Source organism: Hibiscus syriacus, unplaced genomic scaffold, assembly GCF_006381635.1.
Source record: "Hibiscus syriacus cultivar Baekdansim isolate YM2019G1 unplaced genomic scaffold, ASM638163v2 tig00112047_pilon, whole genome shotgun sequence".
Lineage (NCBI taxonomy): Eukaryota > Viridiplantae > Streptophyta > Magnoliopsida > Malvales > Malvaceae > Hibiscus > Hibiscus syriacus.
The window spans coordinates 3,968-75,789 of record NW_024063243.1 but is presented as its reverse complement, the minus strand read 5'-3'; the positions used below and the strand labels follow the sequence as shown (position 1 = coordinate 75,789).

Here is a 71,822-nt window from a genome sequence, read left to right as displayed (position 1 = left end):
ATCGTCTGAAGGTGGTTAAACCTTTTTAACGAGTTAGGCTCTGATGCCAATTGTTGGGATTTTCGGAAGCTCAAATCGACAATCGGAACGGTTTGCAAAGAAGGGTCGGAATGGTTTTGTGTTTAGGGAGTAAGGAGATTGAAAGATAGAGAATTGTACAATGATTTATAGTGGTTCGACTTTCTCAACCAAAGTCTACGTCCACTACCTTAGCTCCTCACCAAGGATTTTCCAACAAATTCACTAATTTGTTCTTTCTTTTGAGGATAAAGAGTAACCTTACAAACTCCCTAGTTTTTCCGGGCTAAACTAGAACCTTTCCCTAGCTTTTACACGGGATTGGCTAGAACCTTTCCCCTTTACAAAAGGATAAGAAATGTAAACAAGAAAACCTCTCTAAGGTAGGTGTTTACAAGATTGAGCTCACAAGAACAAAATATATACAAGAGAAAGATGAAATAAGAATGAAAAACTCTTCTCTTGTATTTGATTGCTCGGATAGTTGTTCTATTACTTCTTCAAGTGTCCTTAGCTTGTATTTATAGCTTGGAATGTGTTTGAAGTCGTATATAGTCGTTGGGGATATTTTGGAGCCGTTTGGGGATGAGAAACAATTAATAAAACAACTTGGAGCGTGGGGGGAATCGGTACCCCCTCATGGGGTATCGTTTCCCTAAGTGTAATCTGTTTTTACCGTTAGACAGGGGGAATCGGTACCCCATGGGGGAAAATCTGTTCCCCCTGGGGGGAATCTGTACCCCCTAGGCAATCTGATTTTTTCTTGAAACCTTTTAAAAAGAAAATATTTTTGGCTCGATTAAGGTTCGAAATACTTTGTAAAATTGTTTTAAAATAGTTTAAGTATAAAACACAATTTTACACTTTAGTAAGGATTAAAATGAACTTTGAACGACTTGGAGTAATATTTTGATATTCGAATAATTACATCGAATATACTTAGAAAATCTTTTGTAAAATCTTAAAATTCATTTAACTTAATTTGTTATATCAAAACATCAAAATGTTTTCAACACATTCAAGTAAGATTAACATGCAATAATGGTACCAAATGATAGAACTCTTCAAATTGAACAATTTTCTATTTCACGTCTTAATCCAAAAACCAAAGAAAATTGCTCAAAAAATAAATTTTCTCTCACCTAGGGTTGAATCTCTCATCCATGGCTGATTTTGAAGAAGCATTTCCATGAAATCTATAGTTAATTTCATGTATATTTGTCATTCATTAAACTTAAATGAATTAAAAATTCATTTAATGGGAAGCGACAATTTTACCATTAATGAAATTTGATAATTACATTCATACCAAGCCATATGTTGGTTATCATGTTTCAAAGTCAAAGATGAACAAAATATTATACCATTGACAAATTTATCCATTCACATTTCTAAAAATATCAATCTTGTCATTTTTCATCCAACGGTCCAAAATGATCATGGGATTTAAATCTCAAATCCAATGATCCACATTATTTTCCATCATTTTAAAATGTGAAAATAATATTTCTAAGCTTAATTTAATATCCTTCAAATTTTCTCAAATTTTTATTTGATCTAATTTAGTGAATTTTTTACCGGACTTTAACACTTTCTAGCTTTTAACATAAATTTCAGATCCAAAGTCTGACTCTCACCAAAACATCATTCTTGGGGTGAATTATTCATTTACGGGTTAAAATATATAACTTTTAAAAATTATAGTTTCAGTCCCTAAACATTTGAAAAATACCCTTTTGATCCTTGAACTTTTCCAAACTTGACACTTTTTCCACCAAACTTTCAAATTTTACATTTTGGTCACTAACCAAAATTGTAGGGTATTACAACCTGGAAAAAAAAACTCATTTGGTTCCCTAATATCAATTGGATGAGTAATGGTTTTAGCCGATTCACAATCATCTTTGTAATTAATTTATAGAGAACCGAGCACAAGATAATCAGCCAAAATTGGCTCAAGGATTTAGAGGCTTCATGTTATCATTATTAATTGAGAATTGATTTAACTATTAATAAAAACTTTCTCAAATATTTTAATAAAACATATTTATAGTTTAAAAAGTAAAAATAAAACATATTTAGCACGAATAAAATGACTCCAGTCGTTAAAGAATTATTATTATTCTTTGAGATCTCAGGTTCAAGTACCATGTATGTCAGGAGTATGCAAATTCAAATGATTAAAAGTCTTTGAGCAAATACTATTAATATAAAAAAATAAGATTATTCCTCATCAAGCATAAAAAAGAATCCTTCATACAATCAATCAATTGATCTTGTGGGACGAGGTATTAGATCACTTAAGGAAGATCAAAGGTTTAAATATTGAATGGAGTAATTGGGTCGAAAGGATCTCTCCCATAATAGATTTTTGAAATATTCAATCTAAATTAATTGATCAATAAATCGAATGTCAACTTTTGACTAAAGAACGAGGATTACAAGGAAGACTTAATCTTAAAAGGGATTTGAGCTGACCCTTTATAAATATAAATAAATTTAAACAAAATTTTAGAGTCATGTTATAAATCAGGCCTAAACAAACATAAATCTCATGCATGAGCCTAACTTATATTGGACCTACAAAAACTTCTACATATGTGTGGGCTCTACTAGGTTACGTCAAACAAAATTATCAACATAGCTCCAGGCTTAGAGGAACAAAACACTTATTAGACGATCTACTCATAAGATAATCTACAAATCTTCGAATAACGTGTCGAAATTGCGGGACTTCTTTTAGATACCCTAACCCCAAGAATGGTCATATATGAACTTTAAAGTCACGTAAGATTTTATATTAGGAGGGTGAATTTATAAAATTTTAGAGATAATTGATTATCAATCCAAAATATAAAGAAAACTTTTTGAAATATATACTAATTAAATTTTCAGGAGACGATTACTCTTATCCACCCGCTTCGGTCCATCCCTGTTTAAAGCCGGATCCACTAAACAACTCTTCTCCTAGAATCTTATCTCCCACGCTTCTCAACCTACAACCAATGTATAGTTCCTCCACTGTGTATAAACAAAAGGAAAGTGCATGGGTTTATTTTGAAATAAAGGAACATTTTATGCGACTTCTGTTAAAGAACCGAGATGTTTGAAATTCCAAGTTCTTTTAAGCTTTCTTTGCCGTTCTTAGGTAACCTTGCCTGCCCTTTTTTCACTTATGAGATCAACTTTAATGGGCCATTTAGGTATGGACTATAAATCAAAACCTGGGGAAAACAATGACTGCAGGTGAGATCTCATCATCATCATAGATTCTAATTCTTTTCAATCTTCTTCTTTCTTATAGACTCTCAAGAGATTATAAGTCATCCGTTATAATTATTATTAGGGTACACTACACCCATGACCACATAAGTGTGGGGGATTTCAATTTGACTACTGATATTTCATTTTATCAATCAGATCACTTAACTATTTAAATGTTAGTTGAGTTGAATGACAATTAATAAAATTGGTATAATTATATATTTGATCCTCAATACTTACACATTATATCAATTTAGTATAATAGAACTTGAGATCAAACCGATAGAATGTGTAAGTATTGAGGACCAAATATATAATTATACTAATTTTTTCAACTGTCACATCAAATGTTAACGATAGATAATTTGATTGTCATCATTGATACAATTAAGTGGTTTGATTAATAAAATTGAAAGATCGATGGTCAAATTGAAATCTTCCCAATAGTTATGTGGTCATGGGTGTAGTTTACCTTATTATTTCAAATATTATGGAGACGAATAACACGAGGAAGTATGTTCTAATGCTTTGCCACCGTACCTAATAGCGTCATGCAATGCGAGATCTTTAGAAAGGTTAAAAAGACAGTTACATTATGGTATAAAACAACAACAAAGTTGATTGTCTCTTCTTTTAACCTATATATAAATGGATGTGAACCCCGAAATCAAAAGGAAAGGGGTGTAACCAAGTTCAAAGTAATCAAACACTGGAAATGGGAAAAGAATTGGGGGACTGAGATCTACTTTAGAACAGATCACTAATCACTTTATAATCACTTTTCAAACCACATTCCTACCGTTAAAACCCCAACCTTCCCCCTTTGTGCCATAGCCCCATAAATTGGTATGATAACAATCAGGGGTGTTCAAAAAAAATCGTAATCGCTAATTGGTATAATCATTATATTATAGGTTAATTAATTGAATCGTTAATGTTAAACGGTTTCTGTTAACCGAATCGTTAAAAATTATGATTAACGGTTAAGGTTATTTTTACGAATTTTGATAAACGGTTAACCTTTAATAAATTAATTTTGAATTATGTTTTTAGTGAAAATACTTTGACGGTGTATTGAACTATTAGTAAAATATTTACATGAAAGTTTATAGAAAATATAATTTTTTTATTATTTCTAATTTATATATTTTTAATAAAATTTATACATAAATAACTTGATATATGTATTTATTATTTTTTAATTTCTTTGAAAATACATAAACATACTTACATCAATATAATTATTTGTTTATTGTTAGGTATCAAGATATCAGAAGATGCGCATATAGGTACCAATATAATTATGTGTTAAGTGATACACTTTTCTATTTAATTCACTTGCACCGATATAAGTTTGTGTTAAGTGTTACACTTTTTTATAGTATGAATTATGAACATTTCAAATTTTCATGTTGTGTTATTTTTGAAAAAAAATAATTATAATAGGTTAACCGTAATAACCGAACCGTCGATTAGAAAAATCTCATAACCGTTATAACGATTAACCGACCTTTTAGGATAAACGGTACAGTTAACCGTCCATGAACAACCTAAATAATAATTATAAAACGAATATAGTGGTCGTGGTATTTGCGTTTAAGCACACTCAAATTTAAGATCTCTTAAATATTATAATTATCAATCAAATTAATACTCAATCAACTTTTAATATCGTGTCACGTGTTATGCCATTAATCTGGGTGACGTGGTAAATGTCATGTTATCAATTAAACACACGTATGAATATAGCATTAGTAACATGCATTGATGTTAGTTAGAAAGGTTAAAATTAAAATATCCAAAAAAAAAAAGACAAGATTATCTTTTATATAAGCTTTAGATACTAATGTTATCATTGTATCGTTTTGTTTTGTCCCTCCATCCCAACAATGCTTAGCTTAAACAATGTTGAAGCTAAGGACAGACAAATAACATTTGAGTTAAAAAAGCTCACATACATACAAACAAACAAAACAATAGACTTGTCCATAAGTCCCAAAACTGACAACCGACAATAGCCAGTTAATATTTATCTGGGTTAAAGTTCTGCATCTGCTCCCCAGAAAAAACAATACACTTCCCAAAGGATTAGTGATGGGTCATGGCCGGTTTAGTTTAGTCAGTCATCTCTGAACATCAAATGGAGAGGGAAATTTGTTCAGTCTTTGGTCATAGCTCAGACAGATAAGAATCTACCATAACCCTAAACCAAAGAAACACCTTTCTTTTGTTCAAATGAATTTGGGTTTCCTCGTTAAATTATAACCCTTTTTGTTATGTATAAACTTGTGTTTGACAAGACCGGATATCATCCTGTATCCAATTTGGATTGGTAGCAGTGTTGATTCCTTCACCAGATGTTGTGCATCCAAGTACCACACACCCTTCACTCGGACCATCTATGCATGCACTCCAACCCTACTTGTCTTCCTTACAAAAAATTACGTAGTTTAATATAAATGTATATATAAGCAACAATGTTTGAGATTTATTTATAATTTATATTTGATGAGTTATTTTTTTATTAGTTAGATAAAAAAAAATTATGATTTATAACTGTATTGGCGTAAAACATATTATTATAAGAAGATGATAAATAATATTATTAATCGAGAGATGGAGAGTTTATGTTCTCTTCTTCAGTCATGTATGATGATTTATATATTAATTTTTAGTGTTGGTGTCACTTAAGGGATAATGATAGTTAGTTGTAAGTCGACACACTAAATAGATATGATTGTTATATAGTAGATTTAGACCCAATAAATCATATGAATCATATATTACTTACGTCGAGGGATTACAACAATTCAAAGGATATTAGATTCTATTTTTTTATAACAGTTGAGACTTCTTACAACTTTAAAGACGTCAACAAATGAAAAAAAATAACAAAAAATAGAATTTAGGAACAAAATCAAGTGAAAATATAATAATATTAAGTCATTGCACATTTATGAACGATTTTCACATGCATGTTGCATGCCTCAAAACTTGGCAAGCCTCTTATTCTCTCGAAATTCTTCATGTAGTTACCTGGGGTTTTCATTCTTCTCGAGAAAGAAAACGTACTTATTTACCAACAATCAGTTGGTCTAGTGGGATGAGATACTATGTCTCTTAAGCAAGGTCAAGGGTTCGAAACCTGACGTTTGCGAATGGAGCAAACTAGGTTGGGAGGATCGCCCTCACCTTTGCAGTATTCGATCTGTATTAGTCGGTCAATAGATCGAATACCAATGATTAATTAAAAAAACGTACTTATTTTGCATGTGCGCAAGTAAACTAACCCTTGCTAAGCAATAAATTAGCTAATGATTATTCTAAATCCAAAGCTTAATGTTAACCAAAGATTCTATACTTGATGGGCTTGTGAACTCTGGTCATCACTTTTTAAGAAAAAGTTTTCAGTCTTGAACGAGTGACTAATCTTTTGTATTTATAACCTCAAAGCAAACTATTTGTTTTTTTTAAAAGATATTTGCAAAATTAGTTTATCAGTTCCACTCAATCTGAACAACTCAAATTTAACTTAAATTTGGCATTAACTTTTCCTTTTTCACTTTCTCTTCTTTGTTTGCTTAAGCCTTAAGGAGTAGGGCAGGTTTTATGATTTAGCTCCATGGACGCAACCTTTTTATTTAAATCAAAATTACTAATTTTATATAAATAATATCGAAACTTTTTTTTTTGTTATTAAAATAGTACTCAAACATCTTAAATTCTCAAAATAATATTTATTTTGATGAGGCGGAGGCACAACTTGGCAAGGGTAGGTACGTATCTACTTTGAAATTTGAATTTTCTTCAATTAGATATTTAATTTTATTGATGATGTCCACTAGAATTTTTCACGCCAACACTAAAATATGTGTTTTTTGATTAATTATTTATTTTAAGTACGGTGCCCACTTTAAAATTTTATTTGTATCTATTCAATTTTTAAAAAAAATGCCGTTAATATTATAGTATATATTCTAAAAAATATTTTTGAATTTTATGATCCCATGGGACGAAGACGTTTCTTCAAATGATCCCATGGGACGAGGATTCTTCCTTAAGACAGTGTCTTTTCATATGTGGCAAACCGTGCAATAAAGCCAAAGGCACTCTTTTGTTAAATAACCAAATATAACTTGAAAATGAGAGTTAATTAAGGCAGGTTTTGACCGTTTTACAATCTTAAGAGATAAATGAACCACATATTTCTAAATTATTATTCTTATATTAAATCTGTATATAAACTCTTAAATATGATAATTTTATCCTAAAATTATGACTCTCATTCTAAATTGATCTCTCAATCTTTTGAACATTCAAAATTCACCCACAAACTATAATCCTCATTCTAAATTGATCCCAAACTTTTGAGCGTTCCAATAACATCCCCCAAAATTATTCAAAAGTTAAGGGAGGAAATTACAATGTTTAAAGGTTTGGAGACCAATTCAAAATGAATATATTAGTTTGAAAATAGATTTAAAATGCTAAAAAATTCGGAGAACAATTCAGAATAAGAATCATAGTTTAAGAACGAATTTAAATTGTTAAAAATTCTAGAGACTAATGTAAAAATGTAGAACACGCTTTTGATACGTGTAATACAATTAACTCCAATCTTAATTCAGAATATATATTTTACATATGTTCATTGGTTGTAATTATGCAATATGAATAACACTGAGTCTTTCCATTTTCTTAATTTTCAATCAAAAATGTTATTTAACTAAATTTATTGCATCAGCAAAACACGTGGCCTCTACACGTGCTTCCGTCTCCGATCAGGTTCCGATTTCTTACATGTAGTAACAAACAAGAACATAGTTTTTTTACTTCCGTTATTTAACGGCAGAACCCACAGATGCCGTCAACCCCTTAACCCCGTCTATCGGTCTATATAAATACCACGTCCTTAATTTGTTTTCGTCTCCTTTGTCTCGATTTCTTTCTTCCTTTTTCATTTAATTTTTTCCTATTTTTGGCTTCATTTTCCAAAATCTAAACCACCGAGCTGTTCAAATCCAAAGCTTTCCGTTTTTGGGAAGGTCTCGGATTCTCGGCCGATATATAGCCTGCATTTTTGTCACCCTACCGATATATTTTATCATTTCTTCTCGATTTCTCGAGATTGTTCAGCTCATTCAAAGATTTTAAGGTTTTTCTGATATCAAAGCTTCAAGCTTTAGAAGAACGGAGCAAAGTTTCGTCGTTCAACCTCTAAGACATTCAAATTCTTTACTGTGTTATTAAAGTCGAACAAGGTGACTGGGTCTTCTCCTCCTCCTCCTTTTCCCTAGCTTTTTTTTCTTGTCTCAGCAAACAAACAGAGCATTACTTTTCCTTTATGCTTTGCATTATTTTTTAATGTTATTAAAGCTATTCGTTCTGAGTACGTGTTTTTATGAACGAAAAACCACCAGTTTTTGATTCGTAGCTGTGCGGCGGAAGCAGAACAGAGCAAAGCAGAGAGCAGAGATATAAAGAAGGACAGCTAAGGAAAAGAAAGAAAACAGCATTTGAGAGTATCGAGGGTAAGTCGTTTTCGAACAACAAATGATGTCAAATGGTAGTTTTCAACGTCCAACACATTGCTGCTAAATATTCTCCTCTGTTAGTTCCATCTTCTTCTTCGTCTTCGATAAAAACTGATTGAAAAAGAAAAAGAAAACTACTCTACTGCTCCTTTGTTTCTCTATGGCATTATTTTTGGTCGCTTGCTTGAACGGTGCATTTTTTTAATAAGTTTGAATCTATGTTGGTTACGTTAAAGCAAAGCATAGATTCCATTCTTGTTCCTTTGATCAATTAGCTAGGTTACTTTCCCATTATGTTTCCTTCTTAACTTTTCCGATTACTGACTGTACATTTTTCAAAATATAACAATAACGAGCACTTTTTCTTTGGTGTAGGATTCTTCTCTGATCCATGGTTTTTCTGTTCATTTTGTTTCTCTCTTTTCCTCAAATCATCTGCAATTATGTCTCCCCTCTCTAAACCAACCAACTGCATGCAGAATGTTTTAGTTGACCATCATTACCCTCGAAAAGGATGCACCTATTTATTTTTTTTATGGTTTTATGTAGAAGAAGACAACAAGAAAAGTATAAATCAAAAGCAAAGAAAGAAAGAGAAGAGGAGAGAAGATGTTTACGTGCATAGCGTGCACAAAGCAAATGGCGGATGGAGGGGAAGAAGTAGATGGAGCGCGTGCAAGTGGCACGCCTAGCACTAAAGAAGCTGTCAAAAGCCTGACCACACAGGTTCTACTTCCTTCCCTTCACTCTTTAGTATTGTGGTTAGGGAAATGTTTTGATGAGTCGTAGTTGAATTGAAGAGTTATATTTTATAATTTATTTTATTTTATAAAGTTATGAATTTAATTAAAAAATATTTTTTAAATTTTTTTATTCATTCCTAATTATTATTATAAGGGTAAATTTATGAATTACGAGACCCCCAAAACCCAAAGCATGTTAGGACGAGAGTAAATTTGCGGCATTCGGTGTTTAGGGTTTAGCAGCTTTAACGAAGAGATTAAGCTGAGGGTTGCATCTTGAAAACCAATAAAGCCAAAGGCAACATCCTTGAAGAGTCCGATGGGCAAAGAGGGTTTTAATAAAAGTGGCTAAAAGTGAGGAGCTGAAACCGAGTAAAACGGCGAGGATGCAGTCCCGGTTTATATTGGAGTGAACTGCACTGCTCACTGTGGTGCAGGGGCTATAAGAATCTCGTAGCTATTTGCGTGACTTAGAGCAACAAGAATCTCGCCCCAAGTAAAGTCCCCATCAGCCGTTCCAATTGTACAACGATCCCACTTTGTTTTTTTAGGAACTAGGCCATATGCAGACAACACTTCCGGTTCGTATGGGTTACATATTCTGTAGATTAGTGTGGATTTGAATGGATCAAATCACTTCCATGATTCCTGGCCAATATCCTCCCTACTTCCACTTATTACCTAGGTTCCATGCAGGTGTTTGATGGGGATATTAGAGGTGTGCATTTTCTTATCCGTTCAGACTACTAAAATTATAATTCGTAATCAATCCAAAAAAAAACTGATTTTTCGAATATATGAAATTTTAAATCAGATATTCAGATCCAAACATAAATTTAATTTGATAAATTTAAATTTTATATTTTATGACTATGCAACCCCTCTCTCTATATATTACGGTAAGCTTATTTCGCCACTTAGCCAAGCTACTTATCTTTGTTTTCTATTATTTCTTTAGGTAATAAATTATAGATTCATTAGGAGCACCTTACTTCCTTCACCTAGAGTTCTCCTTTTTCCTCCCCTCTTGATAGGATTAAGATTAGATTTAGAATTTATAAAAAAAATTAATTATTCATGCACGATAAACATCATGATTTTTAATGTACTAGAGGCTTATTGGGTTAATGGTTACTTATTGGGATAGAGGCATTCTAAACTCTAAAGATCCCAATTTTTATAGGATTTTTGGATAACCAAAAATTAGAATTTAGTAAATATGTATGATTATTCATTTTTTCTTTGGTATCCGATCGGAATTAACTGAAAGCCAAAAAAATAGTTCGAATATTTAAATTTTTAGATCACATCAACGAATCGAATAAATCACATGATATTTTTTTCACACCCGTGAGAGACATCTGACCATTAATTACCCAGTCAAATGTCTTAAATAGTATAATGGCAAATAGGAAGTGGGGTATCTTTAGAAAATACAAACCCAAGTGACCTGGGCCTGACCACCACTGAATTCTTGTAGATCCACTGTTTGAAAAGTAGGCATATGCCATATGGTATGGGGGAAAGAAAAGAGAAGAAAAGAAGAATCTATGCGATTGAATGTGCAGTGATATGATACACATTGACAGCTAGAACAGCTCTTCAGATGGTAACAGACAAGTACAATTTATCAGTTCTAACTGTTAAACCAACAGTGTTTGCTGTAGTTTGAAATCGATGATTCATAACAGACCAACAGTATTTGGCGCCTCTCATTAGCTTTGAATTCTGATAATGTGCAGATCAAGGATATGGCATCGAAATTTTCCGGGGCTTACAAGCAATGCAAGCCCTGCGCAGGCTCCAGCAGCTATAAGAAGGGAAGCCGACCGTGTCCCGATTTCGATACCGCTTCGGAAGGTGTTCCATACCCCTACATATGTGGAAGCACTAGCTCAACGCCTGCATGGGACTTCGTTAGTGACGGTCATCATCCAGGACGGTCGGACTCTAGATTTACCGGTGTATTCACTGGTGATAGAACTTCGGTGTATAGAGAGTCTTTCTCGGCGCAGGATTTGGTGTTAGAGGATGAGGATGAGCCTAAGGAATGGATGGCAATGGAGGAACCTGGTGTTCATATAACTTTTGTGTCCCTTCCTAATGGAGGAAATGATCTGAAAAGGATTCGATTCAGGTATGTCACCAACCACACATGCCGGCAATGATTTCAGTTTCGAAACACATTGTACTTTAGAGTTTTTGTTAGCGAAACTTAAGTAAGAATATGTATATTGAAGTCGGGAGATGTTCAACAAGTGGCAAGCACAACAGTGGTGGGATGAGAATTATGATAGAATCATGGAGCTCTACAATGTACAGAGATTCAATCGTCAGGCATTACATACACCCCCAAGGTCTGAAGATGAGGTAAGCCACCACCTTCCTTTCAATACATTTTGTTACTTGATAATCAATTTGAATTATACACTGCAGACGCAAAGGGATTCCTGTAATTCAAGGATGGGATCTGCAATGGAAAGTCCCATGCCTCATTGGACGCCAAGAAACAACTATAAGCCTTACAGTGCAGGGCATAATGGTCGCACAAGAGGTGATGCATTTTTTGACGCTGCACGAACGACGACCTCGTCGAGAGACGAGCCTTCTGTTTCGGTGAGCAATGCGAGTGAAATGGAGGCTGAATGGGTTGAACAAGATGGACCCGGGGTTTATATTACCATCAGACAGTTGGTTGATGGCACCAGAGAACTCCGGCGTGTTAGATTCAGGTGATCAGTTTCATATTTATTTATTTATATATTTCATTGTCTATAAATTTAGATATGTATGGTTATAATTTGGATATTGAAATTGGGCAGCCGCGAAAGATTTGGAGAAGTAAATGCAAAGCAGTGGTGGGAGGAGAACAGAGATAGGATACAAGCACAATACCTTTAAACTTTGTAACTCTATTTCTCCAAAGAGTTACAAAGTGTTTAGCATTTGGATGCTCCCTCTCAATTTTGGCTATGAAAACACGTAGTGGGTAAAGAGTCACCTTTGCTCATGACAAAAACACTCGACAAATAATGTTATTTCACTCAACACTAATCTGTCATTTTTCATACATGGTGACAACCCATTCGGGTTTTGTTACTCATCTGCTACTGGAACAACCGTCTTATTGGTTTTTTTTTTTTTTTACTTTGTAATACAAAACATGATAGTTGAAGAATGAAATTGAAAACTGTTGTTATGGTTCGAGAGAGCAAAGAAGATTAATTCCAAAACAGGCTCTTGAAATATTTATCGTCTTCAACGGCCAAAATGCCTAAAGCATTCGAGATGACAAGAGCTAGAATTGATCTTTATTTTTTCGAAGATAAACACAATAACCGGAGATAAATCGATGATCATCAACATCACTTCTCCGATCAACATTTGAAAAATAGACGAGTTAATACTTGACTTTGTGGAGAAGAAAACTAAAAACCATAATTAATTCCTACTTTCAAGTATCTCAAAATTCTCTTCATTTTTGTTCAATGAACATCTGTAGGCTCCTACGTGAACTAAGCAACCTTGTTGACTGCAAAAGAAATATCAAAGTCTAGAATGACGTATATATCTAACTACAATGCGATATTCATGCGGGTTACTTAGCTTTGTCCCATCATGCTTACAAAGTAAAATGAAGTTGTAGATGACTAGGGTTGCTAAGTTGTGCCTAAAGTCTAATGAAAAAAACATATTTATAAGTGTTTTACAAGGGGTTTTAGGGTTAAGAGTCATTTGGATGAAGAAAGAACGAAACGAGCTTCAATCGAGGTGAAATAGGCGTGAAAATCAGTCCAAAATGTTGCAAGTTTGCGTGTTGGCGCTGCAGTGCCATCATCATTCCCCAAAGGTGCATCTTTCTTCATTATTTTGCTCTTAACCCATACATCTAACTCCTAATCCGTTTTTGGACCCTTAGAGTATGATTTGGGTCTGAATTCTTTCTCTGGCATATAGGACACACAATTCCATTTGGATCAGTATATTATGGGTCTCAAATGAAGTTATGAACGTTTATTGTCAAATAGTTAATAGTTTTTCACACAGATATTACTTGCAATCATCACATACTAAGAATATGCACTATCATTTCATTAAGAATATTGAGTGATCAAATCCCATCCGTCTGATTTGAATTAAATTGGAATTGCCTTTTTTCTCTCTTTTCTTCTTTGTTTACTTACCTTAAGGCAAAGAGTGGTGTTGCCCATGCTTTGACAGGTTTCATATATTATTCTAACTTAGGGGCTGTTTGTTTACTTCAGAATGATTAAACGCTGAATAATTCAAATGCTGAATGATTCATATGCTCTGTATGAATTAGTTCTGAATATGACATGATATTTGATAATAACTCTGAATAATTCAGAATGTACTTATGTGTTGAATCATTCAATACTATTTTGCTAAATTAGTCAACACTGAATCATTTAGAGGTGAGAAACAAACAGTTTAAATGTTGAACGGTTCAACATTCAACGCTAAATAATTCCATTCAGAGCAAAAAAAAAAAAAAAAAAGAGTACCAACACAGTATAAAAGTCTCCTTTCAATAATATTCACTCTCTTTTCGACGTTAACAATACTTTTTATTTATTTCTCAAATAGAGTAGGAGGAGCAAGCAATAATAATAATAATAATAATAATATATATTTTTATCTTTAACCATATAACGGTATTATTTTCTAAACATTTTTTTAACTCTATCTACGTAAATAGAAAAGAAAATGTGTTATTGTATAAAATTACCTTTGTACGATGATATCATTTTTTTAAAAATCTAATTAATTTAAAATAAAGTATTTTTTTAAAATAATTTGAAGTAATCTTAAGGCAGTATATATACGATGGAATCTAAACCAATCAAACTCCGCCACCTATCCTAAACCTTTATTACATCAGCAAAACACGTGGTCCCTACATGCTCTCTCTCTGCGGCCCGAACTCCTTGCCTCTAACGAAAACAAACCGAGACCACCAATTTTTTATTTATTTTAGTTTTCTGTTATTTAACGGCAGAACCCCGCAGATACCGTCAACCCCCTAACCCCGTCTCTCAATCTCGGTCTATATAAATAGAAGCGCCCTTGGTTTGTTTTCGTCTACTTGTCTCTACGCGTGATTTTCTATTTTTGGATTCATTTGCCGAAATCTAAATCCCTGTGCTTTCCGTATCCAAAACATTCCGTTTTGAGGAAGGTATCGGATTCTCGGACGATATATCGCCTGCATTTTTGTCACCCAAATCCTTCTATTATAGTACGTTTTCGGCTCATCTTTTTTCAGCTCGTTTTCTCAACTCAAATCCATTGGATTTTAAAGCTTTGTGCTTTTTTTTGTTTCCGAAATTTAGAAGAAAGGAGCAAAAATTTCTTTGTTCAATCACTGAGAATCTCAAAGGCTTTACTGGGTTATTGTTAAAGTTGGCCAGGGCAAGTGGGTCTTCTCTTCTTCTTCTTTTCCCTAGGTTTTTTTCTCAGCAATCAAACAGAGCATTACTTTTCCTTTATGCTTTGCATTGTTTTACACTGTTATTAAAGCTATTCGTTCTAAGTATGTGTTTTTATGGACCAAAAACCAGTTTTTGATTCGTAGCTGTGCAAAACAAGCAGAACAGAGCGAAGCAGAGAGCTGAGGAAATGAAAGCAGATATATAAAGGACAGCTAACTAAAAGAAAGAAAACAGCATTTGAGCGTATAGAGGGTAAGTCGTTTTCGAACAATAAATGATGCCAAATGGTAGTTTTCGAGGTTTCAACCGAAACAAATCTCAATATTCTAGTCTCTTTGTCCATTCATTTGTCGACACTTGAAATAGGTCCATCTTCGTCGTCGTCGTCATCGTCCTCGAGAAAGACAGATTGAAAAAGAAAAGGAAAACTACTCTACTGCTCCAGTGTTTCTCTGCGATATTATTCTTTTTTTTTCAACTTTGTTAATTTAATTTTTTTTCAGAAACATCGGCTTGCTTGAACAGAGCATTGTTTTTAAGTTTGAACTCTGTTGGTTACGTTAAAGCAAAGCATAGATTCCAATCTTGGTCCTTTGATCAATTAGGTTACTTTCCAATTGGTATGTCCCATTATGTTTCCTTCTTTATTTTATTTTATTTTCCCAATAATTGACTGCTTGCAAGCAGTTTTTGTGGGGGTACTGGGGTGTAGGTGGCCTTACTTCTCTGATCCCGAGCTTACTCTTTTTCTTTTTGTTTCTCTTTTCCTTTGTGTCACTGTCAAAACAAAACCCATGAGGGGGTGATGCTGATGCAACACTCGCACTTGTTGGATTGATTTCTTGTATGAATTTGGTTTCTCTTTTGTTCTTTTCTTGCCTGCCAAACATTTTGGAATTAGACCCCATTGTTCTTTTTCTCTATCTCAATGGGACACAGTTTATTATTCTACTGCAACAATGTCTCATCTCAGTGCACGAACAACGTTTCATGGATTCATTTTCTTTTTTCAGGTACAGGTACAGGTACAGGGACAGAATAAGCAGAGACGAGAAATCAAAAGGAAAGAAAGGGAAAATGTTTACGTGCATAGCGTGCACAAAGCAGATGGCGGATGGAGGGGAAGAAGAAGTAGGAGGAGCGCGTGGAAGTGGCACACCTAGCACCAAAGAAGCCGTCAAAAGCCTGACCACGCAGGTTCTACTTATATCTCTTCTTCTTGGGTTCATTCATTCAATCTATCTTTAGCATAGGCTTTGCTTTTTCAGGTCACTTTTTTCTACTTTAGGATTTTGATTGTGTAAATGAACAAAAATCATAATCCCAATTAGCCTCGGGACCACCTTCTTCTTTGGCATCTTTTTCTTCCACGTTTAATGCTGTAAAAGCTGTGCACGGGGTGGGGTATGTAAACCTGCAGTAGAAGGGTGAATAAGCCGTAAATGCTGCATTTGGTTTTTAGGATTTTGCCATGGAAACCAATAAGCCAAGGCAATATCCTTGAAAAGTCCAATGGGCAAAAGTGAGACATTGTTGCGGCCAAAAGTGAGAACCTTTGTGTGGTTACAATACAGTTCATATTTGAGTACACTGCACTGCTCACTGTTGTGTAGGGGCTATGGGCAATAGGATTTGAACGTAGGCAGCTCTAGGCTGTTGTTAAATGCTTGTTGGAGCAACAAGAAAACGAATCCTCATTCGTTGTACAAAGATCCCACCTTTTGTTATGGCTTTTCTTTAGGACTAGGGTCCTCTAGGATTGTGAACAATAAGCAGATGCAAAGGACACTATCCCTTGATATGGGGTTACATAGTCTCTAGGCTTTAGTCAGGAGTTTAATGGACAAGATCCTAAACCCTACCTCCACTTCTTTACAGATCTCGGAATATAGTTGTTCCCAATATAGATGTTTTCAACCTTTTTTTAAAATTCTATGTCGATCCATAGACACTTCGACAAAGAGAGGGAACAACATTGCTTTTGATTAAAAAATGTTTCACGTGAATTGCTTAATTAAAAAAAGTAAGAGTTTAAAATATTTTTCCTTTTATTTTAGGTGTCTAATATTTTTTTTGTTAATGTAGATAATGTTTCATCCTTTTATTATTTTAAAGTCTAATCATTAATTTTCGTTTAAAAAAATTATTATAAGATAAACACATGACATGTGCTATAAATTTTAATTTCCTTCCATTTTTCTGAAAAAAACTACTAAAAAAAGGGAAAATTATGTTTCAATTAATCCTATAGAAATAGCATAATATGGTGTTTTAGGAAGAAGTTAAAAAACCAAAATTTGTGGCAACAGCGAATAGGAAGTAGTAAGGAGGGGGAATATCTTTAGAAAAGACAATGGGTGTGTATTAAAAAAGACACCCCCAAGTGTACTGGGCCTGACCCACCATTGAATTCTTGTCGGGGTCCACTGTGTTTGAAAAGAAAAATCTATGCGTGCGAATGGGGACTGATACCATACAAATTGACAGCTAGAACAACAGCTCTTCAGATGGTAGCAGACAAGTACGTTTTATCAGTTCAGACTGGTAGGCCAACAGTGTTTACTGGTGTAGTGGTATTCCTCATGAAATTTCACAGTTTGACAATCTCCTTTTTCTTTTCTGGGGTGGAGTTTTTCATAGATCTCCTTGTCGGGCTCTACTGACTACTGCGCAGGTGACCTTGGACTTTGACCAACAACAATGAAATTAACCAAGTATTTTCCAATATGACATGATTTTGTTCAAGCCGAGCATTTTGATGAACATGGAGTTGTATGTTTTACGTTTTGTGCTTCTAATTGACTTGAATTCTTATAAATGTGCAGATCAAGGATATGGCCTTGAAATTTTCTGGAGCTTACAAGCAATGCAAGCCCTGCACGGGCTCCAGCAGCTACAAGACAGGGGGTCGACCGTATCCCGATTTCGATGCCGCTTCGGAAGGTGTTCCATATCCCTACATGGGTGGAAGCTCTAGTTCAACGCCTGCTTGGGACTTCACTAGTGCCAGTCATCATCCAGGAAGATCGGACTCGAGATTTACCGGTGCATTCAGTGGTGAAAGAACTTCGGTGTATAGAGAGTCTTTCTCGGTCCAGGATTTGGTGTTGGAGGATGAGGATGAGCCTAAGGAATGGATGGCACAGGTGGAACCTGGTGTTCATATAACTTTTGTGTCCCTTCCTAATGGAGGAAATGATCTGAAACGGATTCGATTCAGGTATGTCATGAACCATCCATGCCAGCAATGATTTACCTTTATATATAATACGGAAACTGACGTAACTTAGGCATTGAATATCGAAGTCGGGAGATGTTCGACAAGTGGCAAGCGCAACGGTGGTGGGGTGAGAATTATGATAGAATCATGGAGCTCTACAATGTGCAGAGATTTAATCGTCAGGCATTACATACTCCCCCAAGGTCTGAAGATGAGGTAAAGCTGACCCCCATCTTCCTTTTAAGATTATTTTGTTCCAAGTTGAAGTTACCAACAGAAAAAAAAAATTATACGCTGCAGACACAAAGGGATTCGTCTTATTCGAGGGTGGGATCAGTAATGGAAAGTCCCATGCCTCATTGGACACCAAGAAACAACTATAGACCCTACAGTGCAGGGCCTAGTGGTTTTTGTCCGGGGAGCATGAGAGGCGGTGATGCATCGTTTGATGCTGCACGAACGACGACATCGTCGAGAGATGAGCCTTCTGTTTCGGTGAGCAATGCAAGTGAAATGGAGGCTGAATGGATTGACGAAGATGAACCCGGGGTTTATATTACCATCAGGCAGTTGGCTGATGGTACCAGGGAACTCCGACGTGTCAGGTTCAGGTAATCACATTCTTATTTATTTACATCATCATGAAGTAACTTTGCCTATAATTTTTTATGCAACTTGGATATTGAAATTGGGCAGCCGGGAGAGATTTGGAGAAGTAAATGCAAAGCAGTGGTGGGAGGAGAACAGAGATAGGATACAAGCACAATACCTTTAAACTTTTATTATACTATTGCTCCAAGGAGTGACAAATGGAAGAGCTACATGTGTTTAGCATTTGGATGTTCTCTCAATTTTGGCTATGAAACACGTTCCGTACGCAAGTAGTGGGTAAAGAGTAGAGAAAGAAACGAGTTGAGATTCTACGAGGCAGCCGGGTTTTTGTCACCTTTGCTTTTGGCAGAAACACTAAATTTTTCATTCATGGTGTTTCCCTGGGACTGTTGGTCTGCCAGTTTTCAGGGGGCTTTTTTTTCCCCACCTTACAAGACCTTTGAGATTTTAATATTTGGGTCGGGAATTACGGCATCAACTGTTGTTTTGTTTGCTATTTTGTAATACGAAATTTGGTAGTTGAAGACCAAAAATTATATTTTCATGTCAACGACCAAACACCAAACCAGAATAACACAAAAACAGGGCTCTTGGTTTTTTTTCAAGATCCAACCCTGACCCAAATGTGCGTATATCATTCGAGAAACTGAACAAGCTTATGGCTATCAATAAGCACAACAATGGATAAACTTTGACCTTATATACAGGTCCCATTCCCCTTGTTACCAGGGAATGCTAATATACAGAGAGAAATACTCAACTAGTCATGTTATTGATATAATTGAATCAAGATTAAAAATAAATAAACAGTGACCATTCAATATAACATAATATGCTTACATGGACTTTTTCTTCCTGGTGGCCAATACCTTGGTTGTCTAGCAGAGCTCTTCAAGGTGGAAATGCTCACGTGCGGCAGCCTTAATATACGGCTAGAAAAAGGTGCTACCGGTTTTGTTATTATTTAAGTAACAAAATCGGTAAAAAATGATCGGAAACATTATTATTTCTACCGGTTTTGTTATTATTAGGCGTTTTATCGGATTTGGTAAAGCGCTACCGGTTTTGTTATTTTTTCTAGCGGTTTTATTATTGTTGGACATTTTTACCGGATATGTTAAAAAATTGATGTTTTAGGTAAAAATAATAATGTTTTAGGTAATTTTTTTTTTACCTTTTTTGTTATTTAAATTATAAAAAACTTCCATTTTTTTACTACCAAATTTATTCTAACAAAACTTCGATTGAGTGAAGAGATATAATAACAAAAAAATTGATGTTAGCCCACACAAAATAGAATATTGATGTTCTTTCTACAACTTTATCATAATTATCTTGCAAATAAAATTAAATGATTATTAAATGGTTTTATCAATTCTAGTAATTGTTCATTATACAATTTCGACCATCGTTTATGATATCAAAAATAACAAAAACTGAATTCTTTTTTATAATCTATTTATTTTTTATTTGTTTATTTTTTTAAAAAATTTATTTCTTGTTCCTTTAATTTGTTGAGTAGATGAGTGCAGTGGCTTGTTTCTTTGTTTAATTGAAAGTGAGTTAGGATTTCATTTTGACAATTCCAACAGATTAGGATAGATGCTATATTGGAAATTTAAAGATTACGAGAACAAAAATAATTCTAAGCTGGATTGGAGGATGCTTTTTGCTTCCGGTTTGAATCAAAACTTTAAAATTTTTCCCTACTCAAATGAATGATTAAATTGTTACGGTTGTTCCACCTTCAACAAATTTAATATCGAGACTCGGAAGTATGGAAGAATCTGTGGGTACTAAAAGAGTTTTAATTTTGTTTGGGACTTGGATAAAATGCGGTAAAACTAAACTCTTGAATATATGATGGGTGTTGTATTTAGTGGTAATGATGATCGAAAGAACATCAGACGATAATGACTCGATGAAAAGACATTGACAGTTACTATTCATTTGAGAAACTTTAGGTTCTTTTAGGGAAGAAGATTTTAACTTGTCACATTAACATTTCTTAGGATAAAATGACGGTAAAACTCTTGAATATATGATGGGTGTTGTATTTAGTGGCAATGATGATCGAAAGAACATCAGGCGATAATGACTCGATGAAAAGACATTGACGATTACCATTCATTTGAGATACTTTAGGTTTTTTTTAGGGAAGAAGAAGACTCTAACTTGTATTAAGAATTATATTTTATATAATTGTTAATTCCTTTAACCTAATTAAAATTTTAATCCATCACCACCGCTGGCCCCCACCGCGTTTCGCCAGAAAACTATTTTATACAATATTCAGTGCTGTTGGAGAGTCATATCAAGAGAAAACCAGCCTTCCTCCACCCAACGTCGCCCTGATCGTCATCGCCAGAACTGATGGCCACGAATGATATTGTTTTCGTTTACATCGTCGACCGCCCGATCATTTTCTCTTTTTTGAAACGTGTGTAGGCGGTCAGAGAACCATCCACGACCGTCGTCCATCCCAACCAAACCACCTTCGACCACCGCTTCTCGTTCACCGGGAGTCTCAGCTTGAAGCTTCCTGTTCGTCGGCCTTGAGCAAACCCAGATCTGTGCTGGACCGTCGAGGAAAAATAGTTAATTCTTAAGGAAGAGACAATGGCGAACCGTTTCAAATCACAGTTTCTCCCTTCGGGTTTTTCGATCTTTGTACACAATGTAAGCAAGAGGATTCAAGTCTCTTCTCTTAAGGAAGCCTTCCGAGAATATGGTGATGTTAGGGATGCGTTCATTGCGTATAGGAGTAGAAAAAGGCAATATGAGAGTACTACTTTTGCGTTCGTAAGGTTCAGCAGCAGGTCTGATGCAAACAAAGTTGTTACTAGAGCGGATGGGAGGGTGATGGACGATTTTAAGATAAGAGTTTTCCACGATAAATCGACTGGTAGCCAAAGGAAGAGGGTCGATGTTGATAGTAGTGCGAGAAAAGTTTGGAAACTAGCTCTAAGGGATGATAGGTCTTTCAGAGAAGCTCTTAGGGGCGATCAGGGAGCCGGTGGGAAGCTTTGTGAGAAGGTCGATGGTCTTCAAGCTGGCATTGATAAGCTAGTCGTGCATGTTAATCTTGCGGATGATAGAACTAGCCCTTTTTCTTTTCCTGAGGGTGTTTACAGGCAAATCACAATTCCTAAAAAGGCTCTATCGTGGGTTAATTACAGCCTGGTTGCTAAAATCAAAAATTGCTATAACGATGTCATTATTCAATCAGCTTTCAAAGCTGAAGGTCTGGACGTGAAGGTTAGCATTTGGCACGATCTGAGGATGATTATTCAGTTTCACAATAATATTGATCACCAGTTCTGCTGGATAAATAGAGATGAATGGATTCGGTTATAGTTTGACGAGTTGGAATTAATGGAAGGATACGAGAATAGATCAAAAGTTAAAGTTTGGATTTCCCTGAAGGATGTCCCTTTATTCATTTGGAGTGAGAAGCTTTTCAAAGACATTGGCAGCTTGTGGGGAAGTGTCATCCGGATTGACAACGAAACCTCTGAACGCGATAGGTTCGACGTTGCTCGAATGTTGGTGGAAGTTCAGTCTGAATCTTCCATTCCTGAGAAAATGTTCATTATTTCCAATGGTCGCTGTCACTCCATTAAAATTCTTACGGAAGTGCAGGAAGAGGATAGAACATTCATCGATGGACTCATGGCGGGGGGTGGAGCGTGTGGTGTTGTAGTCGATGAAGGAACAAACCTTCCATTTTTCGAGGGTGTGCGTGCTGAAGGCGTTAGCTTCGAGGGAGCAGGGTATGGGCAGGAGCTGATTGTGTCGAGTAATCAGACGCATGATAATATTCACGGCTTATTGGAAGTTGTTTCTAAGAACGCAGCTCTCAATGTGGGTGGTTCGGGTGCTTGCGAAGAAGGGCTCCATGATGTCCCCATCACTTCTAATTTTGGGCCAGAGAAGCAGCTCGTTTTGGATGAGAGTGTTGGGCTAATTTCAATCAACAGGGATCGGGATTCTATTTGTGAATCCCAATCTATTTCCATCAACTCTAGATTTTTAGAGGTGCCTATTGTCGAGGTGTCTTCTTCTAGGCTTATGGTTGAAGCCCACTGTTCTGAATTTCGCCAACTAAGGAATGGGAATGTTAAAAAGAGAAATCAGGCTCCCCAAATTCCGTTCGTTGATAAATTAAAAATTCCAAGATCGAGGGGGGCAATCCCGACAAGTCTAAAAATTTCCTCGCGAATTAACAAAACGAGAAGGAAGAAGCTTGGCCGCAAGGTCGGTGATGATGAAATTCCTTCTAACAGGCGAGGTTTACAGAATGGTTCTTTTGGTGGAGAGCTTGATGGTGGTGAGGAGATCGTTGCCACGGAAGCGGAGAAGGCCTAGCCGTTGCAGAAGCCATGGGTGTGGAATTTGTGGGACCGAGAAGGGTTGTGTTGAATAAGCTAGAAGCTGTTGAGTAAATGGGCTAGTGCGTGCAGGTTCTAATCATTTTCTGGTTGCATTTTGTCTTAGTGGGTATTTCTAGTTTATGGTTTCTGAGTTAACTATTTATCGTGGAATGTTCGGGGTTTACAGAATTTTGAAAAGATTAGTGCAGTTCATAAGGTCATCGTGTCGTCCAAGGTTAATTTGATTTTGCTTCAAGAGTCTAAGGTTACTGATCTCAGTGGTTTTTCACTTAGAAGATTTTTAAGGAATATCGATAAAGAAATAGTTTTTTCTCCTACTGTTGGGGCGTCAGGTGGGCTGATTACAATGTGGGATAAGAATCTGTTCCTTGTTAATTGTATTTCAATTCATCGGAGAGTGATAGCCCTTAAAGGGAGATCAGTTCTTTCAAACAGGGAGATTGGGATTTTAAATGTTTATGGGCCAAATGTGCAATGCGAAAGAAGAGAGTTATTTGAGCAATTGAAATCTATTATTTCAAATTGGAGTTGCCCGGTGATTGTAGGGGGTGATTTTAACTGTGTTAGGTGGCAGTCTGAAAGAACAGGGGCTCAAGACCATGCGTTTACGTCGAGGATTTTCGAGGAGTTTATTTCTGATAGTAATTTGATTGAGGTGCCTAATCTGGGTAGTTCATTCACATGGTTCAGGGGTAGTGGGAATGTGGTTGCTAGTAGGCTCGACAGATTCTTGTTATCGTCTGAATTTTTAGTTGGTGTCCTCTATTGGTACAATGTTCTTTGCCTAGAGGTTTATCCGATCACAAACCGATTGTTTTAAAAGAGAAGAGGTCTAAAAACATTTTTAGACCTTTCAAATGGTTTAACCATTGTGCGGAAGACCAAATTCTGGCTGGTAGAATCAGAAATTTATGCGTAGCTAATGAAGGTATCGGCATTAACAAATTTTTGCTATTGGTAAAGAACGTGACAAAAGAAAGAGAGAGAAGTCAGAGCGTTGAATCCTGATTCGTTGGAAGAGATTGGCAATAAGATTGACGTGTTAGAAGAGAGGTGGCTTTCGGATCCTAGTAATTCTCAATTTCAGCATGAGATTTCCTCTTTAATGTCTAGATTATGGACTGCTGCGAGGAAGGAAGAACGTGAATGGTTTCAAAAATCTAGGCTTCGGTTGTTCAAAGAAGGGGACAAAAACACAAAATTCTTCCATCTCTCAACAGTTTCAAGGGGTCACAAAAATCAGATTTCTAAACTAAAATTTCAGAATACGATTTATAAGAATCAGGCTGGAATTAAGCAAGCGTTTGTTAATTATTTTTCTGCTGGATTTAATGAGGTTAAAACCATTCCGTTGAAGAGATTTGACATCCCGCTTAAGAGAATAAATTCAGCTTCTAAAAGGTTCATTGAGAGCCCTTTTTCAGAAGAGGAGGTTTGGGTTGCTGTAAAGTCGTTAAATGGTACAAGAGCGCGGGTCCGGACGGTTTCAGTTTAGATTTTTTAAGAAATATTGGAAGTATATTAAAGGCGAAGTCATGAGGTTTGTGGAGGAGTTCTATTGGGGCAAAGTGGAAGATATTTCCTTTAACAAATCTTATATTGCGCTAATTCTGAAGAAATTAGAGGCCATTTCCCCTGCTGATTTTAGACTCATCTTCTTAGTGGGCAGCATGTACAAGATAGTCTCTCGTCTATTGGCCAAGAGGTTAGGCAGTTGTCTATCTAAGGTGATAGGAGAACATCAGTTCGCTTTTATGGCTGGCAAGCAAATAGCTGATTGCAGCTTGATTGCAAATGAAGTAATAGATGGGTTGTTTAAAACCAAGAAGGAAGCAGTTTTGATCAAGGCAGATTTTAGTAAAGCATTTGACACGGTCCATTGGCAGTTTTTGAATCTGATTCTAAATAAGATGGGGTTCGGGAGAAGATGGAGAAAATGGGTTAACTTTTGTATTTCAACTCCTTCAATTGATGTTTTAGTCAATGGCTCTCCGTCTAATAGTTTCTCTATCAAAAGGGGCCTTAGGCAAGGATGTTCGCTGTCACCGTTGCTCTTTAATATAGTTGGGGAGGAGCTCAGTGGTATGTTTAAGAAGGCATTGGACATTGGGCTTTGTCGCGGTGTGGAAGTTGGGTCTGGAGGTTGTGTTTTCTTATATCCAATTTGCCGACGACTTGCTCATTTTCTCTGATTCAAATGAGGAGTCTATTTCAAATTTCTTCCGTATCCTAAAATTTTCGAAGTGGCAGCCGGATTGAAGCTAAGCTTGTCAAAAACTTTGTTATTTGGCATTAACTTGGATGATAGTAGAGTTAGGAGCTGGGCTGAATCTTTTCATTGCAGCTGGGCAAATCTGTCGTCGACGTACTTGGGTTTGCCGTTAGGGCATCAGAAAAATTCTAAAATGTTGTGGCAACCCATCGTGGACAAAGTCACTAGCAGGTTCCAAAGCTAGAAAGGTAAAATGCTTTCTCTGGGTGGTCGATTAACTCTCATTAAATCTGCTTTAGCCAATTTGCCTGTCTATTTTATGTCAATATTCCCTATGCCAAAGTCTATTGCTGCCCAGATCAACAGATTCGTAGCTAATTTTGTTTGGCTCTCCAAGTCGGATAGGAGTATTCATTGGATTAAGTGGGACAACATATGTAAACCAAAATCTCATGGCGGGTTAGGTTTTTTTGATGTTATTATTAGAAACTATTCTTTACTTAATAAATGGATATGGAGGTATAGCGTAGAGAAAGATTGCCTTTGGAGGAAGATCGTTGTAGCCAAGTATAATTATGACCAAGCTGCAATCTTGCCAAAAGCTGTTAATCATAGAACTTCTTCTTGGGTGTGGCGTAGTATTATGAATTTTACGGGTCCTTTGGTGCCTAATTTTCTTGCTGATTTGAGGTTTGTTCTGGGTGATGGGTCCAACATAGATTTTTGGACAGAAAAATTCTCCTTAAGATCCTCTTTTCCTAGAATCTTCAGTCTGGCAGTTAAAAAATACGGAAAAATTAAAGACTTTGGTTGTTTGGTACTTGGTAGATAGGTATGGAGGATTGAAACGAGAAGAGCTTTTTTTGAATGGGAAAAGCCTATTTGGAGTGAATTCATACTGGTTTTAAATAGAATGGTTAGTGTCGTTCAAGGTCGCGACAGAGTAATCTGGTCAGGATCGTTGGACACTATATACAACCCAAAAACTTACTGTACCAAAGTGGCGTGTGAAGGTTTGTTGAAAGACCCTATGTGGAGCCTCGTTTGGTTTAAATTCGTTCCTTCAAAAGTATCTGCCTTTGTGTGGAAAGCAGTGCATCTTAGACTAATTACTCCGATCAGATCAGCTGTTTGTTTTGTAATGTTGAGCCGGAAATGGTAAATCATATTCTCTGCCATTGTACTGTATTATGGAAAGCTTGGCAACGTTGGTGTTTTCTTTGGAATGTTAATCTAGTGTTCCCTAAGAATGTAAATCAGTTGATAGAGGTATGGTTTTCGCAAAGAGTTAGGAGGAGAGTGAGGCCGCTTTGGCGCATCGGATTCTTCGGTTTGATTTGGGTAATCTAGATTTGTAGAAATTTCTCCAGATTTAATGGGACTTCTTTTTGTACTGATCAGATTTTCTTAAAAGCTTTGCTTCAGATAGGGATCTAGGCGAATTACTTATGGTCGTTGTTGTATCCAGTGGTTTCTGATTTTGTTCGAAATCCGATAGCATTTGTTCGAGGTGTAAGTTAAAGGTTTCCTTTGCTGCTGTGTATTCTGCTGTTTGTATTACGTAGGCTGGCCGATTTCGCTTCTGTTTCCTGAGTCTGTAAGCTTTTTACTGCTTGTTCAAGTTGTTATTGGCTTTGCTCGCCCCTGCTTTCTTTGTTCCGTTGCTCGTTCATTCGTTTCTGTTGTTGTTTGTTTATGTTTTCTTCTCATTTAGGAGGTTGTTTTCTTAGTTTGCGTTTGGTCTTCACTGGTTTCTAAGGGGTTTGACGCTAGATAGGGCATCCATTGTCTTTGTTATTTCACAGTTTGCTACTTGTATTATCCCACTCCAAGGTGCACTCTTTTTCCTCCGATTAGGCTTAGGGAGGTTTTTTAATGAGGTCTTGGGGTGGTTACTTTGTAATTCTCTAATACAAAGTATCTTTTTTTAAAAAAAATTAAAATTAAAATTTTATGCTTACATATCAATATATAATATTTTTATTGCAAGTAATTAACTAATTAAGCATATTTACACCTTATTCTTGAGGTTCTAAATTCGAACACTAAAATTATCATGATATGAACTTTTAATATCAAATAATTCAGAATTATCTTTAAAGTGATACGGTATTTTATTTATCCATAGTAATAAAAAAATTACATTTGCATCCATTAAATATAATGAAACAAACTTAAGAAAATAAAATCATCGACCTGAATCCAGCTAAGCATTCTACGTGTAGCTCAATAGGTGGTCTCTCGTATTACACGTCAACAACAAAACCCAATTCCCATATGTATGGGATAAGGGGGAGGTAGGGTAGTAGACTGCCCCCCAACGCCAGGTTGAGAATAGCTTCCGTGAAAAACCTCCGGCAGTCAGAAAATTAAAAATATAGATAAAATGCAATGCATGTATACATAATTACATAAATACATAGCTAAACAGTATTCATATGCATACATTAATATCATATGTGCTTCTGTAATGGGGAGTAATCCCTGCAAAATAATCCCTGCGAAAGAATCTCTGCATATAGACAGAAACATAAGACCCGACTAAATTTAACAGATGAAACATGACGAGAATGATACACAGAAGACAACGATAGCAAGCCCAGTTCTAATCTTTCATAAATACCAATAACAGAAAAGTATAAAAAGTAAAAGTCATGGAAATTACTACAAATGCATTTAAAAGAAGACAAAGATGATACACCCTATAGATGTGACCCACACTACTCGACTACCCTAGTCTTAAGCCTCCATAATTTCCTATCATAGGTCATGTCTTCGGTAAGGCCTAAATCCATCAAATCAGATCTCAAGCAGTCATCCCACTTCCGCCTTGGTCGTCCTTTCCTTCTGGCACCGTCGACTGTAATCGACTCTACCCTCCTGACCGCATCCGACGGTAGTCGCCTAAGGACGTGCCCAAACCACCGTAGTCTTTCCTCCCTCAATTTTTCGGAAACAGACACCACCCCTAAGGACATCCAAATAGCAGAGTTTATCGTCATATCCCACAGAGTCCTACCACATGTCCATCGAAGCATTCTCATTTCTGCGGCCTCTATCCTCCTTACGTGATCCTTCTTGGGTGCCCAACATTCTGATCCATACAACAGCGCTGGTCTTATTGCCATTCTATAAAATTTTCCCTTAAGTTTTAGAGGCACCTTCTTGTCACACAAAACTCCAGTAGCGGCCCTCCACTTTAGCCATCCCGCCTTTATACGGTGTGTAACGTCATCATCTACACCCCCATCTTTATGTATTATAGACCCTAAGTACTTGAAACAATCCTTTGAGGGAAGAACGTGTCCTTCTATGCATACTTCTACATCTTCATCGTTTTGGTTCCCATTGAAGTTTGAACATAAATACTCTGTCTTTTCAATATTGATCTTAAACCTTTTTCTTCCAAAGCAGTCTTCCAGGTAGCCAGTCTACTATTCAACTCATATTTTGTTTCAGCAATTAGGACAATGTCGTCAGCGAAAAGCATACACCAAGGTACACCGTCTGGTGTCGCACAATAGATGTCGTCCATAATCAAGACGAAGATGTAAGGGCTAAGAGCCGACCCCTGGTGGAGTCCGATTTCCACCGGAAATGCCTCGGTGTCACCAACTTGCCGGTCGGGACTGCGCCAGGACTTTGGGTCCACCATAATGGAAGAACTGGGATTTAGCCCCTTCAATTTTTCTGCAATTATATATTGATACAATAGTAAAACTACACTTTAACTTCCTTAAAAGCTTATAATTTAAATTTGACTCCTCCATACATATTTTAGGTTAGCGCCGCTGACCGGCCCATGTTAACACAACCACCAAACGACTACTGGAATTGTCAATTCTGAACCGTAATTCAGCATAATGATAAAAATTACTCATAACATCCAATTAAATATATATTTTGATTTTTATTTATTTTAAAACATTTTAACTCTCAATATTTTATTTTTACCATAAAATAAAATATTGAGAGTTAAAATGTTTTACAAAAACAAAAAATAAAAGATAAAATGATTATTTAATCGAACATTAGATGTAAAACAATAGAAACCGATATAAGTATTTAAAAAAAAAACCCGATATAAGTATTTTAAAAAACCGTGAAGAATATTTTTAAACATTATAATTAATAAATAAATATAAATGTTCAGAAAGCAGACGGTGTTGAATTACACTTGAAAAATCACAATTGGGAAGCAAGTGACCAAATAACAATATCTCCACATCCACGGGAGAAATAAAATAAGGTATATAAAGATAAATTATAGGCCAGAACTGTGATGCCTTACAAAGAATCGGGAGTCTAATTCTCCAATTGAAGAAAATGAATTTAGAGGTTCTTGATTTGTATAGGAATATATTGCATCAATTACGGAACTTCCTTGTCAGCTCCAATGCTCGGGAGAATAACACCATTTCCGGCAGCGGATCGGTCATCTCGAACTGCTGTTAGAGGAATACCAGAGCTTTTTCTGGCAAACTAATACCTCTCCTTGGTTACACCGTATTCGGTGTCTTCTTTGCGGCAGCTCCACCTCAATCCCTTTGCAATGTTGGCAATTGCATCGACGAAATAGCTGGATTCCCGGATTAACACGTACCCCTTAGGTCGCAGGATTCGGTCCATCTCCAAGAGAACGTACTTCATATCACACCTGGAAACCAACAATGTCTTAAACCCAGAACAAAGTGTAAAATGCACAGAATTCATTAAAAGTACTAGGCATTGGATCTAGAAGGACGTTCGATGTCTACCTGTGGCTCTCGGCGGTGAAGAGGCCATCAAGGTGAAGGAGGTCATATGTCCGAGGATATGTTGAAAATGCTTCGCACCTGGAAAAGATGTGCAACAGATCAGACACCATGAAGAACATAAAAAGAACGATCATGTCACGGTCTCAAAGCTATCCGGTAGTGCATGCCTAGGATTCAGATTTCATATAGCTGCATTTGAAATTACCAATCATTATAAGATCCAATAAGTCCCCGATCATAGACCACAGGAAGTGTGTTGGCAGCATAGGAAGAGACAACGTTCATGACCCATAAGGGATCGTCGATAACAGCTGCAGCAAAACCTCCGTAAACTGTATTCATGTCCATAACGTTTCTTATCTCATCGGTCCCAAGTGCAGGAAGTAACTTCTTGTAGTGCTTGGCTCGCACCTTCCACTTGCTGTCATCATTCTTTAAAGCACTGGCACTCCCTCCCGGAATATTCGAGATGCGTTCAGGTGCAACTTGCAACCTCTCTGGCCATTTTGGCAGGGACCCCAAGGCTGATTTCTCAAGTTCCGGCTTTGGAACTACAATACATGGGCGGAGCGGAGTATACCACGCTGAATCTGGTTCGAGACTGTCATCACACTTGGGTGGGTAGACATCTTCTGCAAGCTTATTGTAGCAGCTATTATCTGAAGATTTCTTCCACACGGCAATGTCGTCCTTCTTGGCATACATTTTAAAGCACATCGAACTCAACAAGTCCTGCAACTTCTCATAATCTGATTTCTGCTCTTCAACAGTCGTGTTCCATCCACGCCAGTGGTTTTCATAGTTTACGGGAGGACCAGACAAGACCCAAAAACCACCAGGACGGAGTATGCGATGAACTTCAAGGAGATATATTCCACCTGAGAGCAATTGGAAGTCAAAAGTTGAAGCATGTGTAGGGGAGAAAAAACAAATCATGGAATAATATGCCTTTATGGAAACAAATTTAAAGCTGAGCAGAAAACGATTATTAACCAAATTCAGTCCATGGGATAAGGCATCTTGAGCAATGAGCCATATCAAATGAACTTGAAGGGAAAGGAAGCCGCTGGGTAGAAATGACACCGATGATCGCCGGTATTCCACGTTCCAGAGCAAACTGCACCTGAGCTTCATGATTATCTCTCGGCGCAAGTGAAACTGTCAAAACCCCACGATCTAATAGATCACCTCCCCAACTAGCAACCTGTAAATACAGACAATCAGTTCGTCTCCATAGGTCCATTTTAAATGCAACAGAGATACAAACATGTCCGGTTCGGGTTTAGAATGAGAAATCGACAAACACTTTGAGAATTGCAACTCACCCCACAGCCAGTGTCGATAGCAGTTCGAATCGTGCCATCTTTAATTCCAGGGATCAGATCTTGCATCAAATCTACATATGCACCAACTCCTCTAGGGAACATAGTACCACCACCAGGGAACATGAATTTCTCCCCTTGTTTCCTCAACCAGTTCTGATTAGACTTCTGCTTATTGATCCAATTATACGGCACATTCCTGAAACCACATCAACATGTTAGTAACCATGTAAACTTAAAGCAAAGCGAATCGATCCTCTCAACGGAAATTAGCAAAGCTAGAAACTAGCTATAGTACCTGTACCAACATTGATCACGGCTCTTTGGCCATCTTATAGGTGGCTTATACCCATCAGGAGGTGGAACCAAGCATTGCTTCCTCTCTAACATCGGAGGACAATGGCGTTCCAAGAACGTAAGCCGATGCGAACCATACTTCCTCCACCTCTGTAACAATCAATACAACTCATCAGAACAGCAATCTAACATTAAGCAGCACCAACATTATTAAACGAACAATCATGTTTTACATTGGGATCAGTGCATGGAGTGTAATCCTGATAATCGGCACTGCATTCCGGGAAAGTGACCGGTTTGATTTGAAGGGGGTTCACGGCAGATTCCTTTGGAGAAGAAACAGTCTTGGAAACATCCTGCACAATCTTGCTCTCCAATCGGTTTTTCTCGGAACAGAAGATTCCACCAAGATAGAAAGAAAAACCACATAGCACAAGGACAAGTAATGTTGCAGGGACAATCTTGAAAGACTTTTCCGGTTGTACATGATATTTTCCATCTTTTCCATCTTTAAGCTTCATGGTTTCAGAAAATAATTACTTACTGCAATTCAAAAGCACCAATCAGTCAAAAACAGAGGAAAACAACCAAGTAAACGGATCTGGTTTGAACAAATTGTTGTGCAAAAACTCCAAATAAACCCCATCAAATATGTGACATGAGGTGCACGTAAAACCCAGAAAATTGGCAACCAACAAAGTATGAAACAAATGTTAGCTTTCTAGTAGAGATCTGAATGAGTACAAAACTACAGTTCCGCACACACCACTTCGAACCGCAATAGTCAAATTAAATGTAGATCAAGATAGCAAATCCGGACCATAAAGACAAGACCTTGAAAGCCTTAAAACTAGAGATCTGGTGCCAACTACCACCGACACATAATGCTACGCATGTCACTCTACATTTATAGCTTTCACATGATATAGGGACCCAACTCATACAGAGCTTGGCATACTCATATGGTCCCGTACATTCTACATACTGAGTCAAAAAGGCAATAGAGAAACTATGGATTTCCTACCCAGCATGGAAAAGAAAAAGGGTACCCCCAAACTTTTTCTCTTTAATCATTTACTTGGCATGGAAGAAAAGATTCAAACGATATCATTGTCAGTGCAGGTCAATCAGCTTTTTTTTATGACCAGAGGTACATTGATCTCATGGACAAAAAAAAAGCAGATTACCTATGGGAATCTGCCATTATGCATACCTTGAACTCAAAGAATGCAAAACACCAAGAAAATTGGAGAAGAAGACGATGAAGGGAAAAAAAGAAAAGATTTCTTGTAGTTTCGATTAGGATTAAGGTAAAAACCAAGTCTCATCCACCAGTAAAACAAAAAAGGTCAGATCTTTAGAAAGAATCCAGAACAAGGAACATCAAGTACAAATAAACCATACAATAAAAAAGGCAAACAAAGAGAGAAAGATTTAAGCACCTTGGGAAATTGTTTGTACCTACAATCACTCTGCCTGTCTTGAGTTACAAAAGAAGAAAAAACTAGCGAAAAAGATATCTCCTTTTGTCAAAGAAGGCGTATGACTTTGATGCAGAGACTTGCACTAAAGAACCCTATGAGATGGAGCGAGTTTGTGCTGAAACTTATAAGGAAAACACGCTGATACTGAGAGAAAAACAGCTCAAACCTTATTTAAAAATAAGGTTGTCTTGTGAGGTTTCTACTATTTTGTTCGGGGAATGATCACGGTTAAATAAATACGTTATCGATTTTGTTAGTGTTTAAATAATAGAATAGATAAAAAATAATTAAAAATATTATTCGGTGTTAAAAAATAATTTATTTTATTATTATTAACTGTTTTAATTAAATTTTTAAAAAATGATTGAAAATATTATTAGACGTTAAAAAATGACCGAAAATATTATCATACGTTAAAAAATGATATTTTAAATAAAAATAATAATATTACCGATAATTTTTTATCAATTTTATTATTTAAACAATAACAAAACCGATAGCATCTTATTTTAGCCTTATATTAAGGATACCGTATTGTAGAACTGTCAGAACTTTTTATTGTTTTACATGCGACAGTTTTAATATATGACTTAAAAAAAGAAGTTACCAATTTTGTTATTTTGATTCTGCCTGTATGTCTAATCTCCTAATTTTTACTACTTTATAAGTTTGTTTTTTTTTATAATTCTACTTTAATCGTAAAGTTTTCTAAATTTTTTTAAGATTTTATAAATAAGACTACCGAATTAGAAGATAATAATTGACAATAAATTTTAAAAAAATTATAAGATGAATACACTATTATTAATAATTATATATTTATTTACTTTAAATTTAATAGTAGTTAAAATAGGTAGGGAATTAAAATAAAATAATTTAAAAATAATATTTTTCTCGTTGATCTCTCCTAAAATTTTGTCCTGACTAATATGGATCGACTCATGTCGCATACCTGATTTAAATAGGTGAGTTTCTTAGTGGGGTTTTTATGCATACACATACTCGAACAAGAGATCTGTTTAAGTGATATCATGATACTTACCACTTAAATCAACCCCTTTGATTTTATATTAATATGCATATGTAATACTAAAATGATTAAAGAATATTGAAATTTATGTGATTTAATATCTAAATATTTATAAATAAAAAATAAATTAATATTTTATATCCTTTAATATAATTTGAATTAAAATATATTTAAAGTGAGATAAAATTCAATTACACGTTATAAAATTTTTAATTTTATACGAATTTAAATTTATTGGATGAGTAAAAATAAATTGTTGAGAAGAGAGACTCGTAATAGTAAAATGTAAGAAAAATTAATTGTGCAGGATAAGAAATCAAAATATAAATCATTTAAAACAAAATATATTATACCACATTATCAAATTTTAGAATTTATTTATTTACATTAATTTAGTTTTTAGATAATCTATTATCCTAACCTTTAAAATTTTAGCACGAACCTAGTGGTCTTCATAGTAAAGGAATGATTATCGTTCCTTGATATTCGAGTTCGAACACCGTGAACATCAAAGGTGTGATTTTTCAATATTAAAGAGTTTATAATTATCTTAGAATATATATTGTTTTATAATTACCCAAAAGTAATCAATTTTTTTAAAAAAAATTAACCAACCATTTTTTAAAAGTCCTAATATTTTAAATCCAATTTAATCTTAAAATTTAAAAACTCCATCAAAATTTTAATTTTAAAATTTTATTTTTCCGAATTAGTTTACATTTTTTTTATTTGGTCAATTAAATATCTTCTTAGCTTTAAATTTTTAACTGCTCGTTAAATTTTAATCAAATAAAAACTCGTGAATTTTAAATGTGAATATGATAAGTTATCTAAAAAATTGATCATAAAAATCCGTTTTATTATTATTTAGTTAAATATATAGCTTTCTTTTTAAAGTTAAATTATTTATATATATATAAGATTTTTCAATGTAAAATTTGAAAAGTTTGAATATTTTCTAAAATTAATTGATTTTAAGTATTAAACACATATTATTTAGTTAATAAAAAATTGATGTGCATTATAACTATGATTAATCATATTATGAGTTGTGTCCCCTGACTAGATTTCCTCATTATGTAGGAGTCATGTCACTCTTAGAAGACCCGAAATTTTCATCACGTATGAGCAATGTTGTCTTCCCCACCAAACATATTAAATTTTCAAAATCAAAACAAGATCATCGGACAAAAATTGGTTGTCCTTTTCATCTTTGTCATATTCTTTTAACACAAAAATGTGCAAAGGGGGCAGCTGTAGATACCCGTTTTTGTTCATGCTAAAAAATATTATTATTTATTATTATTATTATTATCAAGTACCCAGAGCCCACAAGGATAATACCCAAGACCCAAATGGAGTCTTAAGACCCAACAACCAACCGATCGGATTCGACCCGACCCAGAGGTGACTGAACTGGCCCAATACCAAACGAGGACTTGACTGGCCCAACAATTAATCCAGACCCATTAGGGTTTCATGTTCTCTACCCTAGCGCCGCCCAACGTCATCTGTTGGATCAGGACCCAAATCAATGGTTTAGATCCAAAGCCATTTAGGGTTTGTTACCCTAATTTTATCAGCAGCGTCGCCGCCTTGATTACTTTTCAACTGTCGTTCAAGTCATCGAGCCACACATCGTCGAGACATCCCAAGCTGTCGCCATCGATAAACCTGCACAAATTCACCAAGTCAAGCCAAATCCCACATACTTTAAACCTAAACCCCGAAAATTACAAGATTTACTTACTCTACACCTAAACCCATTAGCATCCATTACTACTAGGGGGGCATGCAATGATAGAGGGGGGATTCGGGATTCAAACCAGAAAAGAAAAACAGTAAGAAAAAATAAAATAGAGACGCAAATCGAATAAACAGGATAGTGGAATTTACGAAGGTATAATCACACAACAAGGCTCTCGCTTCACAAAACTTTTAATTTAGACCTCAAATATCACTTTCACTAGTGTATGAGTGACCAAATGAGATATTTTATAATTTTAAAAATAAATATAATTTTTCGTATGTTTATTAAACAAAAATTCTATTTTTATTTTTTTTAAATTATTATATAGAAATATTAAAAAGTACTAAAAAAAGATTTAGTTATAGTGGAAGGACCAAATGAGATATTGCCTATTAGTTTTAATATATCATGTTAAGTTAGTTAATGACAATTACGAGACGGTGTCTATTTTGTAATAAAATTAAAAGTTCAATATCTATTTCTATTTTCTATTTTTTAAAATAATTCAGAAATCATTTTGGACCGTAAAAAAGAACAACATTCGCTTTTACCATTAAAAATTTAATGTCACTAAAATCATTTTAAGATAATTTAGTGATATTGTAAAACTTTACCCTTAACTTCTCCAAGGAAAAACTAAAGAGTCTTCAAATCACCGACATTTGTTTATTATTGACTTCATTTAATATTGATTGTGCTTTATTTTGATTTGCATATCTAATACTAATTAAGATTTAATTATCAACTCAATCCCTGTACTTTTTGATATTATAAATTTAATCACTAACTTTTTTTATCTTTTCATTTGATAACATCAGCAATAGACTGTGCTTAAATTGAATTATATCAATATCACAATTAGAACATTTACTCATGTGACCAATATGTCATAGGTGAAACATTGGATATAGGGTTATAAGCAGTGGCAGGTGCATTCCTTGATAAACGTCTACTTTAAAATGTGATAATTTTCAAATAATCATTTATTTTATTAATTTTGTTTATTTTAAAATTTTATTTAATATATTTATTATATATAAAATTTTATATCATTAATATATATATATATCGATTTTTAAAAACATTTTTTGAATTGTCACTACTATATAAGTTATCACTCTTCCAATTATCCCGTAGAATTTAAAAATTTAAATACCCCTAAAAGGTTTTAGCTCTGTAGTTTTATCCATAAAAAAATTAAATATATGATCTGAATCGATTCAGATTAATACGATAAAGTATTGAAACTAAAGAGGAAAAAATAAATATTAGCTCTATGTCTGTGTGACTACGGCTTCAAATCCGTTTCTTTCTTATTTTAAAAAATAACATCATCAACTTCATCGTCATCGTCGTCGTCGTAATGTAAAACATTAAGTGACAGAAACACAGTTCAAAGTTACTTGTCTTGTTCTGTTCCACTTGGCTTTTATTGGTATTCATTTTTTATCTTACGATGTAGTCGGTGCCTCAATTTAATTTTTCAGTTCTTTCGACCCATCTTCCAAACTCGTGGATACTATAAATAGGGATGTAAATATAATTTCATGTTAAAAATAGGAATTTTAAAAGAATTATATTAAAAAATAAAATATATAAAATTTAAAAACGTAGCATTAAATTAGAAATAAAATATAGATGTAAATATAATTTCATGTTAAAAATAGGAATTTTAAAAGAATTATATTAAAAAATAAAATTTATAAAATTAAAAACGTAGCATTAAATTAGAAATAAAATTATATTTATTTAACTAAGCTAAATACTCTGTATATTAATTAATTACTATAGTTATAATGTTTCCACCGACATGCTTAGCACGTGAGGCCATGGATTAGATTCTCAAAAGCACACATTACGAAACACACTTCTATTTGTAAATGCTCTTGTCCTAAACATTGATGTTGGATTATTTTAATATCAAATTCATCCTTTTAAAAAGTAAAGAAATTTTAATTTTATGCAGGAGCCGAGAAAAAAAAAGTTTTATTTTTATTCATAAAATAAAAAGTGAGTATTTCCAATACTTTATTCATTAACGCATTGTTTCAATTACTATAAAATATTTAAGAACATTATTTTGGTTAAGTTAAAATTAAAAATACAAAATTTAACACAAAAACCAAATTACAATAACTTTAAATTTTCTCCCCATTTCTTTTTTGGTCTAATTGTGCTCTTAGTCCACGTATTTTTCACATATTTCAAACTCAGTCCATGTACTTCAATCTCAATTTTTTTAATAGTATGTGGTGATAACATGGTAGTATTTGTTTAGAATCTTTCTTAACCAATTGACAATGCACACACATCCCACAAACGTAGCTGCTCAAACTCAAAACTTTTAAGAAGAATAATATTATCTTTAATAATTGAAACCACTTGATACGTTAAAATCCCGAGAATTGAATTTCATACTCTTGATTCAATTCATATAATTGAAACCACTTTTGACTTTAGATATATATATATATATATATATAATTGTATTCCACATTTTCCCAACTACTTGTCCATAATTATGCTTAAAACGGTCGTAATCTGTAGGGCTCAAAGTTAATGGCATTTGGTAGATTTAATTTAACTTGTTTCCTAAGTGTGTCTTCCTCATCTTGATTGATCATTATTTGCACATGAAAAATCAATTTAAGGTTGAATCTAGGGATGGAAAAGGAGGGGAGCGGGTCGAAGTTTTGGCCGCTCTGATCTACATCTAAATTTTATATGATATGATTTGATTTCGATTCGATTCGATTCAAGCATAATATTAATATACTTGGTCTAATCCAAAGCAAAATATTATATACAATAGACGAATCAACTTATCTCAGTGGTTAAAGGAATCGTTGTTGTTCCTATAGGTTATGGATTCGAGCACCAGTGATTGCGGTAGGATGATTGAACATTAATTGTCAAATGGTTGAGAATATTTAGAACATATACTATTTCGTAATTACCTTAGTTTAATAAAAAAATATTAAATCCAATGACGAAACTAAGTGGAGACATATAGGGGCCACCCCGAAAAATTGAAAGTTTTAAAATTTTTTAATGTTGTTAATTAAATTATTCCCATAATTTTTAAAAATTATTATTAAGCCTCTCAAATTTCCAAAAAATTTAGTTAGACTCCATTTTTTTGAAAATAAATGTGAATTGAACTCTTCTTAATTTTTGAAATTCTTAATTTAAACCTTTAATTTTTTTTAAAATTTTAAATTGTCTCATAAACTCTATCGCCAAGTTTTGTCACTGATTAAATCTATATTCGACCTTAATTTTGTCATGGATGGATCAAGGGGATTGGAATGGACATTCATTTTTGTTAAAAATTTAAATTCTTATATATTTTATATTTTTTTTTGTATTTTATTTGATAATATGAGTTTAGGTTAACTTAGATATAAGATGGTATTTTCGTAAATAGCATATATATAATCAAAATTTTATAATTACATTGAAACAGATTGATGGGATACATCTTAAATTTTAGTCTGTCCCACAACTTAGTTCAGATCTGTTTTTTATATAAAAAAATTAGTTTTATAAAATCAAATAGAAATCAGTTAAATTTAGATTTTAGGGTCTGTTTGTCTAATTGTAATTAGTTTTTCGAAATTGAATTTAAAAAAAGAATTATTGAAATTTGAATTTTGGAAAATGAATTACATTTCTGGAAAACGTTTTCCGTAAAATGAATTACATTTTTCTTAAAAACGTTTTACGATGTTTGTAAGATGTTGTTTAAACATTTTTTTCACTAGTTGATGAGTTTTTTAAAAATTATTTATTACAAATATTAAATATAATAAATAATATTATTTATCATAAAACTTAAAATTATTATTTTAAAATATTAAAATAATTTATTTATTATTAAATATTATTTTTATAATTTTGTTAATAAAAATATTAATATTGATATATTTTATTGAAATGAAAATATAATAAATTATTTATTAAAGCAATAGTGTTATATTATATTTTAAAAATATTAATTAGTATATTTTAAATATCTTTATTAAAATATTATTATATTATTAGATTAATATTAAATATATAAATAATATTATTCATTATTATTAATTTAATAATATTATTTCTATGAAATTAATAAATAATATAAAATTTATTAATAATTTATTATATATTATTATAATAAACATATAATATCTTATATTATTATAATATAATTGATTATTTTATTATAATATTAAAAATATAATATTATATTATTAGAAATATTAATAAATATATTTTAAATATTTTAATAATTAATATTTTGATTAAAATGATATTAAAATATTTTATTAATATTAAATTCATAAAATAGAATTATTTTGAGTATTTATTATTTGAAGTGAAAAGTTCGGAAAATGACTTAGAGAAAATCAGATCGTAAGTCATTTTTCAGAAAACACAGAAAATTCTGTTGACAAGGAAAATGTTTTACGTTGACCAACCAGTTTTCCTCCAACCAAACACTGGAAAACGTTTTCCGAAAAACGAATTACGTGAAACAAATACGAGATTTTAGGGAAAATTAATTTCGTAATTCAATTTACGGCAAACAAACATACTCTTACATCTACTTTTAATTGCAAGAAAAAGAAATTGAGAATTTTTTTATTATTATTCTGCTTGAAATATTTTCAATAATTTGATAATAAACGCTCAAATATTCTTATAAATATCGTGTTTAAATTTAAATTTTTAGAAATAACGATTATCCTTTGGACTATTAAAGTCGGTTGATTAGTGCAATTAAAATATATTTTGAAGGATGAAAAAAGGTGTTTTCGTGTTATCACGTGTCATGGGAATACGGTGTTTGCAGTGAGAGGGAGATGGATAAGAAATTAGCGAATGAAATCACATGGGTTTTAGGGAATCGGTGGTCCCGAAATGGACAAAAGCGAGCAAAGTCCAGAGAACCACTCCTTTGTGACGGTGTGGCTGTCACGAACTCATGAGCTCAACACGTTTACTACCAAAAAAAAAATCAAAGGAAAAATAAATATCCATGCATGATGCCTGCCTATTATCACGTAATTTGCCGTCGCTGCATGTATGTACAAATGCATAAAATATCGATTCAAAGCATATTATAGTGAAAGGGAAAGCTTAAAAGCACCACATGGCATGTGCCTCCGCCTTGCCGGCTCAATTATTGCCCATTTCATCATCTGCTTTCCCATTCTTCTTTGCCCTTTTTCCTTCTCCAATTGCCAGCCTATAGAGACTTCCATGCGGGGTAATGAGTGTTGACCATGGCTCCAATACTTTTATACTCAATTTCTGCAAGTTGCCTGCACGTTCTTCATGTCTGCACTTCGTTTGATCTGAGGAATATCTGCTTCTATTCAGTCGTGGATATTTTTTTTAACCCCATGATCATCATGGTCTTGATCCGTTCAAGTATTTACAAAAATATATATAATTTTATATATACAAGTTTATTATACCTCCTGACCTTATTGTTAATCAATTTTTTTTTTCCATTTATAAGATCTTCGAAATTTTTATACGTCTTCGGAGCATCATGTCCTCTCCTAATGAATAATGATTATAGTATTTCAATTTGACTGTTATCAATTCTATCATTGATAAAATTTGTTGTATAATGACCAGGTTAACTCACTTTAATCATGTTATTTTGATTAACGGATGCTACTTTGATGAGTGGATGCAAATTTTTTACAGGAAAGATCATTAAATTGTTTCTACGTGATTTGTGTTTGTGTGAATATGAAATGAAAGTTGTTATACTAACAACCAGTTGGTCTAATGGGATGAGATATTAAGTCCCTTAAGTAAAGGTCAGGGGTTTAAATCCTGACGTTTGTGAATTGAACAAACTAGATTAGGAGGGTCGCCTTTGCCTTTGCAATAACCTCCAAACTGGCTTGCACGGATAAATTAATTATGTGTGCAACGCAACGGGTATGAAAAAACGCACCGTCTAAAATCGGTGAAAGTAATATTTTCAATCTTGGAACCGCGTTTGTATTATTCGATGCATTATCAAAGGATATAGAAAAAACTTTATTTTCTAATTTATAAAGACAAATTACCCTTTTTTAAAGTGTAAATAAATTAGCACCGGTATGCGGCTCACCGAATAATTCAAACGCGATTGTTCTTTTCATCATTTGCCAATTATCTTGATCTAACCAATGTGACGTAACGGCTAAAAAAGAATTTCCGGTATTATGAGGGGAACTCCAAACGTCACATGTAAGCGACACACCATAACGGTGTTCTTGGAATCCTAAAATCATTTTTTCCCTCGCCGTACGCCACATTTTTATAGCATCTCTTCTAAGGGTAGTACGACTTACTTGAGTATAACGTGGTTGCATTAGTTGTTGAATTGTTATCGTGAAATCTTCATCATCAAAGTGGTCGAACGGCAATGCTTTTGTAATCACGAACTTTGTAAACGCTTCTCGTAATTTTTCGTTGTCGTAAACAAAAACACCACCTTACGGTGTAAGATTCGATTGACTAGGATCTGATCTTGAGCGAAGTGCCTTGCATGATTTTGTCAAATGGTTCTTCAACGTTGTGTTTCCTTCCGATGCAAGAAACTTTAGACAAAGTTTACAACGCGCCCTCCTCGAGCCATTTGACATCTCACATAAATCGTAGTGATCCCAAATGTCTTTGTTTCGAGTGTGTTCGATCACTCTCACGACTTCAAGGTTTCCCCCGATGGAAGATTCAGCCGTGTTACTCATGATGAACAAAAAATTACAAAAGTAAGATTTGAGAGATGTTTAAGTGTTGTGTAATAAGATTTGAGAAATTTGTAATCAACCAAATACATCCCCAACCTATTTATACATGTTTAGGGTGGTAAAATGGTATTTTTTTAAAGAAAAAAACGGTCAAAAACGGTCACAAAACCCTCCCAACGGCTATATTAACGACTAGTTTTTTAAACCCAGACCGTTTTTTTTCCGGATAAAAACCGGTTTTTTAACCAGTTTTTTTCAAACCGGTTTTTTATCCGGTAAAAAAACCGGTCTAGGTTTTTTTCTCCAAACCGGTTAAAATAACCGGTTTAAAAAAAATCCGATCCGGTTAAAAAAAAACCGGTTTTTCCCAAATCCGATTTCGGATATTTTTTTCGTAAAATCGGATATTCGGATTTTTTGTGCACCCCTACCTGTCAGCGATGCAATGCAACTTGGACATCTCATGATAGGGAACAAGCAATTGTAGTTTAAAAAAAAGGGTTTTAGTACAACCAAAGATTATACCAAAATCCCACTTTTTTACGTGTAGAAAATATAGAACCCTGTAGTTGCAGAGATTTAGATTGAGCTGAAAACAAATACACCAAAACCACAATGCCTGAAAAGCTACCCTTTTTCCATTTACATGTAGTTCAAAAGTTTCATGCATGCCAAAAGCAACGCGCTTTGTCGATAGAGCATCAGACTCGCATCTCAAATATGGTTATATATAGAAAAATCCCATGCGTAGAAATTACATCTGCCATTTACTCGTAACCAAACAACAACACAACCAAAAAAAAAGGAGAAACGAGAAAAATGAAAGTCCAACACCCGAAGTGACAATTTTCAATTGTGTGAAACGTGAAAGCTTCAGTTCACTTTAAGGTGTCAAAAATGGAATTCCACCAGCAACTCGTGGCTCTCCCAAGTCCAATGTCCTAATCATGAGAAACAAATAACATACAATTATAATGGTAGATGACATGCCAAAAAAACTATGGACTGATTTAAAGTTCAATACAATTTCAATAGACAAGAGAAGCAGCACCCTACCTGTTGCCTCAAAAGACCTCCATATCTCCCAGCAGAAAAATCAGTGCCTCAAAGGTACAGCACCTGAGTTTGGGCAGTCTCTTGCCCAATGTCCAGTTTGATGGCACTTAAAGCACTCACCAGATACTTGGCCAACAGTTGTCCCAGAATACATTCTATCAGAGTAGTCCCTACCAACAGACTGTACCGGACCATTCATGATGGTAGGACAATTGGTAGAGCTATGACCAGTAACACCGCAACTATTACAGAATATATTCATGCTTGAAGCAGTTTCTATAAGCCTAGAACCACTGTAATGGTTTCCATATTGACCCCCTTGGTTTACTGGCAACCCATATTCTCTACTAGCAATTGTCGGTGCACCTCTGCTTCCATCAATCCCAACCCCAGCAGCATAACCCAGACCAGGATTAGGAGTGCTGAACTCTGCCTTTGATGCAGAAGGACCAAAATCATTTGTTTTAATCTTCTCAATCAAATCCAAAAGGGACCTTGAATCTGATGGAAAATTCACTTTTTCTACTTTCACCACTGTTGATTTCACACGTTGTTCATCACTAAAAATTTCTTCCTTCACTTTCAACTTGAATATATATTTATTGAACATAACTTGACGTGTGATTTCCATAAACTTCTCATCATCTTGGTTTTCATACCTCAAATGGTACAAATCTTTTGCAGACACCCCCATTAGTTCCTGACCAGATTCCTGAAAAGCAGTCACCCATGTTATGCCTGTATGATCCTGTATCTGGAACTGAATTATATATCTATAATCACATTCGTCTACAGCCCTATCACATTTATCACACCACCACTTCCCATCTCCATTATTTGTAACCTTTTTGTTGCATTGACGATCCCCATTCATGATAGGACAAGCTGTATAGCAGAAATTGTCCAACTTGATGTATGCAATCCTTGCTACTACTGTAATCCAATCTGGCTTCTCAGAAGTTCCTAGCTTCTTATCTTTGATTTGTGATAAAGTGTTCCTATTATCTGCTCTACTCACAGTTGATGTTTCCCTGGAAATAGAGACAGAAGGAGTGTTCCTCCCCGTACTAACAAACCACTCCTTTAACCTGTGAGCCTCAGGAAAATCAGGATCTATAAATAACTGGGTTGTAGAGATAGAGCCCACAGCCTTCCCATTAAATTCACTCACCCTACCAGCTTTCACAGCCAGAACTGGAAACTCTCCAGAATCACACAAAGATTGGAGCTTTTGTCCTTCAGCATTGCAAAAAGATCCCCATAGAGTTAATTCAACACTTCGACCAGACATGTCCCTCAAATGAAGGGTTCTCTTCTGAGTTTCTATACCATTTTTCCTCATTATTGACACAGCAGGGCTGATAAATGATACCACACCAACTATATCCACCATAGTATTGTTCTCCATACCTTCAATTTCACTTATGGTACGGAAATTAAATTGCTGCCGTGGAATTCTGTTGTCATCCTCATAACATAGCTGTACTGTTGATGTGCTATCAAGAAATATTTCATGCTCATTATTAAGGTGATTAAATGCCTTCTGAGCAGGTTTTAGACTTCCCCTAGAAATCAAATAAATCTTACCAGCTTCAATCTGATTATAAAACTGGTCAACCACGGCATTAAAGCAAGTCACTCGTATTTCCCCACCATCAGAATCAAGAAGATCAAAAGAGAAAACTTTACCTTCACCACGAGCATTATTATAGCGCCTAAGTTCTCCCTTGGCTGTTACTCTGGCTTTTATTGTCCACCTGCCCTGATATGGATTCAGAGCAGAAATTGGGATTATCCTGGGTGGTGCTTCATTCTTGGCAACTGAGCCTCTGTTGCTGTACATTGGAGATGGCTGCTGGTATGTGGGTATGGATTGGAAGTTAGAGGTGCTTACAGGACGTGAAGCTGCTGGCCTAGGATTATTGAAACCAGCACTCCGAACACCAAGTGGTCCATTTATAGGTGATGGTCCAGGAAAACCAGAAGAAGGATCTGCTTTAGGGTAAAAGGATGGTGCATTAGCAGCAGGACTTCTTATCTGTTTAGATTCATTCGAACGAGAACCACCCTGCCATTGGTTCATTGTAGGCTGTTGCAGAGTAGTCCCAGCTGAGTTCAGCTTATCACCCATGCTGCCACCAAGTGAACTTCCTCCTAAAGAGTTGGTCTGTGCCATCACTGCCCCAGGTTGATCAGTAGGGGCTTGTGTGAGCCTGGAAGATCTTGGTGCTGCTACTGGCTTCCCAATAATATCATATTTATCAACTATCACCTCCAAGTCGATAATAATAACAATCCTGCATGAATGGAATTGAAAATAAGGTAATGAAGACAATTAGCAGAATAAGCTACACACATATGCCACATAAATCATACATCTTGATTAAAAGGCCAATCTGGTACCTGGACATAAACACAGAACCCCTCATCAAAGTGTACAGACGGTAAATTCATTACTTGGAAAATTAAAATCAAGCTCAAGAAGAAAAGAACCAAATCAATGGATAAATATATACAAGTGCAGTACTATACAATCTCAAAAAAAAAAAAATCCAAGCATTCGAGCCAATGACACGTTAAGATCCAACAAATCAATTGTCATCCCAACTAAAAATCAACACCATACATTGCAAGACCAAAAATTGCAGACTAGAGTAACTAAAAATCAAGTTATTAATCACAAGAAACACAATTCTAGAAATACAATACAAGAAATCAATCAAACTACACCCAAATCCAGCACCATCAATTAACAAGGAGAATAAGAAGAAAAATATAACCCCGCTTAAAACACAAGAAACAGACAACTAATCACACCGCCACAAGTTAAAAACCAACGAAATATAAGTTCTTTACATACGAAATGGACCAACAAAGCAAAAAAAAAAAAAGTAATCAAGAAAATAATTCTTTCATCTTTCACATAAAAAATATAAAGAGAAAAGAAGAGAGTGTGTGGCAAGCATACATGCGATCTTGGATCACGTTGCAAATGTACTGAGTCAATTGAATAACGGAGCCAATTTGCAACTTCGAGGATTTCACAAGTTCGTTCTTACTGGTAGCGAGCATTCCTTGCTGCGTCAACGACCCATCCGACAGCAATAGCCTGTACCTCTCGCTCTTTTTCGGTTCTTGCTGCTGCTGCTGAGGATTCTTCGACGTCGTTTGAACCTCTTTCAGTTCTATCACTTGAAGCAAAGGTTTCAAATCCCTCTCCGTCGACACCTCACGGCTTATAATCCGAGACACCGCCCCCGCCGTCAGATTTAGCTCCATCTTAAATTAGGGACTTTCGGGCACCAGATAGCAGCTTGGGGAGAGAAAGAGAAATTTAGAACGATGGGTTGAAACCAAGAGAGAGATTGAAAGGGGGAAATGAAAGTTCTAGGGTAAAATAATTTGAAGCGCCACTTCACTTGGCCAGTTTACTGAGGGGGGGGGGGGTTCTAAAGAGCGCCAATCTCGAGTTTCGGAAATTTTGGTTCCAATTCGTGGGAATTTACTTTTTCTCGACATGCCTAACGTGTCCCTACTTCGACGGTAGTGTAGTGCAGCGCAATTCGTTATGAAATGGCTTTATTCAAAAATTGGCCATTGAACTATATCCTATTTTCATATTGATTCTAATGTTCTATAAAAGTGGCACTAAGTCACTAACTATCAATTTGTTTTTGTTTATTCGATAAAAGAAAACTGATAAAAATGAAACACATGGTGGATTCTATCGGATATCGTACACTTTTGAGTAAAACGAGAATAAAAATGATAGTTTTGGTATTATTTTATAATTATTTTAAACTAATAAAAATTAATCATATATAAAAAACTTTGATTATATCTAAAAATAATAAAAATATTTAAATTTAACAAATTTAATATAAATATTTTTAAATCATATTTTTTTATCAAAACAAGATTAATTTATTTAAAAAAATAGAATAAATTTAATGATAATTAATTTCGATCCATTTAAATATTTACAAAATATTATATATTATTTAATATATATTAATTTGCGCTTGATGAATGGTGAAATTGGTATGTATTTATACCAACTTTAAATTTTTAATTAGAAAAAAAGATAATAAAATTGATATATAATTCGATCGACTTTATTTTTACTGTAACACATACAATAGATTAAAACTAAAAAGGAGTATATAATATTTTCAAAATCAAAGAACCTAAACGCACTATTTGGGTAGTTTAGCCACCAAACCGATAATATAATTATTATTACCTCACTAAATTTTTATATAAAAGAAGGGAGATGTAATGAAGTAAAAAATAATAATTTTGTTAATAATTAAGTGATTAATTTGTTATAAAATAATAAGATCAATACTCTTTCTGTTATTTTTAAAAAATTTAATGCTAAAAGCGAAACTTATTTATATTTTAGTGACTATTTTTACAATATATATTTTAAAGTGGGAGTTAAGGTGATTTACCAAAGGTTGTCAAAATGATAAAATAATGTCAACTCAATCATGCGACATGTCACATCAAAACTTATGTAACTGTAATAAAAATCATTATCTATACGTTTGAATTTTTTTATTTTTTGAATTTTTATTGTTGAATATAAATTATTCATTCGTCAATGACTATTTATTATATAAAATAAGAAGTAAATTATATATTTAATATCTTAATTATTATTTTTATTTTGTTTTGATTATTTAATTTATTTTTATAATTATATGTTACGTACATTAACATAATTGTTTGACGTGATTTTTTTTTATTTTTTTAATAATAATGTGACAGTTTGATATAATAATATATTAGTATCATCGTTAATTTTTAATAATAAATGATTAAAATAAAATTAAATTAAACGTTAAATATAATTTTAAAAAAATCGTTAAGTATTTAAAACAGAACAAAAGTAATAATTAGTGTACTGAATGTATAATTTATCCTAAAATAAGATAAGAGGTACTGAATTAACACTTGTTGATTCAGAAATTCGGCAATACCTTAGCTTATTGATTTGCTCCTTCCGTATAAATTAGTATCACCAACTTTCATTAAGGAGGTGGAAGAAAGGTGCAATCTCCTCCTCCTCGGCTTGTAGATCTATAATTACTACCGACCCTTTTTTTTTCTTCTCTTTCTTGTTAAACCCAACTTGCTTTTCTGAATTTCAAGAGAAAACGAAGAAGAAAATTACCAATTTGGAATTTAGCGACTACTTATTATGGATTTTGTGAATTCTGCTTCATCTTCATCACCATACATGTGTTCTTGAATCGGAAGCTGTTACTCAGAACCCGAGATCTTCAGCTTATATTGAAACCCTCTTCTGCTTCTTCCAAATTCATTGCTTCTTCGTCTCCCTTTAGAGAACTTGCTTGATCTTCTTCCCTTTCTTTTTTCTCTCTCTTGCTGTAGGTGTAGATGATTTTTGTTAGCTCCATTTTTTATCCAGAGAAATGTTGTCCACATCGAATTTGGTGCCAACGGCAGCTATGGCTCATCCAACATTTCCAAATCATTGCTTTATCAGGTAATTCTCCGATATTTGAACTTGTTTCTCTCTCTTTTAGAGTTCTTTTATGCTTAGTGATTGATTTTGGTAAGTGGGTTTACTATAATTTGACTGCTCGGGTACTTGGTTTTTAACATCAAAAGGTGTGGGGATTAGGATGTTTTCCTAGTAGTAGTATTAGTATAATGAATTAGAGAAGGAAGAAGGATTTGTAAGAGTAAAAAACCCCCGTGGAATATCCGTTTATTCTTTACGATCATCAGGTATGATCATCACCATCGTAATGGTCACAAGGACTTGAGGAGGTGGAGGATTAGGACCGCTGCCGCTACTCCCTCTTCCGATTCCGCTTACCCTCTTTTTTCCAATCAGATTCAGCTAACTAAAGACTCTTCTTCTTCCCGTCACAAATTTTACCAGGAGGTTGATCTATAAACGATACGTAAACATATTTTTTCTTCCATTATGGATATCCACAATACCAGTAATCGGTTTCGATATTTAGATTATATTCCATTTCCATTTTCTGATTTTCTGTTGGACTCTAATACAATCCACAGGCTCTTAAGACTGCAAGGGACAAGTTCACTCGGGAAATCTCCTTCCAGTCAAAGGATAAAGACATCTCTCTTGCTACGGTACTAATGGCTACCTGCTTATTTCCTCGTGTATTTTCGGTTTTGACCTTGTCAAATGGTCTAGCCGCTAGATATTCACAAGGTTTCACTGATTCATTGTTTATCGGTGACTGGTGAGAAGTGAGATGCTTTTGATACGTAAGTTGCAAGTTTTATTTTGTTTGGTATATTTTCTTGTAGGCTTTAATTTATGTTGCAGCTGAAGACGAGGCATTCATGTCTTTTAACCGAGAGAAGGATGCTAGCCCTCTCCTGAATGAAAGGAGAAATGTTTCTTCCTCATTGGAGACTGAAGACTGGGATTCGTTGGAGCGAATGCCTTTGGGCGGAAAGACCATACCTGAATGGCTAAGTGAGTTGGATGCAATTGCTAAAGAAGTTGAAGCAGAGCTAGTTTCAAGGGACATAGGCTGCCATCTGGTTGAAGTTTTGGAGGCGGTCAATGTGGTTCTTTTTGAACTGAGAGGCTTGACAAGATTCCCTGTTCTTGTAGATTCTAAGCATTCTTACTTACACTCAGTACTTGACTCCGGATGTGGCAGTGGTAAAGCCAATTCTATTTCCATTTTGCAATAAGACTCACTTGCTGCAAACCATTTTCCCTCCAAAATTTTCTGCAAAACATATTCTTCCTGTGCAATTCATTGTCATCATGTGAGAGTGAAGGTGGAAGCTTTGTCCAAAATTATTAGTTTCCCCCTCCTATGCACGTATCATTTTGGGTTGTCCACTAACTGATTTTTTTAACAACAATTTTGCTTAGCATAATTTACATTGAAGTTTGTCGGCGACTTGGTCTAACCATCGTGGGATCTCGTGTTGGGGAAGATTTTTTGATATGGCCCCAGATAGGGTACCCCGAGGTACTTCAATCTTGAATTTTTCTTTTTGCAGCTTAGTTTCATGGTACATTTTCAGTGATCATACTTGTAGCGATGCATGTCTAATGTCTTAACCGATCCATTGTAATGTTTTTCTCTTGGAAACATTACAAGTGAGTCTTTTCTCTTTCATCCGCTCGCTTTCCTAAGGTGACTTCAAATGCACTTCTACTCTTCTCTCTGTGGGAACTCTTCAAAGTGACTTCAGGGCACAGCTTCTTTGCTATTTGTTGGGAAATTTAAACGAGTAAATTTCCTATAACCAGATTAGTGAGAATGCGAAATAAAAGCGGAATAATAATACTCGAAATTGATAACGGAGTTCGAACAATTATACCTACGTCTTCAGACTGCTGTTGATCTTTTTCTAAAAAGAGAAAATTTACAGGTGTTTACAAAACACTCACAACTCATAAGAAAACTCTCTAAACTCTTTAGTATTGGGAGAAAGAAATGATTTGGGATGATTTTGAAGCTAGATGGGTTAGAGTATTTATAGTTGAAACTTAAGGACTAATATTGTAAATATCTTAAAGTATATGGATTAAATTTGTAATTTTTTCATTACCATTTTTAACAAAAATCTATCAAACTTTGAATCATGCACCATTCGGTGTCAAACTTTGACTTTCAACAATCTCCTACTTGTCTTCACACCTCGATCAATACAACAGCACTGAAGTTGAACACAACTTCAGTTTGTCCGTAGTCACCGTCTTTGTTAACATGTCTGCCAGATTTTGAGCTCCACTAATCTTTTGAAGTTTCAAAATCCCATCTTTCAAAAGAGACCGGATAAAATGATATCACAATTGTATGTGCTTCGTCCTGAATGAAAAGAGAGATTTTTCGCTAGATGGATAACACTTTGACTGTTACAATACAATACATTTTTCTTGTTTTTGTCTAACTCTTCCAAGAAACTTTAGAGTCAAAGTATCTCCTTGATGGCTTCCGTAACAGCGACATATTATGCTTCAGTTATGAGAGAGCAACTATCTTTGTAGTTGAGAAACCCAACTCACTGCGGTACCTCCTAGAGTATAGACATACCCTGTAGTGTTTTTTTATGTCAACATTTCCGGCTAAGTAAACATATACATAGCCTGTCAGTATCGTATCTCCACCTTTGAAATAAAATGCTTTGTTTGTGGTACCCTGTAGATATCTGAGGATCCATTTGACTGCTTCTTAGTGTACTTTGCCGTATTATTCATGTACCTATTAACAGCTCCCACTGTATGGGCAATATCTGGTCTAGTACAAACCATGACATACATCAGTCTTCTAATTGCTGAGGCATACGGCACCTTCACCATGTGTGCACGTTCTTCCTCTATCTTTGGTGACTGTTCTTTGGAGAGTCTAAAATGAACACCTAAAGGTGTACTTACTGGCTTAGCATCTTGCATGTTGAACCTGGAGAGTACTTTGGTGATATACTCAGCTGTGATAACATTAAAGTCCCCGACTTTGTGTATCTCTTAATCTCATCCCAAGAATCTGCTTTGCAGTGCCTAGATCTTTCATTGCAAACTGCTTCGACAATTTTTTCTTCAAGTTTATAATCTCTTGCATATCTGAGCCTGCAACGAGAATGTCATCAACGTAACACAATAAAATAATGAAGTTGTCGAACTTCTTGATGTAGCAACAATGATCTGCTTGGTATCTGGTAAAACCATTGTTATCCATGAAGCTATCCAACTTCTTGTACCACTGTCTAGGAGCTCAAGGCGGACCCAGGAGCCTTCATCAAGGGTTGCAAGAGCCCCAGGGGTGGCACTTGGATTAGGGGTGACACTTGTGGAGGGGTTGCTTGGGATACCCCGAGCACTATAGAGGTCCACCCCTGGATGAGGGGTTGCCCGGGATACCCCGGGCTCCATAGAGGTCCGCCCCTGTAGGAGTTTATTTTAAACCATACAAGCTCTTCTTCAACCTGCATACCAGGTTTTTCTTGTCTGCCTCTATGAAGCATTCTGGTTACCTCATATAGATTTCTTCCTCCAAATCACCATGAAGGAAAGTTGTCTTTACATCTAACTGCTCAAGATGTAGATTCTCTGCAGCTACAATTTTCAACACCAGTCTGATTATATACAGTTTCACGACTTAAGAGTGTAGTCAATACATTCTTTTTACTGAAAACCTTTGACAACCAATATTGCTTTGTAGCATTTGCTCCCATCGTGCTCTTCTTTGATCCTGTAAACTCACTTGTTATGAAACGTTTTTTTGCATTGTGGTAATTCAGTTAATCTCCACGTCTGATTTGACATAAACGAGTCCATCTCATCTTTCATGGAAGACTCTCACTTGACTGAATCATTCACCTGCATTGCTTCATCATAGCATTTTGGTTCACCATTGTCAGTCAGCAACAAGTAATGCAAAAATGCGAATAACGCTGGGTTGATTTAGGAATTTTGGAGGAGCGTCTCAGTTCTGGTGTGCTTGGTTCTTCTTCAACCACTTCAGGACTAATATGAATATCGTTTCCAGAAATCTCTTCAAACTCAGCAAATTTCTTTGTTTCAGCTTCGGTATTGGAGCTACTTGATTCTATGGTTGACATGTCTTTGTACATCACATTCTCATTGAAAATGACATCTTGCTTCTGATAATCCTTCGATTTTCATAGTCCTAAAAATAGTAACCAAACTCATCACCACCATAACCAACAAAGACACATTTGTTGGACTTAACATCAAGTTTGCTTCTTTCAGCAGAATTTATGTGTACATAAAAATACAACCAAACACTCTTAAGTGTGAAAGATTTATTTTTTTCTGCTCCAAACTTCCTCTAGTATTCCACCAACCAAGGGAACTGAGGGCCCACGGTTGATCAGGTAAGTTGCAGTGTTGATAGTTTCAGCCCATAGTAATTTGGACAAACCGACATGTATCCTCATGCTTCTGGCACGTTCATTCAGAGTTATATTCATGCGCTCTGCTATGCCATTCTGCTGCGGTGTCATGGGAACTGTTGTCTCCATCTTGATCCCATTGTTTAAGCAAAATTATCTGAATCTACTATTTTTGTACTCTCCTCCATTATTAGACCTCAACCGCTTGACTTTTAAACCAGTCTCATTTTCCACCATAACCTTCCATTTTTTGAAGATATCAAAGACTTCTGATTTCTTTTTCAAAAAATAAATCACACATTCCTTGTAGAATCATCGATGAAAGTGACATAATATAGTGAGCCTGCAAGAGATAGAACTGGAGATGGTCCCCATACATCATTATGAACCAACTTAACTTTTCAGCCTTGGGTGTCTTGCCAATCTTTACAAAACTGATTTTCTTTTGTTTGCCAAAGATGCAATTCTCACATAGTCTGACATTTATACTCTTTAGATCCGGCAGCTTCCCTTTTGACAAAAGTGTCTTCATCCCTCTCTCGCTCATATGGCCAAGCCTTTGGTGCCATATGTTTGATTTTTCATCTGCTACTGCAATGATATTCTCTAAGTTTGAGGTTACATAGAGAGTAACAGTCTTCTTACCACGAGCAATGACGAGTGCTCCTTTGGTAATCTTCCATTCATAGCCTGAAAAGGTTGTATTATATCTTTCTCCATCAAGCTTTCTTACAGAAATCAAATTTCTTTTAAGGCCAAGAATATGTCTCACTCCTTTCAGCTTTCAGATGGTCTGGTTTGGCAATTTTAATCGGATGTCTCATTTTTCAAAGATCTTCAAGGTTTCATTGTCAGCTAGATGAACTTTCCCAAAATCACCACTGACATAGCTCTCCATGATTTCTTGACATGGGTGGTGTGGAAAGATGTCACTAAATCCAAGATCCATGATTCAATCAGATGTTGACGCTTAGAATTATGGCATCACCTGTTTCCTCTATTACGTTGGCAGATTCCTGAGCGCCAGTATCTTTCTTTGATGCTCAACAATCTCTTTTAAAGTGACCCTTCTTGCCGCAATTATAACAGTTAAAATATTTATTTTCCGTTCTTGATTTTCCCCTTCTAGATTTCGATCTGTCACGATTTGTATTTCTTTATGAAGTTCTCCCTCTAGACTCCGTGTGCAAGGCTGAGGAGCTTGATGCTTCACCCAATTATCTCCGTCGAATTTCTTCACTCAATACCAGATCTCGAACATCGTCGAATTTCAATTTATTGTTTCCCGACGAGCTGCTGACTGCTGTAATAGTAACATTCCAACTGTCTGGTAGAGATGATAAGAGAACTAAAGCTCGAACTTTATCATCGAATTCAATTTCTACGGAACTCAATTGGGTTGTGATTGTGTTGAGTTCATTTAGGTATTGAGCCACTGATTCCTTTCCGCCATCTGCAAATTGAATAATTGCCTCATCAAGTGAACTTTGTTTGAAGCCAATGTCCCTCCCGTCGTAGTTTTTTCCTTTGCTATGTTGAAAGCAACATTGCAGGATAACGTCAGTCAGATAACTCCGAGGGCTTGTCTGTCGAGAAGAGCTCAGTCTTCATCCTTCATGCCCTCTGATTGCTTTCCTGAGAGAAGCTATATAGATTTCTCTGGTACAGAAAATCTTCAATCTGCATCTTCCAAAAGTCAAAGTCCGCACCATCGAACTTCTCAATTTTCACCTTCTCTTCGTTTGCAACCATCGCTCCTACTCCAATCTGACTTCTTTTGGATCGTTTCTGACAATTCTTGCCAACTACCGTGTATTAGAACCAATGTTTTTAAAACCGGACCGGACATTGAACCGGTGAAGGTACTGGTTCACTGGTTTAACCGGGTTCAACCGCGGTTGAACCAGATTTTATATAAAATAATATTTTTTTAATTTTACATAATATTCAAAGTAATATTAATATATATGTAACACTTTTTTTAAGTTTACAATATTAAAATGTATAAAAATATCACAAGTCATAACATATATAAATTTAAAACCATAAAATCAAGTAAAACAAAATGATTCAAATCAACTACAACATAATATTTAAGGTAAAACATATTAAATAATAAATATAATTATATGACTATAATAAAAAAATAAAATTGGGGCTTAAAAAATCATAACAAATGATGTCATTTGGTTTAATTTAAAAAAAAACAATCCCACATGGCTAAGAAACATAGAAGAGCATCCCAACTTACTTCTATAAATAATAGAGGTAATTTGACATTCAAAATCATGGAGTCTTTTGCTGAGCACAGAGCGAATTATTCTTTCGCTTTAATTGAGCTCAAATTTTAGGCTTCAATCGAACTTCTAAAATTTTTTTGAGTTCGAGCCTTTTCGAGTTTAAGTTTTAATATTATATTTCGAGTTCGAGTTGAACTTGATAATTTTTAGCTCGTGAGTTTTTTAGTCGAGTTGAGCTTACTTTTAAAGTTTTCGAGTTCGAGTCTAGCTAAACAATACTCGAATTTGACTTAGCTCGTTGAACAAACGACGTCGTTTGGTTTAATATTTTTTTAAAAGAAAAAAAGTGAACCGGCTGTTCAAACCGGTTTTGCCAGTTTTCAGCCGGTTCACCCCGGTTTTATCGATTTTCAGCCGGTTTACCGGTTTTCAGTCGGTTCATTGCCAGTCCAGTTTTGTGAGGTAACCGGACCGGACAGGCCACCGGTTCACGGTTCAACTGGTTAAACCAGCCGGTCCGATCCGGTTTTGATAACCATGATTAGAACACCTCCATCGACAAACTCGTATCGCTGACCAAATTTTACTATTCACTAATTCATTATTCACGTGAATAGTAACATCGCAAAAAAAACGACAAAATTTACCACTAAAAGCTCTTGATACCAGTTGTTAGGAAATTTAAACGAGTAATTTTTTATAACCAGATTAGTGATAATACGAAATAAAAGCGGAATAATAATACCCGAAATTGATAACAAAGTTCAGTCAATTATGTCTACGTCTCCAGACTGCTGCAGATCTTTTACTAAAAAGAGAAAATTTACAGGTATTTACAAATCACTCACAACTCACAAGAAAACTTAGTATCATTTTATCCGGTCTCTTCTGGAATATGAGATTTTGAAACTTCAAAATATTAATGGAGCTCAAAATCGGAAGACATGTTAACAAAGACGGTGACTACGGATAAATTAAAGTTGTGTTCAGCTTCAGTTGGCATACTAGAGTAACAAGACCAGAATGCTGCTGCATTGATCGAGGTGTGAAGACAAATTAAAGTCAATCTTCAAGTGGAAGATTGTTGAAAGTCAAAGTTTGGCACTGAATTGGCACCGAATGGTGCATGGTTCAAAGTTTGACAGATTTTTGTTGAAAAATGATAATGGGAAAATTGTAAATTTAGTCTATGTACTTTAGGGTATTTACAAGATTAGTCTTTAAGCTTCAACTATAAATACCTTAACTCATTTAGTTTCAAAATCATCCCAAATCATTTCTTTCTCCTAATACTAAAGAGTTTAGAGAGTTTTCTTGTGAGTTGTGAGTGTTTTGTAAACACCTGTAAATTTTCTCTCTTTTATCTTTAGTAAAAGATTTGCAGCAGTCTGGAGACGTAGGCATAATTGACCGAACTACGTTATCAATTTCGGATATTATTATTTCGCATTCTCACTAATATAGTTATAGGGAATTTACTCGTTTAAATTTCCCAACACTATTGTCAATGGAAGATGTGTGGAGGACCCTAGATCAATGGCATCATATTTAATTAGTACTTCACTTTTAGGGCTTGAGATAGCTACCAACCGTGATATTATTGGCATTGCATTAGCCAATTTGATTGTAAGTCCTAAGCCTTATCATCAAGTTGTACAACTAGTTCTACATTCATTAATTTATTCTAAGCTATTAGTGCCTCAAAATTTTTCTAGATTTCTTTCCTACATATGAAATAAACTAATTAAAAACAATTGCAGGGGCTTCATTGGAAACATGCTTCAAGATCAAATCATGGATTGATGCTGACTTCTCCTCTTAGGCATGTTCATAATGCCAGTGAGAAAACTAACATGATTGATAAATCCAATGTCCCTTTGTTGCGCCCGCAAGATCTTAGGTGAGTTTGATTTATTTTTATGATTAGTAGCGTAACTTTCTTCCCAAAATCTGCCTTTCTGCAACATTTGTTTTCTTTAGCTGCCACTCAACAATTTCATTATGCGTTTGAAGCTGATAGTAAAGGCTGTGCTCTGCAAGTTAGTTTTAGTTTTTGTATTTTTGTCACATTCTTTTCAATTATAACTGTAACCTTTGTTTCTCTTTTGCTCTGATGCTTGGTGGTGGGATAGGCCTTTATTCCACTTAATGCTTGACTGGTAAGGAACTGTAGTATTGGAGATCGCTCATCGGCGAACTTTTTACTGTCAAGAACTCTTAATCCTCATGCATTTTGTAGAGAAGACACTTCTTTATGATTTGTTGTATTTTAAACATATTTCCTTTTATATATATTTTCACACTGACAATGTTAATGCCTTGCTAATTTGGTAGGAATTTGATTTGTTGTGCAAAGCACCTCTAAGAGTGGTTCATAAAATTGGTTTCCAGTAATACCATTCTTTAAACTACATAACATGTTTGCTTCATGCTGATGAGATTGATCTTTGTTTCGAGTTTATTCTCGGTACTTCCTGTAGTATTGGTGTAAGGTCAACTGCAAAACTTGTGTCTAAGTCGTGCTTGAAGGCAGGCTGTTAATTCGGTTTATACTATGCAAGCATCTTCATAAATGGTATGCTAAATGAGACGAGTTTCTTCGCAGGCTGGCTATCATGGCTTCAGAAAGATTGTTGATACTGCAGCCACATAATTGGGCGCTGAGGAGAGACCATGGAATGATGCTGTATTATAGTAGGTATGAATTCCGAAAACTCTTAGCTTTTTTAAAAAAGAGGGTTTGGGTGGTGGATGGAACTAAATTTGACAACTAAAATAATGTCAGGGAATATGGCAAGGCAGTGCAAGAGCTTAGCATTTGCATGGCCTTTGCTCCTGAAGAAGAGGCAGAGATCCTTGAACCATTTGTCGAGAAGTTGCATTTAATGCGGCTGGAATCGTTGTGGAAGTCGTTGGGGCATGCAGGTCGACTGACAGTTCCTTGAGTTTTGAACATAACCAACCTTCAGTCCTCCTCTATTTCAGTTTAGAGGATGAACCGATGAACTCCGAAATATAGAATTATGGATAGGAGATGTAGGCAAATCCCAAGTTGAATTTGTCTTGAACACACTAAACAAGGGAAGCTGTCAGTCTACCCCTTCATTTTACGGTGGCTTAATTGTTAATGAGGAAACAAATTATTAGTCGAAATGGCCACTTCTTATGGTTCTCCTATGTTATAGTTCCACTATTATTCTTTAAACCGGAAGCTTCTGCAAACCAATAAAAACAAGTGCAAAATACATCTAAGCCAGTTATTAGTTTCTATTTTTTAAAAAGTTCTAATTTAATTATTCAATTAAAATACTACTACAAACATGCTATTGATAGTTAAATATTAGTTAGAATAGTAATTTGATGTTGCTTTATAATAAAATGTATTTATCTAATTGTTATTTTAGTTAGATGGAAACGTTAAGTTTGACATCTCAAAAAACGACTAAATTGATGAATTTTTAAAAATAAGGGTTAAATTTATTTAGTTTAAATTAGTACTAAATTGATAGAATATATAAGCTTTAGGGATTAAAATTATTATTATATAAATTAGTCTGAATATTATTACATACAGGTAGTAGTTAAATTAGGACCGTGACTGCCCCTAATTTAGTGGAATGGATTGAGGATTAAACATCATCAATTCATCCTTTTGCCTACATATCCTATCCTGGTACTTGTTCATTTTTGACATGGGTAAAAATTGACCTGCTTGTTTAATTAATCATGATAATTGTGTATTAAGATTGTGCCAACCAAACTAGATTAGGTAACTAAAAGTTACCCTTAGCTTGGGGTAAACTGATGGGGGGGGACTGATTGGGATAAGCATGAATTTCCTCTTCTTCTTGAGAAGCTCTTTACTCTTCTATGGCTGTCCCAGATTCACTTGTCATTTCTGCTGTTCTAAGATTACAAGGGATAAACGTGAAGCTGTTCTTCTTAGGCTGCAATTAAACCCAAAAATAAATGTTTAAAGGTTCAATTTTTCTGTAATTAATACAGCTAGGTGGTATTTATCCAATGTTTTAAACACCTTGTACCTTCATCTGCTATGGTGCATGCAGTATACACAAATAATGACCACACATATACATATATCTTCTAATTATTGAATGATCCACATGAGCCTGAGAGGAAAGAATATTTGTACTGCGCTCTACGGCACCCTGCGGGGCAGCCTCACGGATGCCACAATGTTGAGATCGGGTGATTTCGCGTCCATCACCAAGAACCTCGACTCCCCTGTGTTTTCATTGTGGACATAAGAGACCACATATCCATCGTCCTCGTCTGCCTCTGGATTCTCTGGTTCCTTGGCTACAAAGAACGGTTCCCCACCAAAGCAACCTGGCCCGTACATTTTGCTTGCCACCGTGCACTCTCGCCGCTCTCCGTTGGACACATCCAATTTCACCACCCCTGCTATTTTCGGCATGGGGTTCCCTACAGCAGCATACATATATTTGTTCTTCTTGGCAACATAAGTCGGGTTCAATACTGCGAAGTCAAGATTTCTTGCCGAAACTGGATGCCTTGTTACTATCCCTGTTCTTAAGTCGATCCTCACCTTCTCAACTAAAGCATGGACCAGCTCCATTCTCTCCAGGGTATGTTCTACTGATAGAATGTTGGGTGCCAGCAAGACTATGGCGTTCCCATCATCTTCATCCCATGCATTGATGGCGTGTATTAGGTTGAATCCAGGCACATCGAACCACCTCATTCCAGACTCGTCTTTCGCGTATCGAGGGATGACTCCGATTCGAGGTACTTTAGCCGGGTCGGCACCCACCAGAGATCCACCACCGAAGATCATGTCCATGGGGTTCATTCCTATCTGTATATCGGCAAATATTGCGTACTTGTTTGTAATTGCAAAGTCATGGAGAAAAGACGGGCGGGTCATGGAGAATATAGGAACGTCTGGTTTCTTATTTCCATTAGCATCGAAGTAAAAATATGTTAGATATGGTGGCACAGGGCCATATCGGAAAGCAAAAGCCTCGCCGGTGTCGGCGTCGATCTTCGGGTGAGCAGTCATGCTCATGAACAGTTTTCCATCAAAATCAATGCGACCCAATGTTTCTATATCCCCTGTGGATGTTAAGCGAATGGAATAAGGTAGATCTGACTCACCGAGTGCGTAGAGCCGGTTCCCAAAAAAGGCCAAGCTAGTGTTTGCAAGGCCAATACCGTTTGCAGGATTGAACTCGCCGGTTAGAATCCTAACGGCGGAGAGAGCACCGCGTGTTGCAGCGGCCGTTAGGCCGTTAAATCCTGAGAAAACATTGGGAAGAACCGGAGAACCAATTTGTTTTTCAACGGAGTACTTGTATGTCTCGACATATCTGCTGCACAAAGTGGCTTTGCCGTCGGAGATTCGAATGGAGTGAAGCATTCCATCACCATCGAAGAGGTGGTAGGGTCCCCTGGGGAGGAACTGAGGGTTGGGGCCATTACGAATGTATGCGCCGTCGAGGCACGGCGGGAGTGATCCTTGTATGACTTCACACGGCGTAGGAGGAAGCTCATCGACGGGAGCGAAGTTGTGGGACAGGACGTGCCTGGGGTCGACTGAAGGCCGGATTGGAGGGTCTATAAAGTTGGTTATGATGTCGTCAAATGTGTTGAAGATCACAGTGGACAACTTCGGCTCTACTCTTTTCTTAGCCACGGCCGACGGAGAAGCATATGATGGCGGCGTTGGTGGTGGAGGCTGAGTTTTTGGAAGTTGGAGTGGTGCTGTTTTGGTGGTGGTGGTAGTGGTCGTTGGAGCCTTTTCTTCAATTCTCACGGAGGAAATGCAACGGCGAGGAACATAAGATGGTGGGGAAGTAATAGATCTGGTGACGGTGGCCGGAGACCGGAGTTTTGCTTTAGGCGGTAATGTGGAGAGAAATGAAGGAGAAAAGGTGTCCATCACTGTAATATTAGAATTGTGAACAAACAATGCATGCTTTCGCCTTAATCCATCATGGTAAATATATACACACACAACGTAAAGGCAATACAAAGATATTCTGCGTTAAATGATTTATTTTTGAGAATATAATTATTTATAATTTTTTTAAAAAAAATCAAAATTTTATTTCAGTATTTAGATGGAGTGAATCATATAATGAAAAACACCTGCCCAAGCCCCTTCTCCACACTCCAATAATATCTTTTGAAATTGGATGGAGAAACAACAAATGTAGTAATAAATTTATAATTTGGATGTGTAAAATTGAATATATTTAATTTAAATTAAATTAATTAAAAAGCTAAATATCATTAATTTTAAAAATGCTTTTAGATTACAAATAAATTCCGGTATATTTTTGGGCACTTTATTCCCCGAAGGAGCCAGCCAGCAATGGCTTCAAATTTCATGTTCACTGTTCAGTGCAACATATCCTTTATGATTGAAACATTTTAATACGGTGGAACTTACAACACCTTTTACCTTCCCTTTATGCTCGGTTAAATTAGTGAAATATTTTTTAAAAAAATTAAAAATAAAGTTTTCGAAAAATTGTTTAAAAAATAAAATATTTTTATAATAATTGGTGTAATCATCTCAATCTTGTATTGAAAAATTTGGGAGGAAAAAAATGTGATAGTAGAATGTCAGAGTCACCGACAGTTATAAACGAAAATACTACTCCATAAGAATCAATTTTAAATATAAAGAAAATGGTAATGAAAATGGCATACAAATTTGTAACATTGTTTTTTCAATAATTTTATGTGATCTTCTTCTTTCTCTTTGATATTTATTTAATCGACAGCGACATCAAGTTTAATGTTAGTTATCGACCGTCGGAGTATAATAGTTCTTTTATTTTTTAATATTATATATTTATGTTTTTTTTCTTGAGTCTTTTTAATTCTGAATAAGCATCTATGTCATTGTGATATGTTTTTTCTATGCTATTGTGGCACGATCCTCATAATTTTCGGTACGTTTTTTCGCATACCTTTACGGTAGTTTGGTTCTCGAACAAAAATCATCACGACATTTATTTTCTGATTGGTTAGTCGGTGGTCACGTATAGTCAGATCCCTTCTTTTGGTAAAAGGTTGTTTGCCGATATAATCAGAATTGTGTAGCGAAACATTCTGCCAGATTATTCGGTTCGCTCTCTACTCCTTTATCACTTCGTCAAGCATCTCATTGACAGAGACAATGAGTTTGTATAAAGGTTATTGAGTTTTGATATTTGTCGTTATTCTCAAAGAAATGTTTTAATTTTTTTCGTATTTTTAGGTTTATTATTTACTTTTGTTCGAGTATTTTGGTGACCATTGTCTCCAAATTTATCTCTTTATTATAATGCGTTGTAATTTTAATTTATTCTATTATTAATAAAAACTAGTTGCTATTGTTAAAAAATATATATATATAAAGAAAAATTTTATTCGAAAATAATCATATGTATTATGGGTCTTAAGAAAAACAATAAGAATCAATTTTAAATATAAGAAAAATTGGGAGGAAAAAATTGTGATAGGAGAATATTTTTATAACATAGATTCAGACCAAATTACAAAGGCATGCAAGTAACGTGCATTTACGGGTCTTAACCCTAAAATCACTTAATAGAAAAAATGTAAAAATTATATAAAAATAAGAGTATGATAGCATTAGTCAAATAAAGCATCATCAACAACATACCATTGCATACATGCTGAACAAATACATTATGATTATCATAAGTAAAATATAATGGTGAGCGATTGATGATAGTCTAATGAGCAAGAGCGAAAATAATTGAGGCCACAACATACATAAATGGATCACTCTGACATCCACGAGCACCAAACATAGAGAAGGCAAACCTGAATAATATCCAAAGCTGGAAAATTAAAATCAATCCCTCCTTAACAATAGTTTCATCCAATACATATCTAAAAACCAACGAAATATCGTATACAAATGAATGAAGAAGCCAAACATCTAGAAAAAAGCAACCAATAAATATTGTAGAACTACGAAACAATAAGAAAAGTAATGAAATATAAATCTGTCCAAAAAAACATCATTATTCATGATATCCTTGTAACGCCCTAAATTATGGGTTTCGAGTTTATTCGTTTGGGCTTAGGAATGATTTTACCTTAATATATAAAGCTTTGGACCCAAGAGGTTTTGATCTGGGCTTGGGATGAGCCCAACTAGCTTAAAAAGGGGATGATTTTAATCATGCATCAAATATGGTATGACTGTGGGAAATTAAGCCATTTTTCAAACCAAAGACTGAATCTTATTTATTTGGGATGATATCAAGTCTGCACCAAGCTCCTCTTTTTCATCCCTTTGTTGTTTTCTTCCTCTCTATTCCTTATCTTTTTTTCCTCCAAAGATTATACAAAGCTTTGAACTTTAAAGTTTCAAGTAACCTCTGAAGCAACTAATGTAAGAACTATAATCTCATCATTCCTAGCTTCGGTTCAAGCCCCTAAACATAAGTTTTGGTTGAGTTTTCAAAAAGTGGGTTTTAGAGGGGTTTATGAAATTCAAGAATTTCAGTCAGTCTTTGGGAAGTTTCGTGTTGTAAGAAACATTTCTCGTGTTTCCTTAAGTTTAAAATGAGTTAACAACTCATTTTCATGGCTTTGATTAGTGTAAGAGAAAAGGGATAGCTCAAAGGCAAGAGTCAAGGAAAAGTTAACCCTTGGGTGATTCAAGGACATTTTTCAGTCACCAAGCTTCAAGGTAACATGATTTTAACTTGTCCATACCACATGTAGTTCATTAGTGTGCATAAATGGTATGTTTTGTTCATGCAGGCATGTTAGAGAGATTTCATGGCAATATTCATATTGTGTGTTATATGCATGAAAGATAGTTCTTTTTTTTTTACTTCTAAGACCTTAAATAAGACTTTAAAAACGTTTATTAGTCTTAGGGGAGTGAATGGGTGAGTTTGGGTGTAAATTCATGCTCAAAACATAGAATTCTGATTTGTGGGTACTGGTACTTGAAGAACAGTATCGATACTATTCTTCGTGAAAGGCCAAAATCAGGCCATTTTGTAAGGGAAATATCGATATTCCCTATAGAGGTATCAATACTCGGGGCCCAGTATCGATACTCAGAGGGTTAGTATCGATATTGAAGTATTTTTGAAAACATCAAAGCTAAATTTATTATCAATACTCATGGGGTATCGATACCCAAGGTGGGGTATCAATAGGGGTCGGAATAGGCCAGGCCAGGCCAGGCTTTAATAGGCCTGAGCCTGGCCTACGATGAATTTTGTAGGCCTGAGCCTGGCCTGTAGCCTGTCAAAGGCTTTTATTTTGGCTCGGCCTGGCCTGTTTAAAAGCTGTTTCATAATAAACATTTAATATTCATTTGATAGTTATTTTTACTAAAAAATAACACACATTCTATAATAGGTTAAACAAACCCTTAATATATAATTTGGTTTAATTTTTAATCTAACGTTAATTTAGTTGGACACATATATATTGGTACCCAAAAAAATAATATAAGTATTTTAAACACTAATTTTATCCCACATATCTGTCTGTACAGTACCTCTTAATATATAAGAGGCAAAAGTTATGCTCAACCTGAGCTAACATGGCCCCATTATGTTTCAACTTTCTCCAATTTCCATTATTCATGTTATTTCACTTTTCCAATAAATCCAACTTGTTTGTGTCAATTATAATATTAATATTTTACAACTTGTGTGTCCAATTATAATGCAAAATCAGAATCACAAGTTCATAACATGCATGAATATAATATCTTATTCGATAAAACTTGCGTGAGCCAAACAACAACGCCCATACTTTGTTGTTCCCCACGCAAGCACCTTGCCCGAAAGCAGCTCTCATATTTTGTTGTTCCCCACGCCACACCATTCCCAACAACAACGCCCATCCCCTGCCCATGTTTGGCATCACCGAATGCTTAATAAGGCCAGCCTATCAGGCTTATAAGGCTTAATAATAAGCCTAAGCCTGACCTATTTAAATTAATAGGCTTTTAAAAAAGCCCGAGCCTGGCCTTTTTATTAAATAGGCCAGGCTTTATGTAGGCCAGGCCGTATGCCCCTGTAGGCCGGCCTGGCCTATTCCGACCCCTAGGTATCAATACTACCTCCCCATAAGAGTATTGATACCCAAGCATTTTTCAAAACATCGAAGTAAATTTTGGTATCGATACTTGGGTGAGTATCGATACCCAAGGGGTGAGTATTGATACTGTTGGCACATTATCGATACCCACAATGATTTTTGACAATTTTGGCTCAATTAATTTGGGTGATCGGGCTTGGGTGGTTTGAGTTCGTATAAGCTACAAGTATTCAATACAAGTGAAAACAAATAAGACTTCTAATTTCTCACCTAAAAATCAAGCAAGATAGGAAGACATAAGATTTGCCTTGTGTGACACTCAGGAAATGATTTGGACACTCGAGTTACTCTAGCATTATGACGATTGTTATTTATTTGTAAATATCAGGATATTTCTTGATGGTACGCATAAATGTACGTAAATTTCGGGTCATACCAGTACGGATTTTGATGCTCATAAATTCTGAAATCACGCCTTATGTTCGACTAGGTTCAAGATGTGAGCTTTCGATGCACATAAATTATAGACCTTACCTCGACCTCTCGAGGATTCGAGGTAGACTAAGGGTTATAAGTTCTTATGCACATAAATTATGTTCTTACCCTGAAGCTATCACGTTCTAAATAGGCTAGTGTGTTGTCTGAGATGCACATAAATTCCTCCGACCACACCACTTGGCATATCCCATATTTTTATGTACTTATGCATGTTTATGATCTAGCACACCGGCATGTTCATAATGGGTGCATGTTGTATTACATAGTTATTCTCGTGGCATTGAGCTTGTGAGCTCAGCGTATGGAATGTGTTTCTGTGCGCAGGTTAGTAGAGGGGATCGTTGAAGAGCCTATCGCATCTTTACATTCCAGACCATAATATTTATAGAGTATCTCTTGAGTCTATTTTAGAGGGCATGTATTCTATATGTACCTTGTGTATTTGAGGCATAACTCTATTTTGATTTAAAATTATATGGTCGTATTGTACGTAGTTTGAAGGACTCATATATTTTGTAAATGTTGAATTTGATTTCCGCTGCAATTATGTTGGGTTATTTTGATGATTATAAACGCTTTAAAAAGGAATTTTTGGGTTAACCTTTTCGGTGGTCCCCTATGTCATCGTAATCCATAGATCTTCAGGTCGGATTGGATTATGGTGTTACAATGCTTTATAAAAAATAAAAAAAAATTATTATAAATACATTAAAAGATAATAAAATTAAACATCAATTAACTGAAAAACAAAAAATGGATTTTTATTGATAATGTAATATATATATATAACTTAAAAAATAATTAAAGGAGTTTAATATTTTTAATTATTTATTTATAATTTGCATTATCAACCTATCTAACATTCATATAATTTTACATTAATTTCGTATTCTCTTTCAAGATAGTTTAAGTTTGTAACACCCTAATTTAATTGCTTTTAGATTTGATTTTTTATTCAAGTATTTTAGGGACTAAATTGTTTAACTCTGAAAATGAAAGGAAATTTTCGAAAGTTTCAAGAAGCTTAGAGACTAAGCCTTGAATTCCACCATCACTCGTCTGCTATGAAAAAAAAGGAAGAAGGTGAGGCTGGCAAGCCTTAAACCCATGACCTAGGGTATGGTCGACCATTCCTCTACCATATAAGATATGTCACTGTTTTATATTAAAATATTCAAAATATCTTTTAAAGTTTCCAGATTAGGTTTTAGATACTCAAAACTTATTCTTTTTCTACCAGAAAATCACCCCAATGTTTTAATCTTTACAAAATCATCCCCCTACACATGTTCTTCATCGACGGGCTCTGACCGCCACTTTTCGGCCAGCGGTGGAGTACACCGCCACCTTCAGCTGCAACGCTGCCATCTTACGACCCCAACCTTAGCCAATAATCACCCAAACCCATCGTTGTTCGGTGTAAAATAGAGAAAGTCAGTTCATGGACCCAACTCCGACTCCATCAACTTTCATATTTGAACATCACCGCCCTTACCCATGGAAGCACCTCTCTTGTCAAGTCGTAGTCCAATGACCCACTCGCCGAGCCTCACCACCATTCGTCGTGGAGAGCTCATTGAAGGATCGAAGAAAACTCAAGCTTATTCGATTTTTCGTATTTTTTTCGGCACAATAGAGCGTCGTTCATCTCACCGCCCTTCTAACCCAGTTCCCAAGGTCGTTCCGACCAAAACCCAACCGGTGGCTCCCCGTTGTTGTGTTTTCCTCCGATCACCATTGGTAATGAACTTTGATCGCTCTTTTCTCATTTCTACTTGATTTTAGCTCATTATTGGTATTGATTAGGGTTGTATTTGGCAAGTGGATAATAGAGGAGAAATCGGCCGCCTGAAACCACATCCGTCATCACCGTCACGTGCCTACCACGCATGGTACTATATTCCCAGTCGAGTTTCTTGAAGCTGAGTCAATCGAGTCAGCTCAGGCGAGTTAACTCATGTAAGTTAACTCGAATCAGTTCTGACTGAAATGGCCGATCTGACTGAAATAACCGGTCTGACTGAACCGACAGAATTGACTGTTGACTTTGACTTTGACTTTTACTAGAAAGTTAACTTTTTTAAAAAAAAACCCTATTTTATGTTTTTTGACACCCTGAGTCCGAATCCGAAGTCCATTTTGCCAAATTTGATCTTGGTAAGCTATTTTTCAACGTTTTATCTTATTCAAATAGTTTTTTTCGATTAAGTTCGTTTTTGATGAATCGTTTTTACGTGTATTCAAGATATTATGGGATATTAAAATCAAGTGCGAGAACGATCAAATGGAGTTTTTTGGTCGATCGGGGTAACACAAAAGCTATACTACCTTTTGTATGTTTTTCAAAACTCATTGATAATTGGTAAATGCATGAATATAAATTATTGTCAATTAGGTGTATTTAATTATTGTTGGAATCGAACTAAATATGGTATACATGTAGAACACTGTATAAGACTTAGATGACTTGCATAAGAATTTGGAAGACCGATCGAAAACAATTCTAAGTTCAGTAATTAATTAGTAAATAAATTGACCTCAAGATCCGTAAATTCTAATTAATTTATTTAAAGGTTAAATGTCAGGAATAATTGAAAAAGAAATTACAAAAATAACCATATGGAGTAAAAATATGAGAATACCCTTTGATGAAAACATTTTGATATTTCGATATAACAAATTAAATTAAATGAATTTTAAGATTTCACAAATGATTTTCTAAGTATATTCAATTTAATTACTTGAATATCAAATTATTACTCCAAGTCTTTCAAGATCAATTTCAAACCTTACTAAATGTGTAAAATTGTGTTTTATACTTAAACTATTTTTTAAACAATTTTCACAAAGTATTTTGAACCAAAATCAAGCCTAAAATCAATTTTTCAAAGTGATGCACCAATCCATGCATTGATGCACCAATTAATTTTTCAAACATCGAATGCATTTTATGCATCAATGCACATACCATGCATCGATGCACTCAGTGCATTTGATGCATCGATGCACAAGACCATGCATCGATGTACTCAGGCTTTTTCAAAACATCGAATGCATTTTATGCATCAATGCACTCTTAGTGCACCGATGCACTGAGAGTCCAACGGTCAAAATATTTGAATTTTACACTGATGCACCTAGGGTATGCATCGATGCACTGACGCTCCCAATGCTTTAATTAATTGTTTTCACACTTAAACGGCTTTATTGACTCCACTAATCATCCCCAACGTTTAGAATCATTTGAAGATTTATTTAAACAAGATTAGAAGCCATTGATCAATAAGAAGAAACAACAATCAACAAGAATCAAGAGAGAATCAAAGAGAAAGCATCAAACCTCAAGTTTGAGCATTTCAAGCCTATTTTTCATTCAATATTCATTTTGCTTTCAAGAACACTACTTGTACTCAATTGTATTCATTTTTTAGTGTTCTTTCTTTATTTTAGAATTGTGCAAACAATCTACCTTGTGAGAATTTCCTTATAAGTTTGCAAATTTGTAATATTCTCTTTGAGAAAGAGTGTTCTCAAGAATTGAGGTATATTCTTGAGGGAGTTATAAGGTTATCTCTTTGGCCTCAAAAGAAAGAACAAATTAGTGAATTTGTTTGAAAATCCATAGTGGGATAACTAAGGTAGTGGACATAGACTTTGGTTGAGAAAGTCGAACCACTCTAAATCGCTGTGCAAATCTTTTCAATTTTCTACAAAAGCTTCCACCAAAATTTTAATTGCCAATTCACCCCCTTTTAGCCGATTCCATCGATCGATTAACTCAACAATTGGTATTAGAGCCTCACTCATTTGAAGGTTTAATCGCCTTTTAGTCGATTCAGGAAGAGTTACATCGATTGTCAAGTCATCAATGGCCTCTACTTCAAATGTCGACTCCGGTTTCGATTCGATGCCCGTCAACAAGCCTCATTTCTTCAATGGAGCTAATTATGCCTATTGGAAGAATAGGATGATGTATTTCATTCAAGCAAGTGACATAGGAGCATGAAATGTTGTAGAAGACGGATATATCAAGCCTCTCACTCATCCAAGATTGTGGAGTGAAGGAGAGACAATAATGTTCCAGCTCAACTCCAAAGCAATCCATATCATATTTTGTGCTCTTGGACCAGATGAATATGGAAGAGTTTCATCTTGTACAACCGCCAAAGAAATATGGGATAAACTACAAGTCACTCATGAAGGCACCGACGAGGTAAAAGAATCTAAAATTAGTCTTCTAACACATAACTATGAAAATTTCAGGATGAAACCAAATGAAGATATCAAAGCTATGACGAATAGATTCTCAACGATTGTAAATGGTCTTAAATCATATGGAGAGATCATTCCAAATAAAAAGCTTGTAAGGAAGTTAGTTTACTCACTTCCAAAATCATGGCAATCAAAGAAGACTACAATCATCGAGGCTAAGAACCTAAAGTCCTTAACTCTTGAAGAGCTAATCGGTTCCCTCCTCACTCATGAAATGATGCTTGAAGATGAGGTGGACCTCGATAAGATTGACGAGACACCAAATGAGAAGGAGAAGAAGAAAACCATTGGAGTTGCTCTCAAATCCACAAAAGATGAGAGTGATTCGGATGAAGATGACGATGACGAGAAAATAACATTGTTTGCCAAACGGTTCAGAAAAATGATGAGACCTTACCGAGGAAGAAAATTCAAACGAAATGAAGGACTAAAAAATGAACAAAAAGAGAAGGACCCTATCATTTGCTATGAATGCAAAAAAGTCGGGCATGTCAAATATTATTGCCCACAATTAAAAAGAAATGGTTAATCAAAAAATAAGCACAAGGCTCATATGACTACATAGAGCGATGAAGAGGAACAAGAAGTAGCAAACTTGTGCTTGATGATATTCGGGGAAGATTCTAAGGTAACCTCTAACTCATATGAATTTGATGATTTATCTTATGATGAACTATTAGAGGAATATAATGGGTTGGCTTAGGATTATGAGAAATTGTTTTTAAAATATAAAAATAATGTTTCAAAATTGAAAAATGAAAATAAACTCATATCCAAAACCAACAACGATCTTGAAAGTAAAATCAAAGATTTGTAAATCAAACTAGAAGAGTTTGAAAATAAAATTTTGGATTTGCAAAATTTACTTTCAAAGGTCAATGATGATCATCAAAAGAAAATTGATGATCTTAAAACTTCTTTTGATAAAGATGGAACAAAACGTTTTGAAAATGGAGAAAAT

The 71,822-nt window shown here is 35.1% G+C and overlaps 5 protein-coding genes, 1 long non-coding RNA gene and 1 pseudogene across 8 annotated transcripts; 3 read left to right on the top strand and 4 right to left on the bottom strand.

Moving 5' to 3' along the window:
• Positions 1-9,366: 9,366 nt before the first annotated feature.
• On the top strand, positions 9,367-19,189 carry LOC120174330 (protein BREVIS RADIX-like). Of its 3 annotated transcripts, none has more exons than XM_039181219.1 (5): positions 9,367-9,542; positions 17,838-18,232; positions 18,319-18,448; positions 18,533-18,843; positions 18,929-19,189. In XM_039181219.1, exons 1-5 carry the CDS (start codon positions 9,426-9,428, stop codon positions 19,005-19,007), a joined length of 1,032 nt encoding a protein of 343 aa, XP_039037150.1. In that variant the 5' UTR covers positions 9,367-9,425; the 3' UTR covers positions 19,008-19,189. The 3 variants fall into 3 exon arrangements, with proteins under 3 accessions (XP_039037150.1, XP_039037151.1, XP_039037152.1); XM_039181220.1 differs by lacking the exons at positions 17,838-18,232; positions 18,319-18,448; positions 18,533-18,843; positions 18,929-19,189 and adding exons at positions 11,302-11,696; positions 11,800-11,929; positions 11,996-12,291; positions 12,382-12,684; XM_039181221.1 differs by lacking the exon at positions 9,367-9,542 and adding an exon at positions 16,043-16,209.
• A 10,557-nt stretch (positions 19,190-29,746) lies between these two features.
• On the bottom strand, positions 29,747-33,329 carry LOC120174323 (annotated as a pseudogene).
• Positions 33,330-43,446: 10,117 nt separating this feature from the next.
• Positions 43,447-47,307, bottom strand: LOC120174322 (replication protein A 70 kDa DNA-binding subunit A-like). The gene is made up of 3 exons (XM_039181215.1): positions 46,855-47,307; positions 43,887-46,183; positions 43,447-43,771 (listed from the first exon to the last, which is right to left on the bottom strand). Exons 1-2 carry the CDS (start codon positions 47,163-47,165, stop codon positions 43,927-43,929), a joined length of 2,568 nt encoding a protein of 855 aa, XP_039037146.1. The 5' UTR covers positions 47,166-47,307; the 3' UTR covers positions 43,447-43,771; positions 43,887-43,926.
• A 1,797-nt stretch (positions 47,308-49,104) lies between these two features.
• On the top strand, positions 49,105-50,914 carry LOC120174325. The gene is made up of 5 exons (XM_039181216.1): positions 49,105-49,401; positions 49,647-49,806; positions 49,944-50,021; positions 50,202-50,565; positions 50,772-50,914. The coding sequence occupies exons 1-5, from the start codon at positions 49,328-49,330 to the stop codon at positions 50,897-50,899; spliced, it is 804 nt and encodes a 267-aa protein (XP_039037147.1). The 5' UTR covers positions 49,105-49,327; the 3' UTR covers positions 50,900-50,914.
• On the bottom strand, positions 49,307-58,137 carry LOC120174327. The gene is made up of 2 exons (XR_005521163.1): positions 58,107-58,137; positions 49,307-49,432 (listed from the first exon to the last, which is right to left on the bottom strand). It is a non-coding gene; the product is annotated as an uncharacterized LOC120174327 (long non-coding RNA).
• Positions 57,498-59,119, top strand: LOC120174326. Its single transcript, XM_039181217.1, has 4 exons — positions 57,498-57,640; positions 57,775-57,914; positions 58,620-58,712; positions 58,800-59,119. The coding sequence occupies exons 1-4, from the start codon at positions 57,551-57,553 to the stop codon at positions 58,957-58,959; spliced, it is 483 nt and encodes a 160-aa protein (XP_039037148.1). The 5' UTR covers positions 57,498-57,550; the 3' UTR covers positions 58,960-59,119.
• An 848-nt stretch (positions 59,120-59,967) lies between these two features.
• On the bottom strand, positions 59,968-61,972 carry LOC120174336 (probable carotenoid cleavage dioxygenase 4, chloroplastic). Its single transcript, XM_039181227.1, has one exon. It carries the CDS (start codon positions 61,935-61,937, stop codon positions 60,174-60,176), a length of 1,764 nt encoding a protein of 587 aa, XP_039037158.1. The 5' UTR covers positions 61,938-61,972; the 3' UTR covers positions 59,968-60,173.
• Positions 61,973-71,822: the final 9,850 nt, after the last annotated feature.

What these genes read in the sequence shown, in the direction of transcription:
- LOC120174322 (XM_039181215.1), bottom strand. Translation starts at nt 47,165, where the DNA reads ATGGAGCTAAATCTGACGGCGGGGGCGGTGTCTCGGATTATAAGCCGT. An exon ending in AACGTGATCCAAGATCGCAT is followed by an intron (nt 46,184 to 46,854) that starts GTATGCTTGCCA and finishes CCATTCATGCAG; the next exon opens with GATTGTTATTATTATCGACT.
- LOC120174326 (XM_039181217.1), top strand. Translation starts at nt 57,551, where the DNA reads ATGGCATCATATTTAATTAGTACTTCACTTTTAGGGCTTGAGATAGCT. An exon ending in TTGCATTAGCCAATTTGATT is followed by an intron (nt 57,641 to 57,774) that starts GTAAGTCCTAAG and finishes AAACAATTGCAG; the next exon opens with GGGCTTCATTGGAAACATGC. An exon ending in ATGATGCTGTATTATAGTAG is followed by an intron (nt 58,713 to 58,799) that starts GTATGAATTCCG and finishes AAATAATGTCAG; the next exon opens with GGAATATGGCAAGGCAGTGC.
- LOC120174336 (XM_039181227.1), bottom strand. Translation starts at nt 61,937, where the DNA reads ATGGACACCTTTTCTCCTTCATTTCTCTCCACATTACCGCCTAAAGCA.
- LOC120174325 (XM_039181216.1), top strand. Translation starts at nt 49,328, where the DNA reads ATGTTGTCCACATCGAATTTGGTGCCAACGGCAGCTATGGCTCATCCA. An exon ending in GTCACAAATTTTACCAGGAG is followed by an intron (nt 49,807 to 49,943) that starts GTTGATCTATAA and finishes TACAATCCACAG; the next exon opens with GCTCTTAAGACTGCAAGGGA. An exon ending in TGACTCCGGATGTGGCAGTG is followed by an intron (nt 50,566 to 50,771) that starts GTAAAGCCAATT and finishes TTTTTTTAACAA; the next exon opens with CAATTTTGCTTAGCATAATT.
- LOC120174330 (XM_039181221.1), top strand. Translation starts at nt 16,090, where the DNA reads ATGTTTACGTGCATAGCGTGCACAAAGCAGATGGCGGATGGAGGGGAA. An exon ending in CCCCAAGGTCTGAAGATGAG is followed by an intron (nt 18,449 to 18,532) that starts GTAAAGCTGACC and finishes TATACGCTGCAG; the next exon opens with ACACAAAGGGATTCGTCTTA. An exon ending in CTCCGACGTGTCAGGTTCAG is followed by an intron (nt 18,844 to 18,928) that starts GTAATCACATTC and finishes GAAATTGGGCAG; the next exon opens with CCGGGAGAGATTTGGAGAAG.